This window comes from Chiloscyllium plagiosum, chromosome 4 (assembly GCF_004010195.1).
Source record: "Chiloscyllium plagiosum isolate BGI_BamShark_2017 chromosome 4, ASM401019v2, whole genome shotgun sequence".
Lineage (NCBI taxonomy): Eukaryota > Metazoa > Chordata > Chondrichthyes > Orectolobiformes > Hemiscylliidae > Chiloscyllium > Chiloscyllium plagiosum.
In genome coordinates, this window is record NC_057713.1 from 113,373,251 (window position 1) to 113,445,339 (window position 72,089).

Consider the following 72,089-nt stretch of genomic DNA (forward strand, 5'->3'; position numbering starts at 1 on the left):
GAGCTAGCTCAAAAGGTGAAATATGCTAGAGTCGTAGGGTCATACAGTATGGAAATAAATCCTTCGTTCTAATCACTCCATGCCGATCATAAACAAGTCCCATGTGTCTGCGATTGGCCCATATCCCTCCAAATATTTCCTATTCACGTACTTATCCTAATGTCTCTTAAACATAGTAACCTACGAACCACCACTTCCTCTAGGAGTTCATTCCACACATGAACCACTCTCTATTGTGCCCCATGTCTTTTTTAAATCTTTCTCCTCTCACTTTAAAAATATGCCCCTTAGTCTTGATATCCCAGTTCTAGCTTTTTTTATTTTTTTTATTGAAGTACCAACTGGGTTACTGATCTTGTGTCCATGAAATATTGGGATGGGACTTCATAAGATAACTAATGGCCTTCAGGGAAGGAAACCGCCATCCTTACCTGGTCTGGCCTGTATGTGATCTGAGAACCACAGCATTGTGAATGACTCTTAACTTCCCTCTGAGCTTTTAGGGACGGGCAATAAATATTGGTCTAACCAGTGACAGCCACATCCTGTGAATGAATAATAAAAAGAAAGGAAAGTGATTTTATGAAGCATTAAGCTGAGATATTCACCCTATAGGGATTGGACTGAATGAAGTCGATATTAAAGCTGAAGATTAAACCATGAAAATATTTCTACAAAGTTAGTAGAAGCCTTTTGTACATGCAACAGATTTCAGTCAATAATTCAATTCGCAACCTCTTTGACAATTATTTTAATTGACAATTTCAATCCCTCAAATATGAGAATATATATGACAAATATTAGTTAGAAATATTATTTGACAAAATATTTATTTTCATTACTAGTCATTCTCAAAATCCTCAGAATAAAAAGCTATTTCCATATTAACTTAAAGTCATGGAGTCATAGAGATGTACAGCACAGAAAGAGAACCTTCAGTCCAACTTGTCCATGCCAACCAGATATCCTACAATAATTGAGACCTACTTGCCAGCACTTGGTCCTTATCCCTCTAAACTCTTCCTATTCATATACCCAACCAGATGCCTGTAATTTTACCAGAATCCATAACTTCCTCTGGCAGCTCATTCCTTACATGCACCACGCTCTGCGTGAAGAAAGTCGGCCCTCAGGCCCCTTTTAAATCTTTTCCCTCTCACCCTAAACCTATGTTCTCTAGCTCTGGACTCCCATACGCCATGTCTCCTTACCCTATCCATGCCCCTCATGATTTTATAAACCTCCAGGGAAAACAGGCCCAGCTTATTCAGCATCTCCCTTTGGCTCACACCCTCCAACCCTGGCAACATCCTTGTAAATCTTTTCTGAACCCTTTCATGTGTCACAACTTCCTTCCTATAGGAGAGAGACCAGAACTGCACACTTGCAGTTTTTGTCCATGCTCAGATTATTCCATCATCAGTGCCTAAAGCAATATGAGTAGCATCAGTGTCTACACTTTTAGTGTCACACTCTGCATTTTCAGTTTGTCATGATAGTCTACATTAGAAATTCTTTTTTACTCAGCAATTTCCAATGCCAGTGATCCTACTCAGCTCTTACATCTTCAGATGCTTTTTATATGCCGTTCAATTAGACACAAATTGTTTAATGGAAAACATAGTTGATTTGGTAGTAGCATTCAATAGATGAAAAGTACCATGGGTGATTTGCTGGTGGGAAAAATAATCATTCAGTTATGCATGGGAGTATTTCTAGATTTTAAGAAAAAAGATTTTATTTAGTTATTCCCATAAGAACATGCATTGGGTCAGGTAGCTTACTTAAAGTTGGCAAATAGGCATAACCATTTGTGCAAGGAGGTTCTTTTTTGTAGCACAATATTTATACATTTCTGATAGGCTGCCAGTATTATAGTCTGAGTCTGCTTCATAATTATGATGAACATCGTAGACGAAAGCTCCCGGTCACTTGCAGCAATGGTTCTTCCTGCATTCTGTTGCTCTGTGTGAATTTCTTGTTTTTTTATTGCCTCATCTTTCCCTTCTTAAATTGCTACATATGCGCTGTGACTGTGTTTTGCCTGTTTGCTTCAGCTTTTTCATTTTGCCTGGCTATGTGCTGCCCGTTACTTACCCGTTCCAAGAAATAATGTGTATTGTCTCAGAACATAGCCTGAAACGAACAAAATATGAAGAAAAATACACAGGAAAGCAAGTCTTGCGTTTATGACGTAAAGTTACCACACCCTTCTTGGATGCAAAAATGCTCTGATGGAAATCCACCTAACAGTCGATGTGGTTAGATGTCGGCTCTCCTACAACTTGCTCTTTCTCCAAAGATATCGTTAACAAAGTTTGGTTAAGATGAGCCTAAGGACCTCAGTGGATTTTGCCAAAGCGACAGACTGATATTTTGCTTTCATATGTGGATCATTGTATCTAAATGATACATTTCAATTAAATGTCTGAGTAATACCCTCTAATAAACGTATTTTGATGCTTTATTTAATTGAAGTCTGGTTTTAATGTTTCTAATATTGCACCTTTTTTGTCTCCTAAGGCACATCTTTTTACTTTCTTTTGTCAGATACACTCCAATTTAATCCCATTTGATGTAGGACATTGTAAATTTAAATGGCCAGCATCTATTCCAGTGTGATAACTGTTAAACAGTGTGAATACATATTAAATATATATATATATAATCTAAGCTCTTATTTGTTCTCAATATATGAAACTCTAAACTCCTGCACTGATTAACTAAATATGGCTATAACCTGAAGGGTTTAAGAGCAGGCACTGCTGATTACTAAAGATATTCAAAAATATTAACAAAATTTAATTATTTTAAATTAGAATTAAAAATTGCAGCAGTTTTCTTTTCCCTATGACATTCAATTAGACCTCCAAAGGGAAACTTCTATTTTCTGGCAGGGCTGCATTCAAAATAAATTCAAAACTTGCATCCCCATTCTAAGTGATTAACAACTTAACAGTAATCTCGGTTTGTTCAATACATCACATCAGTTGTACGACACTTTGATCTTTTACTAAAAATTCTGTGTTCTATGATCCTGCCCCACTAGCTACCTGATAAAGCTCTTGTACATTCAGATAAAACTGTTGGACTATAACCTGGTGTTGTGTGATTTTTAACTTCAAAATAAAAAGTAGTTCTACAATTAAGAAGAGGATCCACTGGCATTTCACTGCTACCTGCTGGTAACAATGATATATTGCAGTTACAACTCACCCTACTCAAAATATTAATTTGAGAGCTGGAATTTAATATTTAACAAAGATCATTATGTTCTCAAATTATGATGTATTTTCTATTTAAATATCAGAAAATCTAGTTACGCTTTATTCTGAGGAAGTATGCTGGAATTAAAATGTCAGAATCTCTTAACCGTTACTATATCACCTGCTGAACATTTCCAGATGTTTTTCTCCAGTATCTTAACTTTTAGGTACTGACTTCTTTCTATTCTGTACTCAGATTAAATATCACTGATATTTCCACTTTGTCAGGAAGCCATTTGCTGATGAGAGTGCTGCTATTTCTCCAAAAATGTTTGTGCTGAGGCAAAATTAAAACATTTATTTATTTATGGCAATCTGTTTGCTCAATATTTTTGACTTTTTGGACTTTGGTCTCTGAATGATAATATTGCTGATGAAATAGGCAAATTCTTGTAAGCTGGTTTGAGATTCTTGTTTCTAAGTAAAAGGAATTTGGGTTCAGATTCTATTCGATGAGAGTTGAATGTTGACACAAGTGCAGAACTGAGTGAGTGCTGTGTTGTCTCGTTGATCTAAAGCCCCACCTTCTTGTTTAGACAGGTGTAAAAGATTGCATGGTACTCTTTAAAGTAGAGCACAGAATTGCATTAGCTGATATTTATCTGTCAAGTAATATCCTTTGAAAGTCTCATTTAATTTCAATCTCATTGAGTGTCTCATTTACTTTGCATAAATTATCTGCAACATTATCTAAATTAAAAAAAATACTACACTTCAAAAGTACTTACTTTGCTGTAAAATGTTTTGGGATGTCCTGAGCTTATAAAAGTCATTATAAATGCAAGTTAATTTTTTATAGTTTCCATGGATCGGTAATGAAGTAAAATAGATTTCTTAAAACATTTATAACTGAAGACAAAATTGCAGTAAATAAATGTGGAGATTTTATAGTTTATATAGGTAAAATCAAGGTTACTAAATATGTTAGACTTGTCTACAAGAAATATTGGTTTCCAAAATTATTAACATTATAATCTTTAGTAAGAGGTGGATTTTTTCTTGTAATCAAATATGCAAACTCAGAAAAAGAAAGATCAATCTTTTTATTATCAACGTTAATAGTGATAGTCCATGAGGAAGAAACATATAAACAAATTAAGGAAATGAAGAGCACCCATAGAAAGAACAACTATAGGGGTTATCAATTACCATTAATATAATGGAACAAAAAAAGGTGACCAGGATAGGGAATAGAGTTCCTTTAATGCGTAAGGACTCCTTCAAACCCAATAAGTGAGAAACCAAGGAGGATTCAATACTTGATGTGTTAATGTGGAATGAATCAGAACATCTGAGAGAAGGAAAACTCAGGGAACATATCGGCAATAATGCAGATAATATTCTTTAGGTTCTTAGTTGACATGGATGGATGTTAGACAAAGGCCAGGGTAACAGAGTATGAGAAGTTGACTTCTAAGAATGGAGAATAGATCTTGGTAAAATAAGGACCCAGATGTTCCACTAGCCAGACAATTATTACGCCAAGTGTAGTTAGGAGTTGCTGCACTGTGTAAATCTCATCATAGCACACTCCAAAGGAATTACCCAGGAAATTGAATTTTCTGCTAAGTGTGTGAAAGAAGGAGCCTGGGACAGGGAGTCAGCAGCACCTGGAGGAGTGAGAGAGGTACAGAACTTTCACATTGCCGAGACTAATATTATAGAGAATTGTATAACTGGATAGTGGAACAGGGGTTTAAACTTAAGTAATGGTTGGTGGTGACTTCAAGTGAGGAAAGATATAGTCAAGGCAAACATTTAAAATACAATGAAGCAGAGCATAATTTGGATAATGAATACCAAAATACAACAGGAAAAGACCGGAATATGAAAATATTGGAGTGCACCAGCAAATAGAAAATAAAAATAGTTTACAAGAATCTGAACTTAAGGGTGTACCTGATTACACACAACTTGTAACAAAATAGGTGAACTGTTAGCGCAGATAGCGATAAATATCTACGAACGGGTAAACATTACAGAGACATGGTTGGAAGGTGACCAATGCTGGGACCTGAATGTTGCAGGGTGTTTGACACAGCCAAATGATATGAAGCTAGGAAAAGGTGGCAGCGTAGCTCTTTAATTAAGGCTGACATTAACTTGAAAGATCCAGATGTAGAATAAAAAAAAACAAAGAACTGCAGATGCTGAAAATCAGAAACAAATCAGAATTTGCTGGTAAAAACTCAGCAGGTCTGGCAGCATCAGTGGGGAGAAAACAGAGTTAATGTTTCGGGTCCAGTGATCCTTCTTCAGAACCAGTTTGAATAGAGACAAGAAAGTAAGAGGTCACTTGTGGGAATTGTTTAAATAATGTGTTTAATTGTAGTTACACTGGAGGACAGAGCATACAGGAATAAAGAATATCATGAGAAAATAAGAATTAATCATGCATGTCATTAATTTATATTTAGATTGGGAGAATCAGATTGACAAAGGTAACCTGGAAAACTAGTTCATGAGCAAAGTTCCATCTAATCAATTTTTTTATTCTGCTGCATGGTTTTCAGGAGTCTGCATGTGGCAGCGGCTTCCAAAACCAGAAGTCAATGCATGGAACTGCACTGACACACCGATCGGAGTGTGTGGAACCTCCAAGCACAGCAAAGCTTAGAGGGAATACAGCTCAAGAGAGATTTTTTGGGATAATTTCTGAGAGCAATACACTTTAGAGTCAACCAGGGAGCAGTTTATCCTAGATCTAGTAAGTGCAATGAGACAGGATTAATCAACTACCTTATGGTCAGAGAACCTCTAGGTAACAGTGATGACAACAAGATAGAATGTCATATACTGTTTGGAAGTGAGAAATGCAAGTCCATAACTTGATTTCTTAAATCTAAATAAAGGTTGCTACTACGGATGATGCTGAAGCTATTTAAAGGTTACAGTAACTAGAAGTTAAGTTAAAAGGTAGAGCAGTGGAATTGCAGTGGTCCACTCTTAAGGAGATATTAGATATTATTGGCAAAGATTTATCCCAGTCATAAAGAAAGGCTCTTTGTGAAAAATGCATCATGTGGTTAAATAAGGAAGTGAAGGGAAGTTTTACCCTGTACTTTGAAAGTCACACTACGCAAATCTGAAATGATTAGCCAGAGGGTCAGAGGATTTAGCAAACTTTGAGAACCAGGAAAAAAAATGACAATGTGCTATGATCCAAGCTAACATTGCTACTGGACTAGTCAGATCCCAGCCTGAAATCAGGCTTGATAGATCATATTTTATTTTGATTTTAGCAAGGTTGTCTCACTAAGGCAGAAATATGCAATGTTGCAGATTTTGTTTTAACAGGTTTATTGAGCAAAATACATGAATAGAACATAAACCATTCTATTTACTTATAACACAAATTTCAAAAGATGCAAACATACAGTAAAAGTGTAATCCCATTAATCTCAAAAGACTCCTTCACAAGTTCAAAACAAATCTCTTGTATGGTAACCAACAGCAGTCCTGTACAGTGATCACACCAGAATCCCTTTCTCTAAAACCCCAAATGGTTTAAAATAACTAACTTCCACACTGAAACCTCTGGTATTTACTATTGGAGCTGTCATACACGTGAGTGTAAACAAATACTCAGCCTTCAAAGACCTCTTCAGTGTTTCATCCCACCATTACTGATTTGGATCAACCCCTTACTCTAAGCTGAAGCAATTTCGCTGTATTCTCCCCTTCTCAGGAACACTGCTCGATAAATGCACCTCCAAGAAGTTCGCCCCATTCCATCTTCTCAAATGTCTAATCATTTTCATTCCTGAGGGTATCTCCATTTTGCAGGACTCTCTGGGTCTTTACTTACCTGATCAGTGCCCACCACTATTAGGGGACAGTCAAGCCTCCAGACTGTGATTAGGTTGACAGCAATGGGAGCCTGCCAATGTCCTTAGTAGGATGGCAAGTACAGCGGCAGCCAATAGGAAGTGCTTTACCACAATGGCTGATAAAAAGTGTAGGCTTGTGACCTAATCTTGAGATCCTGAAACCTTCAGGAAAATCCTGCCTCTTAGCTCAGTTTTTCTATCCATAAACCATCCCAGACCTTGACAAAGGATTACCTCAAACATTCACGACTTCACCTTAAGTAATAATCACAAGATTGTTGCGTGTAAATTCTGCTATTTCAATAATAAAGGTGTTACGTAAATGCACAGTAATGTAGTGAAGCATGCCAGGACACTTCATGGGAAGATTAGGTTACGTACAATGTGGAAACAGGCCCTTTGGCCCAACAAGTCCACACCGACCCTCCGAAGAGCAACCCACCCAGACTCATTCCCCTACATTTACCCCTTCACCTAACACTATGGGCAATTTAGCATGGCCAATTCACCTAACCTGCACATCTTTGGACTGTGAGAGGAAACCAGAGCACCTGGAGGAGACCCACACAGACATGGGGAGAATGTGCAAACTCCACACAGATAGTTGCCCGAGGTGGGAACTGAACCCAGGTCTCTGGCGCTGTGAGGCAGCAGTGCTAACCACTGTGCCATCCTCATCAACTGGAATTTGACAATCACATAAGGAAGTACTCACATAGATTACTTATAGTTTTATCGCAGAGGTAAAAGTCTTCCATGGAACATAGGCATCAGTGGCTAGGCCAGCATTTGTTATCCATCTCTAATTGCCATTAAGAAGGTACTGGAGTCAGCTTCTTGAACTGCTGCAGTTCATGTGGTATGACATGCCTAAGGTTCTATTAGGATCAACCAGTGAAGATAGGCAACTGCACCTCCTCCACAATAACACTTAACACTCAACACTGGACCCCCCCCCCAAGGATGTATCCTCAGCCCCCTACTGTACTCCTCATACACCCATGGCTGTTTCGCTAAATTCCTAACGAACACCATCTATAAGTTTGCTGACGACACTACCGTAGTAGGATATCTAACAATGACAAGTCAAAATACAGAAGGGAGATAGAGGGCTTGGTAACATGGTGCAATGAGAACAATCTCTCTCTCTCTCTCTCTCTCTCTCAACATCAGCAAAACTAAAGAACTGATCATTAACTTCAGAAAGAAAGGAGGAGGACATGCCCCCTTCCACATCAACAGTGTTGAAGTTGAGAGAAGGAGAGTGTCAAGTTCCTCAGAGTGATGATAACTGACACTCTACCTTGGACTTCCCACATAGATGCAACAACCAAGAAGACATAACAACACCCCTCTTCCTAAGGTGGCTCAGGAAATTTGGCATGTCCCATAAGGACCCTCACCAACTTCTACAGATGGACTATTGAAGGTATACAATCCAGGTGCATAAGGGCCTGGGATGACAACTGCTCAGCATTAAGAAACTACAGAAGGTTGTGTGCACAGCCCAGACCATCACACAAGTCAACCTGACATCCATGTACTTCATTTACACAGCCCGCTGCCATGGAAAGGCAGCCAAAATCATCAAAGACCCATCGCACCCTGGCAATGCTCTCTGACAACCTCTTCCATCAGGCAGAAAATACAGAAGCTTGAACACACACACACACACACAAAGCTTTTCACTGTATTTCTGTATATGTGACAATCAATAAATCAAATTAGATTGAATCAAATCAAAAATCATACAATACCAGGTTATAGTCCACAGGTTTATTGCAACATTTCTAAGTGTGGGTGGTGTATGCTTAGAGGAAGTTTGTACATTTTTTTACAATATCTGCTTCCCTTCACCTTCTGGATGATACAGATCATGGGTTTGGAAAGTGTCTAATGAAGGAGCGGTGCTTCAAAAGCTAGTGCTTCCAAATAAACCTATTGAACTATAACCTAATGTTTGATTTTTAGCTATTGTTTTTAGTAATGTAATTGTTTACTTTACTGGTTGTCAAATTGCAGTTCAGCATTAATGGAATCTACTAAAGATTTCTCGGTCTTTTTCACTTTAATCCTTAGCTATTACAATACAAATCATTGGGTAATAATCATATTTTTCCCTTAATTAATATTTTATATTTGGTTGCATTAAATTTCATTGACCATTTTTCCGCACATTTACATACAGTATCGTATTCTGTTAATTTAGCAATATCTGAGCCATCTTCTTGGACTCCCTCATAGTTTGGTGTTGTCTACAAAATTAAGCACATTGCATTAAATTTATGAATATAGTGAGTAAAATTAACCAAGATATGGGACAACCAACTTTTTATTTCCTAAAGCTGGACTTTATGTTTTCAAATCTTTCAGTCTTTAAACATTGATTTTTAGGATTAAGATACAGTTCACAGTTTAACTAATGATCTTACATGTGAAAATCTGTCAAAGTCTTTTCAAAATCATGCTGCAGACATGGTCATTGTCTACACGAGCTGTCACATCTTCAAAGTTAAGAGTGTTGATTACATAGATCTGAATCCACATTAATTTCTGTTTAATAGCTTAATGATAGTCTTCAGATTTATTTCTGCTAACAAATTTCATTACTTTCCAAACTGAATTTAAAACCAATGACTCCTGTCTGAATGTAAATCTAAAATATGCTGATGGCATACGTTTTTCAGTTATCTATTTGATATGGCATTTCTAAAATCTCTTTTCTACCAAACCCTCCTTCTCTGCCACCAACTATTTAGAATATCGACATGCATGTTCAATATATGAGTGCTACTCACACATTTATATACATTTTTTAAAACCGCTTGGAGGTGAAACAACAAATATTTGTCAAAATAGCTCTCGTTTCTGGTCTTTAATCTTTATTTTTCGATTGCAATTTTACTTATCTCGATCATTTGTGATAATATAGGAACTACAAGCAATAGGTTATATGGCCTTAAAACATGCTTCAAGATTAAATTAAATCATGGCTGAAGTCTATCTCAACTCCACTGTCCCATACTATCTCAATAGCTCTAGACTGCCTGACTGTCCACGAAGCTATTGATTTTTGTCTTGAATATACTTGATGATTGAGCATCCACAAACCTCTGGGGTATAGAATTGCAAAGTTTATGTACAAATTTCTCCTCTAAATGGCTAAGCCCTTAATTGAAGTTTGAGGCCCCCTATTTGCTTAGAAATATCTTATGAGCATCCACTGTCTGAAGACTTGTAAGAATTTTGTATGTTTTGACACCACTTCCCTTTCTTCTAAACTCCATTGAATTAAAGGCCTAGATGACTCAATCTCTCCTTATTAGACAATCCCTTCACCGTAAATCTACAATGCAATCTTTCTAAGGTTCATATATCTCTCCCTACCTAAAGATATCAAAATTGGAAGACAGTATTCACTGAAGCCTAATATAATTGTAATAAAAGCAAAATTCTGTAGATGCTGGAAATTTGAAATAAAACAAAGTCCTGGAGAAACTCAGCAGGTCTGGCAGTGTCTGTGGAGAGAAGAAAGAGAATTAATGTTTTGAGTCCAAAGACTCTTCTTCAGAACAAGAGTACTTTGGTGGGGAGTTTGGGCTGGTCCAGCATAGCCAACTTCTTCAACTCCAGGGAAATTAGGTGCAGATTGCTGAAATCCAGATTTAGGGGCTCTAAAGGGGATATAGGGATACTGTCTGAATAGCTCAATTGACTAAAACTATATAGCTCATTGGAGAAGCTTGTTTGGTTAGAACCATTGGGGCTTTTTTTAGCTTTCTTTGGAGCCAAGACTTGACTTTATCACCTCAAAGACACAGTGACTCTAAAGATCTGTCTTACTTCCCTCAAAAAGCAGCTGTTTATTAGTTGACATAAGATTAATATTTGCTAATAATTTATAAAGTAGCTTGTATATTGTGAATGAGTACATTTATTCTCAATGCTAACTGCTTCTCAATCAGGTTTTATAGCTTCTCCAAGAGTGGGATACTACATGCTTTCCCTTGTCTTTACATTGTCATGGTGTTAAAATGAAGATTAATTGTATAATTTTGTAATCAATATCTTCCCAGCATTTCAAATCCGAGTAGCAGAGCATCACGTTCAGTGCTGCGTTCACCCCCAATATTAAAAAAAATTCAATTGTGGCATTAATTACTGCCTGATTGACCTTTCATAGTTTTCAGTCTTGGCTTTTAGATGTTACATGCAGTATGACTTTCTAATGACTTTAAGCCATGTCAATAGTTAGACTTACCCCTGCACATTTAGATTTTAGATCCTTTGCATGGCAAGTTATTGGAATGGTGAGAGGAGAGTGCAACAAGAAAAATAGGACATTTAAGACCTGAATGGGTAATCCATCTGCATCAATGTAATCAAACTGAAGGTCTGTGAAATTAACCATCCGGTGATCAAGTGTTTTTCAAAGTAGGTAAATTCAATGCCAAATTAGTTACACAAACAGAAATAAAGACAGGGGAATCAAGATTGGATTAAGTAAAAACGAGACAGGCAGGAAGGAAAAATAACAAAAAGAAACAATTTTGAGTCTCAAGCAATTAGAAGTTTGAAGGAATGACACATAACCTTAGTAATAGCTGTTTCTCAGTGTCAGAGAGATTGGCAGCCTCACTGTAGAGTTAAAAAGGTACTTAGATTGGAATGGACAACATAGCATTCTGTGGAAAGTTTAGCTTGTATCAGCTGTGGAAATACTTCACACCATTCAATAAGTTCCAAAGGTGAACTAGATAGAAAGTCTTTGCTTTTGTGAAACTAACAGTATAGCACACAACTCAAACAGCTACTTTGGATTTGGAAACTCTGGATGTGCCCTTTGCCTGAAGTTATCACATCAACTGCACACACTAACAGTAAGGATTATTATCTTGACAAGAAATCTGAGCTCATACCTATTTGGCTCCATTTGTAATATAATTATATTGTAATAAATGGACTACATTTTTAGTGTAGTGTGTAGTATAGTTTAAAAAACAAAATTGAACAAAAATAATTAAGATAATGGAAAGTGTAAGCGAATTGAATAAATGGATTTTTAAAATAATACAATAAATATGAAATGATAGATCAGGTTTTCATGCGATCACCCCAAAGAATCATTCCTTTGGGATGTCTTTAATTTCATAAATATACATATTTTACAAAAAGAAGTATGTCAGAAAATATTTATTTGCATATCCTGTATGGCAATTTGATAAAAACTGAAGTTTCACAGACAATCCCACATAATACATTTTAAAAAGTGAATCAAAGTAATGTTTAATAAACTTTCAACATTGAGGTAGAGTTTTGAAAATACCTACATTCAATGTTGCATAAATAAATTTATCACCTGGTGACAAAATTTCCACTTCCATTCTTAATGTAAGACTTTTCATTAACTGCTAAGTTAAAATTGAAAACATTTAATAAAATACTTAAATGCTACACACCATCCCTACTTTAAAGTACATAATCCAGAAAATGCAATAATTACTCATCATAACAGAGTCACCAACTCATGAAACATGGAAACAACAATCAATTCTTCAGTTACTTGTTACAAAACAGCTCCTACAAATGTTTGGAAATCATTTAGTGCAAAGGAGCAATATGACTTGTCAACTTTATAAGTACAATGCATCACCGCTTTAACGTGATATTGGTATTTGATAATAGTCAACTGGGTTGTACATCTGTACAAAACATTTGTGATGATCAGCATTCATAACCATAAAAAGACTGCAGATAGCACTGAAGTGAACAATTGAAGTATTTCTCTGTTCTATAACATTAAACATTGTAAGTTGTTGTGCAAACTTTAACCAAAAGTAGTTTGTCATACACAACAGGAAACTCCTAAATAATTCAAATCTTGAATGAATGATTGAGTTAGCTAATCTCAGTAGCAGTTCCACAATTGACTTCAGCACCATGTTGGCAATCTTTGAAGTTTATCTGTGCACTATTGAAATACTTTCCTCATTTTCCATACTTTCCCATTCTTTTTGATAAAGACTGCTATACTAATGTCGGATCAGGCTCAGTTTTCTATATAGGTCACTAGGAACTTATTATGACAACCAGATTATTTAGCAAATGATGTGACAGATGAGAAAATTAATCATTCAACCAACAGTTCAACTGGAGGATTGGGAAGTACCAGAAATGAGAGGCTACCTTGTAACCCATTGCACCATCAAATGCCACATAACTACTGAAAAACAGCATCACTGTATGTGACATTGAGTAATACAGAAGAGAGTCCAAACCTTCTGGCTTGCTGTAATTGAGCTAAAACGTGAAAATGTATTTGCACTGGCATGGGTGTTTGGAGAAGAGAGAGAAATACATTAATAAGCTTAGTTTTTCATTGTAATATTCAAGCCAGTCTGGAGCAGATATAATCTCTGGAGAAATAACTGAACTGCCATTTGTTCATCTCAGAATGTGATTTGAAAGAAGGAAAAATCAGAGGGCCATGTAGATTTTTAAGAAAACTTTGTTCAAACATCCATCCTTTTAACTGCTACTTGAGCCAGAAATCAATTAACTGGACTAATATTCATCTAAGATTGTAGTCTATTCCAGTTAATGTCTCTGATCATCAATTGATTACTTAGTTTAGCCTGTGACTTTTTTGATTTTAATGAAGACTTCACATCATCATTATGCAGTTTTGCACAAAACATTTCTTCACATTCACATTACTGATTTCCTTCAGGGATCATCCAGAATTCCTTCTCTTGAGTTTTTGAAAAAATGTTAATTAATAAACTTTTTCAAGTAGAATTGCATAAAGAGACAAGCACAGCCAACAACCGACCAATGACAAATCAATTAGTGCATTCCAATGTCATACAACATCAGGGATCAGAGTAGATGAAGACAAAAAGGATCAAGTTTTTGTGACAAAGAGTCATGTACATATTATAGCACCAACTGGCAAATTCATTGCAGAGTGAATACCAGAAAATTCAAGCAATTATTGTAATTTACAGAAAATGCAGATACTCCTCGGGCAGTTCAAAAGGGTGGAATACATTACTTCAAATGGGTATGAACATTAGGTTTTCCTTTTGTTTACAGTCTTATTACTATCAAGATTGTGGACCAATTAATTTGTATAAAATCCCCACAGTGACATCAGTGTTTCAGCATTCAATACAGTTACATAGAAGTTTTCATAGAATCCCTACAGTTTGGAAACAGGCCACTAGGCCCAACAAGTCTACACCGACCTTCCAAACAGTGACCCACCCAGACCCATTCCCCTAACCTAGATTTACCCCTGACTAATGCACCTAACCCACATATCCATGATGGGCAATTTACTATGGTCAATTCACCTAACCTGCACATCTTTTGGACTGTGGGAGGAAACCCATGCAGACATGGAGAGAATGTGCAAACTCCACATAGTCACTCGAGGCTGGGATCAAACCTGGGTCCCTGGTGCTGTGAGGCAACAGTGCTAACCACTGAGCCACCGTGCCACCCCAAGTACTGCATGAAGTACAGCTTGAAGTCTACACTCGCAACATAATATGATCTTTCTGGAATGTGTAGATGCAAATTGAAGAAAAGGATTATGGAAAAACATTTGTAATGGTAGAAATCCATGACTGAAAATCAGAATATCACCAAAAGACTTGAAATTTCTTAAACTCTGCACTTTATATTGCATCTAGAAAACAAAAGGTGATGAACTTTCCTTCAACTTATTATTTGAGGAAACAAAACTCAGCAGATCTTGTAGGATCTGTGGGGAGAAAACAGAGTTAGATTTTCAGTGCAGTGCCTATTCATTAGAACCCCAGGAAGTGGTATTTTGTAGGTTCACTTAGACTGAACTTTGGTTTCAATTGAATTAAAAATGGTAAATTGAAGTCAGGATTTAAAATACATATAAAGCACTATTGCCCGACTCTTGGAGGTTACTATACATTTAAACTCCTCAAAAAAGCTGTTAAGTGAAAATTCCAAAGGTTCTTTCAATGATTTTTTTTGTATATTTAAAATATATTGTGTTGTTTCAAAGAGAAGTGGAAATATATATTGAGAGGTGGACTTAGCCATTTTCAAAATGTGAATCCATAATTAATCAATATGGTGAGGTTGTCACAAATGCACTAGGAGCCAATGACATTTGCTCCAAATCTATAAACTGCACAAAAAGAATACATAACCATATGGTAGTGAACATGACACTTGAAGTAAAACAGGTTAACCTAGTTCATGCAGAAAAGCAAGCACTGAATAAGTTAAAAGATGATAAATAGAAATGACAAAATATCAATAGTATTTATATCAGAGGACACTATTGGTACAAGGATTAATATTTTCTTTCATTTGAGCTTTCAAAACCGGTCTCATAAATATTGCAGTACTCTATTTTTGTGGAAAATAATGGAGTTGGGTATGGTGTTGTCTCTTTTGTGAAGAATGCAGCAGAAGAGAATTGGAAAGTTATACACAAACTATTGCAAGAATGGTTAGAATATCAGAGAGTGTGTCTAGAATTTGTAGGCACAGCATGAGGCCATCTGGCAGAAGTCTATTTTTTCCCTCTCTGGAGTAACAGAAACAAACCCTGGAAGTGCTGATATTTCCTGGTCCATAGTCGATAGTGGTAATAGTATGTTAATTACATTATTGTTAAGGATAAATCAGCAAAGGGCATAGATTAAGTCTTTCAAACACATTAAAAATACTGCGGTGGTTTTGTGGTAGTATTGCTGCTTCTGGCTCAGTAGCTCTGGGTTCCAATCTCACATCAGGATATGTTGGCCATGGAAGATGCGCTCATACCAAAGTTCATTGTATTGATATTTAACTCAAGAATTCTTCCACCACCACCCTATTATTCATTGGGGAGGCCAGCTGACTCAGTTGCGTAGACAGTTAGCATGTGGTTCAGAATAGTGCCAACATCTCAGTATTGGATTCGCAAAGCATCTGGTGTAGACTTACGGCTTATTGCCTTGTCTTGTCTGGCAACAATATCATGGGATAAGCTGTAGTTCTGCAACCTACGTTTAACTGAGGATGCTATCTGAAGAATACACAATACATAAACAAACTAGATCACTGCATCAATCCTGATAATCTTATTACCTGTATGCTTCTGACTTTTTGCCATGCCATGCTGAGCCACCATGATCGGCTCCTGGGCCTGGCCAAGGTGGCCATTAAAACAGGTTCAGGCAGCAGCTGTGTTTGTTAGACACACCTGCCTATTTCTCTTCTGTGAGTACATCCTTTTTTTGAACCCATGGACAGGAGGAATGCCGTGCCCCTTGAATCCTTCTGTAACTGGTTGGAATTGCAGGGGCTGTGTCATGAGGTCTGGAAATTCTACTTTAATTTACATCTATTATATTCCCATTTGAATATTTGACTTTTGTTACAGAGTCCCTTTGAAGGATTACCACTCTCTTATTTAGTCAATTAATCTTGCTGTTTTCCAAAGAGCGTAGAGATGTCAGAAGTCTTTGGCAAAATGGTAGCATCCTGTCCCTGGGTCAGAAGCTCCAGGTTCAAATGTCATGACAGGCAGAACTTCCTGATCACACAAGGAAAAATGATAATCAGCCCTGGAATTGTTATACCATTTCAGCATTATTCTTGGCATATTGGGTGGCACAGTTGACTAGATGGTTGGTGTGAATGAGATTAGTGCCAACATAACAGAGTTCAATCCAGAGTTGGCTTGGGTGGACTTGAGATCTTGCACCTTGTCCTAAGCATGATGGGGGTAGTGTTACTGTGGGTTGGACCTGCTTTCAGACAGAGAACTCTGAGATGTTGACAATTTTGTAAACATTCTGGGGGATATTAGTAGATGGAAAGTGGTTTGATAATTCAACATCTGTCAGGATTCATTAACAAGGAAAAATTGCCTCAAGGTCAATTAAAATTTCTTTTCAGACAGAAGATTGCGATCTAAATTTTGATAAGAATGGCTAAAACTAAGTTCAGGCAGTCAGGAATTAGTTTCCACATTTTTTCTGATCCTGAATCTTATATCAATGGAAGAATGAAGTGGCTACCAGTCACATCCTTACCAAGGAGAAAACAAGGTGTAGGCTTTGGCACAGTGGTTTCAAACAAAAGCAAATTGAAGTGCAAAGTATCTTGTGAACTCGAGACCCATTGATCGGGCACTGATAAAGTTCTTTAAATTCATGAAATTTAAAAAAGCTGATTTATACATTTGAGATATAGACTGTGATCAAAATTTAGAATGATGGGAAATTCCTCATTGAAGAAATATGTACATTATATGATAGACTGGAGAAACTCAGTTTCCTTATTTGTACACACCCACAATTTGTTGGATTGTGCTGAAGTGGCACACATGGATAGATTCCTGGGTTTAACTGGAGTTAGTTTCTCATCAAGAGACAGTGCTTTGGAGCAGATGTTTGATGCATTTAAAAAAAGTCCTGCCACAGCAGTCATTTTATGGTTCAAGGAACCATGCTGTAGAATCTGTTTGGGTGGAGTTTAGGAATAGTTGGGGAAAAACGTTACTTGTGGGAATGACTTACAGTCCCCAAACAATAAACACAATGTATATCAAATTATATGAGAATGGTTGGGTTCTTATGCTAGAGGGACAGCAATTATCATGGATGACTTTAAATTTACACATAAACTGGAAAAATCTGATTGGTAGTAGCAACCTTGATCAAGTGTTCATAAAATTATTTTGACATAGTCTCCAGAGTCATAGAGATGTACAGCATGGAAACAGACCCTTTTGTCTAACTCTGACTAGATATCTCAACCCAATCTAGTCCCACTTGCCAGCACCTAGCCCATATCCTTCCAAATCCTTCCTATTCATATACCCATCCAGATGCCTTTTAAATGTTGCAATTGTACTAGCCTCCACCACTTCCTCTGGTAGCCCATTCCACATACGCACCACCCTCTGCGTGAAAAAGTTGCCCCTTAGGTTTCTTTTATATTTTTCCCCTCTCACCCTAAACCTATGCCCATCGCAGGGAAAAGACCTTATCTATTTATGCTATCCATGCCCCTCATAATTTTGTAAATCTCTATAAGGTCACCCCTCAGCCTCCGATGCCCAGGGAAAACAGCCACAGCCTATTCAACCTCAAGCCTGACTATTTTCAGCTGCTTCATCAATGACCTCCTCTCCATCATAAGGTTAGAAGGGAGGTTGCTTGCTAACGATAGCATTCATCTTCACTGACATTTCCCCATAATAAAGGGTCTAGGTCCACATGTAGCAATATCTGGATACCACAAATAATTGGCTGCATGCTGTGAATGTTACATGCCGCTTAAGTGAGTAGCTTACCTCGTGACTCTCCAAAGCCTTCACTACACCACAAGGCAAAAGTTAGTAAATATATTTCATTTGCCTGGATGTATCTCTATTAATATTATCAAGATGCTTGACACAATCCAGATTGTAGCAGTAATTTGACCAGCATCCTAGCCACCAGCTTAAACAGCATCTCTATGGCAGCAATGTTTACTACTTGCAGATTTACCAAAGCACCTTCCCAAGGCAAGTCCCGCAGCTCAACCAATGTCATAATTTCTATCACTAATAAGAAAGAAGACAGCAGTCACATGGGAAAACAATCACCTCAAAATATCCTTCCAAGTTGCACAAATCACCCCAATTTGAAAACATATTGTCATTCCTACATTGTCACTGTACCAAAATCTCAAAACCCTCTACCTAACTGCCTCATGATAGTACTTTCACCAGATGAGCCACGGCAGTACAAAAAGGCTCACCACCATCTTCTAGGGATCAGCGATAAATGCCAGATCTGACAGTGATGGTCAAATCCAAAGAATGAATAGTTGATAAAGCTATAAAAGAAGTATACAAGTTTCTATATTTCATAAATTCCAACAATGAATACAAAAGCAAAGGGGTAAGGCTTAGACTATACATAATATTAGTTAAGACACACTTTTAATTTTATATTTGGATTTTTCAACTTACTTTGAGGACATCAAAGTCACAGTCAGAGTACAGAACAGATTCACAAAGATCATACCAAATGTGGAAAGATTTAGTTATAAGGAAAAATTACAGTCTTTCTTAAGACCACAGCCAATATCATGATGAGATCTTTTTCAGTATAAAGAATAATGAACTTGGATTAGTAAATAAGGAAAACGATATCCAATTAATTGATAATCTATCAAATATAAGATTTAAATTTATCATTACCCAAACAAGATCAAGATAATTATTTATGTTTAAATTCAACTGTTAGGACATGGCAATAGAATCTTTAATAGATGTTAACAGGGAATTGAATAAATGTTTTAATTTAAAAGATATGGAAAAATGATAAGCCATGGGGAAGAACTAGAAGCTCTGAGATGCACCATAGATGTAATGAGCTAAATGGCTTCCTTCTGTAGAATTCTACTATTTGCTTAATTATTTGTACATTTTCACCGATTCAACATTGAGATTTAAAATTTGACTGCTACACAGAAATTAATAGGAAAATGCTTTTTGCAGCACCGTTTTATGGGAAATAAGTGACATGAAAAAACAAGCAAATTTCACGATAATAAAATCAAATAACAGTTATATACTATTAAAAGCCGGAACAGACATGAACAGAATTTTCTGATCATTATTTGTCACAGGATTATTCATAGATAAAAGTTTCAATCTCTTCCTTGATGGGTACCTCAGATCTCTCACAATGTGCATGAATTTCACATTTTAATCCTATCTCACATTCACAGTTCCTAAACTTTGATATGTCTGCTTTGGCTTTGCGCCACTGCTTATTAATGTCCATTATTTTTTCCCCAATGTATCGATTAACTTTATTTAGTCGCTTGTGAATCTCATTGTCATCTTTGGCATCTTGTCGTATTCTGTTCAGTAATTGTTCTGTCGAGGAAACAGAATTTTATTTAGTTTCATTAACAAAATAAATAAGATATTCAAAAATATTCCTCTAAACTGTACATCTTGGGAACTAATTTACTTTTCTGAAACTTAAATATACTCCAGATGCTTGTTGTTGACTGAAGATGAAGAGTTCAAGGTTTGCTCCTGGACTACAGCACATAATCTTGACTGACAGTTCAGTGCGTTCCTGAAGGAGTCCTGTTTTGTTGAAGTACTACTTTTTGAATCGGCTGAGGTCCCATCTGTCTGTTTATACGGTGACAAAGATTTATGTTTCAGTTTAAGAAACAAGAACATTTTCCTCGTATACTGCCTAACATTAATCTAACAATGATAAAAATAAATTCACTGGCTTGTGGGAACCTGTGCACAAACTGGTTGAATTCGCCTACATAACAAATATTGGTTATACTCCAAACATTAGGGCAATTGGGACCTTCTGAAGTCCTGAAAGGTGCGATGTGAAGTTAAGTTTGATTGGTATTAGAATAAGTACAGTAACAAAATAAGCAAAATCTTCCTAATTCACTGCAGCTTACCTGCTGTGGTGATATTTACTGTGATGTCAGAATGGGTGGTTCAGGATTTTGACCCAGTGACAGAGAACGAACAAGGATATTGTTCCAAGTCGAGTGATATGTAGTATGGGTGATGTGTTTCCATATGATTATTGCCCTTGAGACATGGTAGAATTTATGGCCTCAGCAGGTGCTTTCAAATGTGCCTTGGATAGCATTCCATCATCATTTTTACTTATGCTTTGTAGATTTGGACAGGTTTCAGGAAAGAAGAGCTGACGTACTCACCACAGAATTTCAAGTATCTAAATTTGCTTTTGTAGCTGCTGAATACATATGGCTGGTCAAGCTCGTTTCTGACCAATGGCAACTCCCCAAGATAAATTGGGGGTGCGTGCATGTGGGGAGAGTCGGTGATGGCAATGCCCTTGGTTGTGGTGATCCTCTCTGGTTGTGGTGGTCATTGACAGATACTTAGGTGGCAAATAACCATGTCCAGGTTTTGCTATATGTGGATACAAACTTTGTCAAGATTTGAGGAGTTACAAATTGTGCTGAACCTCGTGCAATCATCGAAAACATTTTCACCTCTGATTTCATGATGGAGGTAAGGTCATTGATGAAGACAGATGTAACTAACTACAAACATTGTCTGTAGCTGAGGGATTGGTCTCCAGCAGCCACCACCTCTGTGTTAGGATTGACTTCATTTCTGTTGGGACACTAATACCACAGAATGTTCTGAGGGAGGGTCACTGGACCTGAAACATTGACTCTGCTTTTTCTCCAAAGTTGCTGCTAGACCGACTGAGTTTCCCCAACAATTTCTATTTTCATTGTAAGAGTAGAGTAATGGGGCAGTAATCGACAGAATTAGATTTGTCTTGCTTTGGGGTCAGGACATACCTGGGAAATTCTTCACATTGTGGGATGGATGACAGTGTTGAAGCTGTATTGGACCAATTTGGCTACAGAATTCTGGAGTACAAATCTTTGGTCTGACTGTTGGAACGTTGTCTGTGTTGATAGCCTTTGCAATGTTATTCAGTGCCTTCAACCATTTCTTGTTATCATGTTGAGTGAATCAACTTGGTTGAAAACAACTTGGCGGGAGATGACAGAAGAGGCCAGATAGATAATGTACTTGGCACTTCTGGCTGAAGATGCTTGGTCTTTTCTTTTTCATTAATATGCAGGGCCTCAATTAGTATGGGGCCTCTTTGGTTTCAGTATTGCATACTGCTTTCATTATTTGGCAAGCATATAGTATCATTATAATCTCACCAGGTTGGCACTGCTTTTGGCACACCCTCATGCATTTCTTTGAAATTGGACTGATTCTCTGGTTTGATGGAAATAGTATATTGACGGATATGACTCTTAAGACAACAGATTGTGGTTGAATGCAATTCTGCTATTGTTTAACAGTACTCGATGATGCCCAGTTTTGAGGTGCAAGGTCTGTTCTTAATTTATCCTATTTAGTACAGCGGTAATGCTACATAACAGAATGGAGGGTATCGTGAATGGGAAAATAGGACTTCAACTTCATAAGGACTGTGTGGTGGTCAGTGTTACCAATGTGTCATGCATAGATGCACCTGTTACACAGATTGGTGACAATGAGCTAAACAGCTTCTTTCTCGTGTTGGCTATTTTAGGATGTGCCATAAACTCAGATTTGAAGCTATGCATATATACCTAAAAACATATAAAGTAGGTGCTGATGTAAACCATTCAACCCTTTGACCCTGCTCCACCGTCCAATAAGATTATGGTTGACCTGTTTGTGTTGTAGGTTCTACATTCCCATCCAACTCAATAACCCTATATTCTCCTGCCGAACAAGAATTTATTAATTTCGATCTTAAAATATTCCATGATACTGCCTCCACCACCTTCTAGGGCAGTGTTCCAAAACAACTGAAAGAAAAAAAATTCCTCTTATCACTGTCCTAAAAGGGTGATCCCTAATTTTACAACAGTGAATCCTAGTTCTGGACTGACCCACAAGAGAAAACATTCTTTCCATGTCCATATTGTTAAGATCATTCAGGCTCTATGGGCTTCAATCAAGTAACCTCACTCTTCTAAACTCCAGTGGAAGGAAGTGCTTCTGAAATATTTCCTCCTAAGTGAGTCCATTTTGTCATTTCAAAATTGGCATGTCCCTAGAATGTTAACCAAAGCAAAACTGTAGGATAGTAATATTCAATATTTAATTATTAAAGTTCACACTTACATGCAAACATACATCATTTACATACAAAAACTTGAACTTTTAAACTATTTTTGGAAATGGTTATCATAGTCTCAGGGCTTATCAGTTTGGTTCCACTTCAGAGAAGTACTACGTCAATGTGGAATTCTGCAACCTACTGCATGGAGCTCCTTTCTCACCCCAACCTCTCATCCAATTCTTTACCGTGATTTTGCTGCAAGTGATTCTTATCACCAGGCGAGGCACTCACAATGATGTTGCTTTGCTTTACTGAAGTGAAATAGTAAATTTCTCTTTTAGAATTGCTTTAACTTTGCAAAGTGAAGAAAAAAATTGTAAAATTTTACAAAATGAAGATTAGCATTCTTGGTACAGCAGAATTCTGATATTGTCACCCATGATGCAAGACTCAATGCAATATCTGTAAACTTCATGGGTAAGCAGGACGGGGAGAGAAAGGATGATTCTAAGGCATAATAAATACATAAAAATAAATGAAACAATTTGCTTTGGAAATGTTCCTGAGCTCACCTTTAATAATCTGTACTTTATAAGGGGAAAGAGGTGGCTTGGGTGACGACTTTGTAGAGTTGCATGCAATTCCAGTGACACTTCTGTCCTTCAAAGTGTCCACTCCCCACACAGCTACAGCCAAGCACTTCGTAAACCTTGAATCACTTGGCTGGCGTTTCACAGTTTCCCACTTGTCCTCATCAATCCATATATTAGCTCCAATGTGAACCTATATTTACAAATTGTATTAGAAACCTGAGATTGTAATTTCAGCTGGTATATACAAAATATGGGAAGTATCTATCATACATAAAGCTAAGCTCACCTTTCCATCCTGAACTGAGTAAACGTTAGGCTGAGTCAAAGCAATTGCTTGGGTTGAAGCCCATGGACATGGTACCATGTTGTTCCCATTTTCAATCTGACTCTCTAGATGATCAGAGGTACTTGGAGTTGGAAGGAGAGCATGTGGACTTTTCTTGGAAGGATAAACTCTTTGTTGCATGTTCAAATGATCTTGCAGAATAGAAGTTACTGGAGTACTTGAAATCATTTGATGTGTTGATGTGTTGTCAACCAGCTCCTCCTCAGGATTTGACCCATGGTACTGTTCTGGTACTGCAAATGTGAAATATTGAAAATAATTGAAATGAAAAATCAAAAGGCTAATTTATGAACTAGTGTTATTATGGACTGCAAGATTTTAAATGTCTGCGAATTAACCTTTCTATGCAAGCTATCAAAGTCCCTTCATATTTTAGGTTGTGCCATCAGCTACCAGATCACTAAAATAGCAGCTCGTGCCCTAACATTGGTTATAATACTGAAACTTAGTAAACATCTGGAAAGGAACAAACAAGAAACAAGTCAATAACACATAATAAGAAAAGACAACTGAAAAATTTGTTCAGCTATAGTTTTACAAAAAGTAACCTGAATTATGCCAGCATTTGAATTAGGAAACTCATTCTGGGTAGTCAAGTGTGTATGCACAATAACATGCTGTAAAACTAATTTCCCCTTGAATCCAGGTGCTTGGATTCATTCTATCAATGGAACAAGGCCTCAGCCTGTTATTATGGATTGCAATGTGGTAGCCTTAAGTGGTTTCAATAGAACTTCTTACACCAAAAAATGTTCCTCAGCCTATGGGACATTTTCCATTTTTATTTTGCATCTAGAGCAACATTGATTAATCAACTGGTTAAAGTAGGTCTTCTTTTTGGTGTAAGAAGTTCTATCATGACCACTTCAGGCTACAATACTGCAAGTTAGCACACGTGCCCCCACCCCCCAATTATCTCTCAGCAGCACTCATCAATAGAGTCAATTATAAAGCAAAAATACCTGTCTGTGAATAAGTTTTATATAGCTAAATGAGTTTTATTAACACTATTACCTCTAAAAGTATATATGTACTCCTAAATAGAAGGTAATTGAATATGGTATCTCAAAGTAAATCTGTGCTCATTAGTCTTTGCTCAAGTCAAACCATTTCATTTATCATAGGATCCCTTTAAATAAGAGGCAACTCATTACAATATTTAAAAGTCAGATTGCTGAGAAATTGAGTTTGTTTGTCTGTTTTTGACAGTAGTTCAAAGGTTGTTAGGGATATATTCCATCAATGCAAGTTCAGAAAACCTAGGACACAATTTGACAAGAGCCAGAACTTTGGTAATCTTCACTGCAGGGATATTTGTTGTATTTAAACAGCAAAATTTGATTAAAGCCATACAACGTTATCTGTCCAAAAGAGAATTAAGACAGTGGTAGAAGATTTAAGCAGAAGAATTTCAGCCTCCAAGTACAGTCTTAACTCTATAATTTTAAATCTTGTTCATGGGATAGGCTGGACATTAAATGTCAACAGTGCCCTAAACTGCAGGTACAAGGTATTGAGTCTGTCAAGAATCAACAGGTTTCAAACTCCCATTGTTGTGGTAAGTCATTTTGGAGCCAACACTACCCAAGTATAGCCTACAGTTCTTTCTCTTTGCAGGAACATCACCATTAGATATTAAGCGACTGGCACAATTAATTTTGAGTCTTGGTTATGCAAACCACAGATATGAGACACTGTGGGAGACATTACAACTCACTGTGAAAGTCTAAGTGCATTGCTATCACTCTGCTGACCACAGAAAGGGAGCACAGACCTTCACACTACTGTAAACCATAAATTGGTGCCAACTCTGAGTGCATGATCCATTGGCTTAATGTAATTTTTCCATCTAGATGTGTTCTTTGCCATCCAGTCAGTAAAGGTGTTAAAGTGAAAGTTTCAGAACCCACCATCTTCCACTGAAAATAAGGCTTTGGTAAATTGATAAAACTAGAAGTTTAGTTTAAAATTTTATGGTTAGTCACAGTAAACAATGTAAAATTTGCATTTATTCTATGACCAATAGTGGTGCTCTAATACAATCATGGAGTAATGGCACAGTTTGCTTTTGTCCATTCTACTTTATTGCAAATCTCAGCCAAATCATTACACACAAATATTCTAACGAGAGGCCAAGCGGTTTCTATCACAAGGGAAAAATTATGAAATTGGGCCATAACCTCTTTTTCTTGGGGCTACCATATAGCAAAGGTATAGGTGGCAATCCCCATTCTTTATAGTACAGAGGAAGAGAAATAAATCCAAAGGATTAGATTAGATTAGATTCTCTACAGTATGGAAACAGGCCCTTCGGCCCAACAAGTTCACACCGACCTTCCGAAGAGATACCCACCCAAACCCACTCCCCTACCCTATATTTACCCCTGACTAACGCACCTAACACTGTAGGCATTTCACATGGCCAATTCACCTGATCTACACATCTTTGGATTGTGGGAGGAAACCGGAGCAACGGGGAGAATGTGCAAACTCCACACAGACAGGCGGGAATCGAACCCAGGACCCTGCCGCTGTGAGGCAGCAGTGCTAACCACTGAGCCACCGTGCCGCCCTTAAGGTTGGACAACCAACCTCGAAAAGTTTTCTTTTCACACTTGTACCCTCATCTTATAACAACCACACATGGACACATAATTATGTGACCAAGAATAATCAATTGCCATTAGTTATGTAGCTGGAAATTGCCCGTTACAACATAATTGACATGCTTTATGATTGGATCATACGGAACTTACAATAAAATGATGTTTATTTTTGTTTATGAATGCTGATGAGGAATGACTTTACACAATATCAGTTCCCTTCGGATGGCCTGTCCACCGTCTAGGGGCATACAAACTTGTCAGTTACTTCATTGTCCTTGAGTAGCCATGGCACTACTCTCTTCTTAATCTAATTCCTGCTTTTTTTGATGGTGGTAGGTTGGTGGGAGAGGAGAAGCAGCTGGAATTCAATAAGTAAGTGTGACAAGGACATTGCAAAAAAAACTAAGACTCTTAAATCTGTGATAAAATGAATCCAGTACAAAAACTGAGATGTAATGGCAAGTTTAAGTAAAGCCTAACTACAGAACACTTCGATGAAGTTGAGAAACAATAATGCAGCTTCACTTGCATGCTATCTGACATGAGGGAAACACAAATATCAAGAAAGATTTTAAATATTGAGCAGGAGAAGGATTAATTTGATAAATTTTAAAAGGGATGAGATAGAGTAAATAGAAGCAGACCGTGCCCATTAATTGAAGGAGCTGGAATGAGGGCATAAATAAAAATATTTAAAAGAAAGGTTTAAGGTAAGACCATAAACATAGACAGAAGTTTGCTGTTCAGCCCAGTGAGTCAGCTCTGCCATTCAATGAGATCATGGCTAATTTGATAATCCTCAATTCCACTCTCGTCTTTTCCCCAAACTCTTGATTTATTTATTGATTAAAGATCTGCTTCATTGAGTTACTTTCAATTGGGTTCAAATTTGAAGATTATTCATCTTGTCCTGGATTATCCTTTGACAGGAAGATTAATTCCACTTACTCTGTCAGGATTCTATATTATTTTAATCAGCTCTACGAGGTCATAAACAAACACAGAATGCTGGAGAAGCTCAGCAGGCCTGGCAGCATCTGCAGAGAAAGAAAGAGTTAATGTTTTGAGTCTGGACTCCACTCAAAACTGAAAGGTTTTTGAAATACTTTTTTAAAAGTACTTTTGGCAGAGGCAGAAGTGCAGTGCAAAAGGGTTGTTAATGGTGGAGAAAGCAATAAAGAGATGTAAAATGGATATAAATTAAAATTTAAAGGGAGCAAATGGGTCATTTCTACTTACAGCAAAGTAAACAAGGCAAAGTTGTGGGAGGGAGAGAATGTAAGAAAAATGGAGAAAAGAGCTGACGTGGTCACTTTCTGAAGTTATTGAATTCAAAGTTAATACCACGAAGCTGTAAAGTGCCGACACAGAAAATGAGATCCTTAGTCCCTCGAGCTTACATAGAACATAGAACAATACAGCACAGAACAGGCCCTTCGGCCCACGATGTTGTGCCGAACATTTGTCCTAGCTTAAGCACCTATCCAATGGCTTGTTTGTGCTTCATTGAAATTCAGTTAATAAAAAAGAAAGTAATGTTGGAGGTGGCCTGGTATAAGGTTGCATCTTCAGAATGGATGCAACAGAAAAACTGGGAGATTGAAAATGGATGAGTTTTTTCTCAACCAAGGATTCCACCCAATTGTGATTGATAGATTGGATATGGCAATTCTGCCCTCATCTTTAACCAAAATGACAGGTTTTCACTTCTTCACTTTCCATCCTCCTAGTCTTTGCATTCAAAAGATTGCCCTCTTTCTAAGCATTATTTCTAATGCCTTCCAGCAAGTCAGGCAGCATCGGAGGAGCAGGAGAGTTGACGTTTCGGGTATAAGCCCATCATCAGAAATGTGGAGGGGGGGGAAGGGTGCTGAGAGATAAATTGGGGCGGGGGGTGAGGTAAGGTAGGTGGATTGGCAATAAATGGATACAAGTGGGAGGTGGGGAGGGTTTGTTGAGCGTATAGGTGGGAAGGAAGATGGACAGGTAGGACAGATCAAGACAACAGTGCAGAGTTGGAGGACTGGATCTGGTACAAGCTGGTGGGAAGGCACATTTGAAAATTGGTGAAGCCAACGTTGATGCCTTGTGGTTGTAGTCATACTGGATTTGAAATGTTGACTCTGTTACTCTCTCTACAGATGCTGCCAGATCTGCTGAGTTTTTCCAGCATTTCTACCTTCTGCAATTGTCATGTGTCATGGTGTTCTTCCTCTAGTTGGCGGGTGGTTTTGATTTGGCGGTGGAGGAGGCCCAGGATTTCCATGTGCTTGGTGGGGGTGGTAGTAGTGGGGAATGGGTGGGGTGTGCGTATGTGTGTGAGGGGAGTTGAAGTGGTTGGCCACGGGGCTGTTTGGTGTGTGCAGACCAGAGATATTCACTAAACCGCTCCACGAGTTGGCATCCTGTTTCCCTAACGTAGAGCAGACTACATTGAGAGCAACAGAGGCAGTAAATGAGGCGGGTGGATGTGCAGAAAAACCTCTGCTCAACTTGAAATGATTCTTTATGGCTATGGACAGAGGTGATGGGGGAGATGTGGGCGCAGGTTTTATACCTTGTGCAGCGGTAGGGGATGGTAGCTAGTGTAGAGAGTTGGTGAAGGGAGTTGAGGAGGGAATGGTCTCTGCGGAACGCAGTTAGGGGTAGGGAGAGAAATATATTTTTGGTGGTGGCACCTGATTCTCCATAACCACACTAGTCTACTCTACCACCACTCCTAATGCTTCCTCACCCCACTATGGCACATTACAGGACAATTACAGAAGGTGTAACACTTGCCCATTTGCCTCCTCTCTCCAAGTGTCCAAACTAATCTTCCAGGTAAAGCAGCATTTCACTTGAACATACTTCAATCCAGTTTACGACATTTGCTGCTCATGATGCAGGGTCCTTTATATTGCTAAGACCAAATTCAGACTAGATGATCACTTTGCAAAACACCTCTCCTGCCTGTATAAATGACCTGACCTCTCAGTTGCTTGGAGGAGAAAGTGAGGTCTGCAGATGCTGGAGATCAAAGTTGATACTTTATTGCTGGAACAGCACAGCAGGTCAGGCAACATCCAGGGAACAGGAGATTCGACGTTTCGGGCACAGGCCCTTCTTCAGGAATGAGCAGAGAGTGTTCAGCAGGAGAAGATAAAAGGTAGGGAGGAGGGACATGGAGGAGGGCTGGAGGGATTCGGCTGAGACAAGTTGGGGGGAGGGGGGATGAAGAAACTGGTGAAGTCCAAGTTCTTCCCCTGTGGTTGGAGGGTTCCCAGTCGGAAGATAAGACGCTCCTCCTCCGACCGTCAGAGAGCACCTCTGGGCCAACCCAATCACCCTGTAGCACAGCATTTCCACTCCCCCTCCCACTCCACCGAGGATATGCAGGTCATTGGACTCATCCACCGCCAAACCACAACAACGCGACGGTCGGAGGAGGAGCGTCTTATCTTCCGACTGGGATCCCTCCAACCGCAGGGGATGAACTTGGACTTCACCAGTTTCTTCATCCCCCTCCCCCCCCCTTGTCTCAGCCGGATCCCTCCCGCCCGGCACCGCCTTCCTGGCCTGCAGTCTTCTTCTTGACCTCTCCGCCTCCATCCTACTCCGACCTATCACCCTCACCTTGACCTCTTTCCACCTATCACATTTCCAACGCCCCTCCTCCAAGTCCCTCCTCCCTACCTTTTATCTTCTCCTGCTGAACACTCTCTGCTCATTCCTGAAGAAGGGCCTGTGCCCGAAACGTCGAATCTCCTGTTCCCTGGATGCTGCCTGACCTGCTGTGCTGTTCCAGCAATAAAGTTTCAACTCTCAGTTGCTTGCCATTAAATCAACCATCTTCCCGTCATGCTAACATTTTTGGCCTGGGCCTGCTGCATTGTTCCAATGAAACACAAAGCAAGCTTGAGGAACAACTTATTTTCCATTGAAGACATTCTACATCTTCGAGATCTCACTGTTGAACTTAATACCTTCAAAAGCAGACTGTATTATGTATGTTCTCCATTTTTCTTACAATTGCCCACAAACCTCCCCACCAGCCAAACGCAACCACCACCACCCTACCCTACAATCTTATTTTGTTTGTAACAAACCCAGGAATTGCTGGATAAATTCAGCAGGTCTGGCAGCATCTGTAGAGAGAGTAAGAGAGTTAACATTTCAAATCCAGTATGACTCTTTTTCAGAACTGTCAGCATGGTCTGAAAGATGGCACTGGACTTGACATGTTAACTTTGTTTCTCTCTCCACAGATGCTACCAGACCTGCTGAGTTTCTCCAGCATTGTATGTGTTTGTGTCAGATTTACAGCATCTGTAGTATTTTGCCTTTATCTTTGTCTTGTTTGTGTCTCATTTGCTTTGCACTTAATAGGGAGGTCTCATTCTCTCCATTTCACATCTTAATTTACGCTAATTTTGCATCACTTTTTCTCTTTCTATACTATTAACAAATCTTTTGTCTTTTCCACTGGGTCTCTGCCTGTCAAACGCATATAAAAAAAAAACTTTTTCCAACCAACTTTCAGTTCTGAAGAGTCATACTGATGCAAAATGTCAATGCCGTTTCTTTTTCCACAGATGCTGCCAGCTCTGCTAAGTTTCTCCAGCATTATCTATGTTTAGTTCAGATTTCCAGCATTCATAGTATTTTGCCTATGACATCATACCCTGATCAGTTTGAGATATCCCAAACATTAAATTCCTTAAAATTAATTCAGCCACATATGAAACAGGGAAACTATCCCTATAAACGAAATGGCTACAGCAGTTAAAGGAACTGGAAAGTTTAGAGCCAAAAGTGTTAATTTATAAAGAGATACGTTATACTTATTACAGAAAACACTTTATGATCATTAGGTTAGCACAAAACTTTGGATACAAAAGAATTTGAATGATGGGTTACAAACTCAAACTATCACAAGTTAACAACATAATAGTTTAGCAAGTTAAACTTGGAAAAAAAGAACATACAGTAACAAAGACAACTGAATCAACTTAAACATTCCAGTTAGCTAATTAATTTTAGTAAGCCTCCTACTAGATTGTGACAGAGATTTGAAGTAACAAACAAAAAGACATGGAAATACCAATGTTATTATTCATTATTTTAGCTTGATCTGGAATCAAAATTTGGAAAGAAGAAACTTACATCTAAATAACTTCAATAGCAGTGCATTCTGAAGATCCATATTAAGGTCCCTCAGTCGCTGTAGTTCAGATGCCAAGTGTTCATATTCTTTTTGCTTTTCTTCAGCAAATCGAAGTTTTGTGGTAACCTTTTTAAGTTCCTGAATCAATCTTTTATTGTTGGCCTTGGCCCGAGAGTATTTATGTTTTAGTTCATCAAAAATCTTTAGTGTTTGGTCATCATCATCACTGCTATCTTCAAAGCAGGAGGCACCTTGTTCCTAAAATAAACAAAATAGTTTGCAGCAAATAATTTGAGGAAAAAAAACTAATCTAAATCTCTATTTTGATGGAGAGAAAAGATTCTGTGTGCGATGTATAAATCTTGTGAAGACTATAGCAAAATGTCTACTACATTTCACAAGTAACAAATTATTGAATTGCACAACACAAGCAGTATTGAATTTACACTGAAAGACCAATACAAAACGTGATTGCTAATGGTAAATATGAATTGAAAACAATATGCACATGACTCAATACTGCTGACTTTTAATTTTCTATTTCTGATTTGTTGGGAGATTTCACTTACTCAACTCACCTATATGACCAGAATATACAGCTGGTCATTTTTATAATGCCACAGATAATATTGGAATATTGTTATTTCTTTTTCCACCCTCACCGAATAGTAACACACTGGCAGCAGTCAAACTTAGAAATGGTGAAAAAAACTGAAACTGCTGTCCAGAAAACAAATTATGTACTTCCAATTTATTCCTCACTTACAATTTAGATGGCTGAGCCAATAGGCAAGTGGAATCCATTTTGTTTTGGAGTATGATTTTAACCTGTGCTTAACTATTTGCAAGGATGGCAATTTTAATGGTTTCTTGGATTAAAATAAAAATGCTTAGGAATGGACAAAAACAGTCAAAGGAGAAACAGGAAGAATTCTTAAATATATTGACCAGCTCAGTTGTTCAATTTGCAACTGAGGGAAATTGATTAGAAACCCTCTAATGTGATTCCTGGACTATGCGGTTAGCTCCACATCAGGGTTGTAGGACAGATTTTGGTGACCTTACACCTTGTGCTTGTGAAAACGAGACAGGAAGTATTAGCTGGTGTTCTTCATCCTGATCACTATTCAGGGATGCCTTCTGTCACTCAAGATTATACAGTGCATAGCTCCAAGAGCTTCTACAGGTTCTCAGTCTTTTGCGCAGTTACAATGAATGACAAATTAGGGAAATCCAAAAGACCCAAATTTCAAAAACCTTAAAGATGGGAAAATAGAAACCTGCTGAAAATAAAACTGTAAATAAAAAAAAGTTGGACTAACTCAAGCTGTATAGTTTTCAAATTAGAAGCCATATACATGAGACATCCACAATACTTCAATCTTGTATCCTTCAAACACTGACACAGTAGTAGCAGCATTTAAAAGAATACACTTCAGAAAATTACCAAGGTTCTTTAGACAATACTGTCCAAATCCACAACCTTTACCATCTGGAAAGACAAGGTCAGCAGATACATAGGAACGCCAGAAACTGCAAGTTCCCAGCCTAGCCACGAACCATCTTGACAAGCAAAAAGTATTTGTTCCTTTACAAACTTTCTCCCCAACAATCTTATGTGGCTTTCAACATTAAATAGGCTGAGGGGCATCACATAATTTCAGATGTGGACGAACTGCCAGAAGCAGCAGTAAATGCAGACACAGTTACAACACTTAAGACATTTGGACAGGTACATGAATAGGAAAGATTTAATGGGATATGGGCCAAATGCAGGCAAATGGGACTAGTTTAGACGTGATCAGACGATTTGGACTGAAGGATCTGTTTCCAATCTGCATCACTGCATGTGACTACACATGACACCTAATAGAATTAAAATTGTCTTTTATCTCCATCTCATCAAAAACCTGTTTTTCTCTTTTCAAACTGTTTTGCTACAAATTTACAAAAGAATGACCAAGAAATGTTCACAATTGAAGAAATGGGAAGATTGCTTGGCCTGTCAAGCCTGTACTGCTATTCAACAGAATGCTGGCTAATCTTCTCTCTCAATCTTTCCCTGCCTTCATCCCATATCCCTCGAGACACCAAAGATTAGTTGCTCTTGCCCCCGGGATATGGAATTTCAAATGTTCACAACAGAGTGAAGGAACTGCTCATCTGTCTCCTAAATGAATGGCCCTTATCCTGAGACTGTGCCCCCATGTTCTACATTTCCCAATCAAAATAACAACTGCTCAGTGTCTAACCTATGAAACTCTTCAAAACTTGTCTATTTCAATGGATCACCTCTCATTTCCCTAAACTTCAGAGAAAATGGTTTCAATTTACTCAAATTCTAATCCCAGGGAACCCTCTCATCCAAGGAGCAAATAGCTTTGCTATTGCATCTCAGATGCAAATATATCTTTCCTTAATACAGAGGTGAAAGCTTTGGTGTGGTTTAATTAAAGACCATTTCAAACATAGCAAGACTTAATTTAAACCCATTGTAATAAAGGCCAACACATCAATGTTCTTCCTAATTGCTTGCAGTATCTGCATACAAACTTTATGTTCATTATACATTCTCACTAAAGTCCCTCTGAATATGTATATTTACACACTCTACACCTTATAGAAATACTGTTTTTCTGTTCTTATGAATAAAATGAATAACATTACACATCACCATATCCATTGGCCATCTTGTTAACTACTCATTTAAAAGGTCTTTATCCTTTTGCAGCCTCTGTCATCATTATAGCATGCATTCCCAATTTGTGCAGCTAAAGGGGAACTTTTTTTAACATTTCATGTCAGGAGTTGTGTTTTAACATTGTGTCACACTTGGCATGAAACAGAGTTGCACAGTCCAAATGGATACTGTTTTGGTGCAGCCTCTCATGCATCCTGATACCTCTTGTCTTCTGCCAGATTTTGCTCTCACTGCCTCTTGAGCTTCAAACTTACCTCAAAATTCTGCAACCTGAAACTGCTTCGCCTGTCTGTCACCAATCATCTCCCAAGTCCTTGCTCACAGCAAGGGTTCAGGACATGGAAACAGCAAGTGAGAGGGGTTGATAGTAAAAGGGTCAAGAAGCAAGATATGTGGGAACTGTAGTATACACCATTGATGACGACCAGGGAGGTTGAAGTGTTGGGGACATGGTGAGCGGGAGGTCAGCAAACAAGAGGTACATAAGAAGATTTAGCTTATTTCTCTTTCATGTATGAATATTGGAATGTAGCAATGTAAACTACATCAACTTCTCAAGTAAATGCCTTTTTCTTTTGCTGAGAAAGAATGGTCCTATAGAACCTAACTATAGCTTTTACATTGGTTGCAATGACAAAGTTGCATATGTTTAATGTTTCATTTAAAATGTAACTTTCAGAAACAACTAAAATGTTAAGTGAGAACTTAGTGTATTGTATTGTTTCCCAATTTTAAATAATCTTGTGGCCGCCTTTCATTGGTTTATTAAACACTCCTAATCTTCAGACTTGCTATTATATTTGAAACACTTTTTTAAATCTAATGATATCCTTACGTTGTACAGTAAGCCACAAATAGATCTTAATTCTTGCAGAAAAAAATTAATTTGTTTTGAAAATTTCACTTTCATCAAGTCTGTAATGAGACCAGTAGATCAGTAGGTAGAGCTCAAAGCGAGTGTAAGTGAGTTGGTTACAGTTGAATAAGTTCTGTTTAATATCACTATCTCCAATACCTTCCATTACTTTATTGGTGATTGAGGGTAGACTGTTGTTGTGATTACTGGCTGGGTCAAATTGCCCCACTTTTGAGGACAGGACATTTCGGTAATTGTAACGGAACAGTGGTTTAGGGGCATGGCTAGTTCTAAAGCACGTCTTGGTTGTCAGATTCTATAGCCTTTGCAAAATCCAGCTCTTTCAGTAATATCTTGATATTGTGTGGATTAAATCGAATTGGCTGAAGACTGACATCAATGATGCTATGGACCTCAGTTGGAGGCTGGGATCATTATCAACCTAGCACTTCTGGAAGCAACAACTTGCAAATGCTTCAGCCTTGTCTTTTGCACTGACGTGATGGGCTCCCCCAGTGTTAAAGATAAGAATACTTGTACAACACCATTCACAACTTAGACTTGATCCATTAATAGAGAGCTCTCTCAGCTCAATATATTACATGTTGATCCCTCTGCTTGACATGTAAGCCCTGCTGCAGTTTCACCAGGTTGACAACTCATTTTCAGGCTTGCCTAGTGCTGTTCCCACCATTCCCTCCTGCACATTTCGTTGAACTAGGCTTGGTTCCTTGATTGTTTGAATTCTGAAGAAGAGTCACTTGACCCGAAACATTAACTCTGATTTCTCTCCATAGATGCTGCCAGACCTGCTCAGCTTTCCAGCAATTTCTATTTTTGTTTCAGTACAGCAATTTCTATTCTATATTTCAGTACAGCAATTTTTCTCCACAAAACATGCTCAATGCTCTTGATGATTAAGTGGGTGTGAAGTGCAGATCAGAAGAGTTCCAATTGTAAGGCCCTCAATATAAAATCTGGTTTGTAATGAACTGCAAGATGATAGCATGCATGGCAATGGATGTAATAATTCACATCTAAGATCAACAGTAACATTAACGCATGTGAAATAGCATGCCCAAGTGTTTCCTGCTCAAGGACACAGTAGTGGATTCAAAAGCAACATTCAGCGAACACTGGAAGTCTTAAAAGCAAAATGCTGGAAAATTCAACAGATGTGGGGACATCTGTAAGAAGAAACTCAGTTAATGCTTCAGAACAATTCCAATAAAATGAAACAGTTGTAAAGTCACTTTCCTCAGTTTTTGATAATTTTCTTTCTTGATTTACTCATTAATACATTTGCTAGAATTACTAGCCAAGAATCCTGATTGCCAAAGGTATTGTAAAAAGAGAATTAAAAAGACTTTTTCCAGATAAAAGTTAAAAGGTGATTTATGACCTATTACTGATTTATTACCTACAGTCTGCCTTAGTAAGATTCTTCAATCGCCTTCAGTGGAAGGAAGTATGCTGTTGCTTGCCCTTTTCACACAGGTTCCAGGTCTCCTGCAGAGGGCATTGCACTGAAACAAATCTTTGATTAAGTTGTGCAAATGCTCAGAAAATCACTGAGCAGCTGTAAGTAAAATGAACAGTGAGTACCATTAGTTTACTGTGGACCTTAAAATATGGGTCAATATTCAACTAGGTAATCCAAAATGGTTCAGAAGTAAATTAAAGTTGTAGAGATGTAACAGACCCTTTGGTCCAACTCATCCATGCCGACCAGATGATATACTAAATTAATTCCTTTTGCCATCACTTGGCCCACATCCCTCTAAACCCTTCCTATTCATATACCCCTCCAGATGCCTTTTAAATGTTGTAACTATACCAGCCTCAACCACTTCCTCTGGTAGCTCATTCCTTACACGCACCATGCTTTGCGCAAATAAATTGGCCCTTAGGTCCCTTTTAAATCTTTCCTGTCTCACCCTAAACCTATGCAGTCTAGTTCTGGAATCCCCCAACCCAGGGAAAAGACCTTGTCTATTTACACTATCCATACCCCTCATGATTTTATAAACCTCTATAAGGTCACCCCTCAGCCTCTGCGCTCCTGGGAAAACAGCCCCAACCTATTCAGCCTCTCGCCATAGCTCAAACTCTCCAAGCCTGGCAACATCCTTGTAAATCTTTTTGAAACCTTTCAGGGTTTCAAAACATCTTTTCGATAAGAAGGAAACTAGAATTGCACATGATATTCCAAAAGTAGCCTAACCAATGTCCTGTATAGCCGCAACATGACCTCCCAATTCCTATACTCAATGCTCTGGCCAGTCAGGGAAAACATACTAAACATGTTCTTCCCTATCCTATCTAACTGAGATTCCACTTTCAAGGAAATATTAACCTGCACTCCAACGTCTCCTTTTTCAGCAATAACTCCCAGGACCTTGCCAAGGCATCTTTGTAAACCCAACTTGAATCGAGGACATACACATCGACGTTTACACAGGAAACAAATTCACCTGCCTTTCACCACTACTGTTTATACATATTTGTGCAAATACAATTTGCAATTAGATTAGATTCCCCTACAATGTGGAATCAGGCCCTTTGGCCCAACAAGTCCACACCGATCTTCCGAAGAGTAACTCACCCAGACCTATTTCCCTCCAATTAATGCAATATTTGGTGCATGGCATTGCTGACTAAGAAATCATTCAATGACCATCCTTAATTGCACTGAAGCTGCTGTGGTAAGCTTCCTTCAAGAACCACTGACGTCCTTGCCTTTCTAGGTATACCGCAACGCTGTTAAGCGAGTTCCAGGATTTTGACAGAGCAATAATAAAGGAATGGCATTATGAAACTTGAAAGGGTTCAGAGAAGATTTACAAAGACATTGCCAGGGTTGGAGGGTTTGTGTTATAGGGAGAAGCTGAAGATGGTTCACTGGCTGCATGACTTATTGGGTAACTGGCAGGTAGTATTATTGACATGCACCCCTCGCTGCCCTTTCAGAAGGTGTTACCAAAGGAGCCTTGGTGAGTTACTGCAGTGCATCTTCTACATGGTACACACTGCTGTCACATTGCGCCTGTGGTGAAGGGAATGTTGAAGTGGGTTCAACAATGGGTTGCCAATCAAGTAGACTAGGTCCTGGAAGATACCTAGCTTTGAGTGTTGCTGGAACTGCACCTAAACACTAAGTGAGAGTATTCCACCAAGCTTTCAACTTGTGATTTATAAATGGTGGGGAGGCACTGGGAAGACAGGAGGTAAGATACTTGCTGAAAAATTGTTGCACCTAACCATCTCCCATTGCCATAGTGTTTATATGGCTGGCTCAGTTCAACTTTGGATCAATAGTAACCCTCAGGATGTCGATACTAGAGGATTCCGCAATGGTAGTACCATTAAACATAATGGTCATGGATAAATTCTCACTTGTGAGAGGAAATTTTTATCTGATACTTGTGTGGCACATATGTTCCTAGCCACTTAATAGCCCAAGCCTGGATGTTGTCCGGGTTTGGCTATAGATGGTCACAGTATCGTTGCGTGCATTTTGGAAGTCCATTTCCCTCTGTTGGCTGGGCAGCTGGTTTAGACAGTGTGAGACCAACAGCATGGATTCCGGATGAAGGACTCATGCCTGAAATGTTGACTCTCCTGCTCCTCAGATGCTGCCTGACCTGCTGTGCTCTTCCAGCACCACACTTTGACATTCTCAACTTTGCCCCTCACCTGAGGTGCAGTGACCTTCAGGTTAAACTCACCACCAGTTTTGTTTCTGTTTCTAATAAATGAGCAGCCCTAAGGTCCTCAGGGACTATGGTGACTTTACCTTGATCTTTTTGAATTAGAATCATTGTACAATCATCAAAATTATTCCCTCTTCTGACCTTACGATGGTGGAAAGGTCTTATTTGAATCAGATTATGATGGCTAGGCAGTCGACACGATCCTGAGGAAGTCTTAGTGATACCCTGTGACTGTGATGATTCATCTCCGAAAACTACACCCATTTTCCTTTGTGCTAGGTATGACTACAACCAACATTGTGTTTTCCTTCAAATTCCACTGACTCCAGTTTTGCTAAGATTCCTTGATGCCACACTTGGTCAAATGTTGTCTTGATATCAAGGGCAATCACTCTCCTTTTACTTCTGGAGTGCAACTCTTTTGTTCATGTTAGACCAAGGTGACATAACACAAACTGAGCACTAATGAACAAGTTATTCCTGAGCAAATTCTTTTTTGACTGCACCGACAATGATTCCTTCCATTACTAGATGATCAAGAGTAGGAAGATAGAGTAATACATGGAAGGCTGGATTGGATTTATTCTGCTTTTTGTGGACAGGGCATACTTGGGTAATTTTCTCATTGTTGAGTAGATGCCCACATTGTAGCTTTATTGGAACATGTTTCACAAATGAGAACTTATTAGCATTCTTATCAATTTGATTATTATTTTATCGGCACACAACCTGAAAAATCTGTATAAAAGTCATATGGCAGTATTTGAAGCAATGAGAGTTTCCTCAATTCCTTGATTAATGTTTCTTGTACAACAAAAAAAGATCAGAAATAGACTATTTGCTTGCTCTTTGTAGGACATTGCTTTATGCAAATTAATTACATTTGATTTCATAGCTTTTAAAAAAAAAATTATTTTATGACATCTGCGACAGTCCTGCAAAAGTAATCTGAGGGTTGGAAGATATCTTATCATGTAACTTATAAGATTCTATTCAAATGAGGACAAGTATGGAGCAAGTATGATTATTTCTTCAGTTCACAATTACGTGTTATTACATAAAATAAATCCTACAAAACATCTGAATGAACTACTGAAATGCAAAACCTTACTAGCCTGTATCACACTTACAAATTCCCCAGGATAAAGTTCCCATATTCAGTTATAATAGCAATTAAACTCTACTCTCTCCAAAGATGCTGTCTGGCCTACTGAAAATCTCGAGCATTTTGTTTGTACTCTAGATTTCCAGAATCTGCGATATTTTTTTTTTCCCCCAAGTACCTTCTAAAACATACCAAAAGTGTACTGGTTTCCAATCATCTACTAACATTGAAATATGTATGTCAAGCAAAGAATCTTTGAATTTTCAGGTAGCGTGAATATGTAAATGTATCACGTTTGTACTATTAAATCATGGAAGGAAACAAGGAAGCTAGTAAGAATAGTGCCTTTTCTGTCTTCAATATGCTCATCTCCATTCTTTATGGCAGGCTCATAAATATGAAGGAGGCGGAATTGTGCAGAGTTTAGTTATTATCTCGTCAATTTTACCAATAACTGAGGTACTAGTAATACACCTAAAGTTTCAGCAAACTTTGGTACATAGCATTTCTTGAAAGGACATCAATCATAATCTAAAAAGCTGTGAAGTGCTCAAAATTGTTATTGTATTTAGTGCAGATGATGAGAGACCTTTATAATTGTTACCTATAGTACTGGAAATGTTTAGTTCCGTTTGCCCAATATTGTAGACAGTCCTGGGTTAGTGGGCACAGTGTTAATGGTGGGATATTGAATGCTAAGTTCCAAACTCGATGCTGGAGTTTGCAAACTGATTTAACTCAGGGTGGTAATAGAGATGGATTTTGCATATAGAGATGGTCTCAACTTGGGACAAGGGAAAAGAAGCCAGAGTTCAAATTTTTGAAAAGCACTTAATGAACATTATCAGATGGTGCATGCTTGTTTGTGGCAGAGCTTATTCGAAAGAACTTGCAATTACATTGGTCATTACAGTTGGATGAAGTTCTGTAGGGATATGAACGGCTGTGGGATTATACCCCAGTTTTTGTCAGCCTTTTCCAAAGAGAAGGGGGTAAAAGGGAAGCAAGTGAAACAGAAAAACATTGTTCTAATTTACAAAAGGTAACAGACACCCAAACATTATTTAATACCTGGATATTGCTGAGTTGATGCACTTCATCTTCAGTGCTGTCACCATCTTCTGATTCAGACACTTCAACGAAACTTTCAATTATTTTTGGCACTTTGCACTTTTTCAGTTTCAAAAATTTCTCCAGTTCTTGTCTGCTATCTAGGGAATTGTTAACAAATGAAGAAAATAAGATGAATCAAGAACTTTATTGCTGCAGGACATATTTCACCAGACATTGCTTGATTGGAACAACATCTAGGTACTTAAATCTGAATTTACATTACTATGAATGTGGCATAAATATCTGAGGGCTTCAGAAAAAAACATTGACACGATGGATGTTTGATAGATTTAATTTTGTTAAGGCTTAAGTAAAAAAAAACCTAAATGAGGCAGATCATTTTATTTGTTTTATACACCTAATGTACAAAACAAACTGCCATTTTGACAGGAAGAAGCATTGCTAAATATTTTATTAAGAGTTTCTAAACATCAAAAACAGTTCACTCAAAAATGAGAAATCTATTATTTTATTATTTTAGAAACAAAATTCCTGTTTCTAAAATAATAAAAAATGGAAAACTTTCCCCTGGATTGTTCTCAAGAAGGTCAGAGAATAAGATTTGATGGCGTTATTCAAAATCATTAGCATTCAAGACAGGGTAGAGAGAAATTGTTCCCACAATGAAAACAGAAGCAGCAGACACTGATTTAAAGTGAGCAACAAAATAGTCAAAGGCAGCATAAGGAAAAACACCTTTTGATGCTAAGGAATCAAGAAGGTGTTCGCATTTGAAGAATGCAGACTCAAGTTAAAAGGCAACTGGCTAAGTTCCTAACATATAGATGATTTGTAGTTGGGGACCACGTGTAGTGTGTCAAAGTTTGATGACACTAAGATAAGTGGCAGAGCAAAGTGTGCAGAGGACTGTAAAACTTTGCAGAGGAACATAGATACTTTAAGTGAGTGGGCAAAGTTCTGGCAGACGGAATACAATGTTAATAAATGTGAAGTCATCCATTTTGGTAGGAGTAACAGTAAAAAGGATTATTACTTGAATGGTAAAACGTTGCAGCATGCTGCTATGCAGTGGGACTTGGGTGTCCTTGTGCATGAATCATAGAGTGTTGGTCTGCAGGTACAAGCAATTAGGAAGGCAATTGGAATTTTGTCCTTCATTGCTAAAGGGATTGAGTTTAAAAGCAGGGAGGTGATGGTGCAGCTGTACAGGGCAATGGTGAGGCCACACCTGGAGTACCGAGTTCAGTTTTGGTCTTCTTACTTTAGAAAGGATGGATTGGCACTAGAGGGGTGCAGAGGAGGTTCACTAGGTTGATTTCTGAGTGGAGGGCGTTGGCTTATGAGGAGAGACTGAGTATATATTCTTTGGAATTCAGGAAAATGAGGGTGGATCTTATAAAATTATGAAGGGAATAGATAAGATAGAAGTAGAGAGGATGCTTCCACTGGCAGGTGAAACTCGGACAAGAGGGCATAACCTCAAGATTAAAGGAAGCAGATTTAGGATTGAATTGAGAAGGAACTTCTTCACCCAGAGGATTTTAAATATCTTGAATCCCTCGTCCAGTGAAGTTGTTGATGCTACTTTAGTAAATGTTTTTAAAGCTAAGATAGGTACTTATTTTGAACAATAAAGGAATTAAGGGATAGAGTGAGAGCGCGGGTAAGTCGATCAGAGTCCACAAAAAGATCAGCCATGATCTTACTGAATAGCAGAGCAGGCTTGAAGGGCCAGACAGCCTATTCGTGCTCATGGGTCTTATATTCTTCTGTTCAAACCCCACATTTACAATGGCTAGTCCACCTAGCCTGCACATCTTTGGACTAAAAAGCTAACTCCTGTTGTATTATTCAGAACTAGGTCTGGCAATGTGCCATGATTTTATTGAATGGTGGAGCAGGCTCGAAGGGCCAGCTGGCCTACTCCTGTTCTTATGTTCTCATAAGAAAACATTTGCAGAACTATGAAAAACAATAGGGAAGATAAACTAATTGCTTTACTCTTGCAAGGTGCCCACATGCATATGATGATTGAAAAAGCAGCCTTCTCTGCTGTTATAATTCTGTAAGTGATCCACACAGAACACAACACTTGCAATTAGATGCTTTTCACAACTACTGGATGTCTCAAAGTGTTTTACAACCAAGTAATTTTGAAGGCAATCACTGTTATGACATAAAAGGCTGGTTCCAGGCAAATTCCTGATGAAGGGCTTTTGCCCAAAGCTTCGATTCTCCTGCTCCTCGGATGCTGCCTGACCTGCTGTGCTTTTCTAGCATCACACTCTTGACTCTGATCTCCAGTCCTCACTTTCTCCTAGGATCTAGGTACAGTCAATGGTCTACGGAAAGTATCCGCATCTCAGGTGGGACAACTTGTTTCAGCATCCTTGAGTGGAAATTCCATGGCTAATTCACTTAGCCTGCACATTCTTGGTCACTATGGGCAATTTAACATAGCGAATCCTGCAGGTCTTTGGATTGTGGAAGGAAACTGCAGCACTTGGAGGATACACATGCAGATACGGGGAGAACATCCAAACTGTATATCGACAGTCATCCGAAAGTGGAGTTGAACCAGATCTCTGGCTGAGAGGCAGCAGTGCTAACCACTGAGCCACCATGCCACCCATCATGTACTGTAAACATATAAAGGGTCGGAACAGGTCCAAGTGACTCCCATTATAAAAATGCATGTATCATTTGCATGGTTTTCTAGGAACATAACCCCTAAGCAGTACTTAACTAGACAGTTTTCCTATTTAAAGCCTTTTAAAAAAAATTACATTTCAGAAAAACAAACACCCAATGTATCCCATTCAACAGCTAAACACATGCCCACATATCTTCACTGAGAGTTATTAGAACAATTTGTATCCATATACAAGACATGATTGCTGTTTTGCTACAGAGCAATGACAAAGTATAGGATGCGTATGGAACATGCTTCATCTTCTTCAAAGTATCATAGTACTCTAGATTTGGGATAGATTTTGCTTTGGAAGTCACTTGGCAAAATAAAAGCTATCAACCAAAAGTTAACACATCTAAGATATGCTTGAATGGGAAAATTGATAAGTGGTACAATTACCACTTTATGAGTTGTGTTGAGTGGCATGTAGGATAGGTCAGTAACACCAGTATTTAGAATCACTGATAGATTTATTACTTGTTCAAGTTACCTGCATGTTGCAAAGTGAGCCTTGCACCTCAAAAAGCAATTTGGAAATATTTTTATGTTTCTTCACACTTGTGCCTCAGCAAATTTTATTCAAGTTACGATATTTTCAAGCATTTTTCTTACTAAACCTTAATTTAAAAATAGGCAAAATCTATTCGTATTAACTGCAAGACCGATCATCAAACTATAGCCTTACAAGACAGTGGTGTATTCCATTGTAATAATTCTGTGCTAAAAGGGAAAAATAATAGAAACTCAAACCTAGCTTTTTCACTACACTGAAGTGAACAATAAAGGCGCGGGAGATACAAGAGTTTGAAGACACCAAATGAGGCGGTTACCTGAACGAAAACAATGTACAGGTATAATTACTAACCACCAACATTGGTCGAAGACTCACCCCTCCGGCCCAGCAACAGGAGCATTTGGGGTCGCGGGGCATACGTTTCAACCAATTGTGTTTTTTCTGGGGGAAGGAACATTCCCATCTCTCATTGGTCTTTCGTTCAGAGCCTAGCCGGTTGGGTAACACTAAACAGTCCCACGTTTCCCTCCCCTCCTTGTTTCCGGCCTGGGTTAGTACCTACCTCCCAGAGCAAGAATCTGGGCCTTCCGGCAGTGCCCCCCCTTGATAATGGTGCTTGTTTCCGTTTCTCCTGCCCCGGGCCCTGATCCCGGTGCCGGACCTGCTCCCGGCAGCGCCAGTCGATAAACTTGTTTCTTGTTGAAGTCGCACTTAGAGGTGGGGTTGAAATTTTTAATGTGGGACACGGGTATGATATGATGCACTTGGTCCTGCAGGAAGCGCACGCAGGCGAACATGTTTGTTGAAAGGCGCCGCCACCACCTTTTCCCTCCTCCTCCTCCCCGCAGTACGGCTCTGAGTAGAGCGGAGGAGAACACAAGCCGGATCTCAGGCTCCACCGCGAACCCCCCAACCAGCAGCTGGCTGCGCCTGACGTCACCGGCAGAGGCGCACCGGCGCCAGCAGCAAGAGGCAGATTCGGACTGTACCCCAGGGCAAACGGCATAGAGTCAGAAACCTGGTCCTCTCGCTGGGTCCAAGCTCTGCGTTATGTAAAATCGACGTGGAAGGCAGTGAATCACGTTCCACACAATCCCCGTTGAAATGTATCCAATTTGTTGCAGCGTACCCGTTATCTGTCTTGATTATTGTTAATGCATCTTTGCAGAATGGGGTTGTTCTGCATGTTGGACAAGACTCTCAAAGTAGAATGAGGCAAAAAGCACATGAAACTGACCAAAGGTTAAAAGAGCTACTTAACACAATAAGCAAGATTCGGGAAATAATGAACTTGGCACACAGATCATAACGCAGCGAATAACCGAGACGAATACCATACGAAGAAAACTTTGAACGGGCATGACATCGATGTAAATAGTAGTTTAGCCTCATGGTTTAAACCAGTGATTTTTTAAATATAAATCTTTGGACTCAGTGAGACAAGGAAAATTAACATTGGAAAATTTGTCATTCTTATTTTGGGAATTCAAGCATGACAGCAGCCGAAAGACAACATTTTCTCTCTTATCAGAGTGCCTATTGTCTTTTTGAGCAATTAAGGTCACAAAATTGGATAATGTTATTGAAATCTTGATGATTGCTGCAGCAAAAGACTGCGAATGACAGAGGAAATTTTGTACAAACACATTTATTGAGGGGCATTTACAATCAGAGGTTTTTAGAATGTTACTCTAGGAGGAATTCCAAGCTGGGTTCCAGCTCAGCCCACTGAGCTTCTTTGTTTTTTACTTTGGCATGGAAAATTCTAAAACATTCAAATTGTGTGAAGTATGTTGAATGCATGTTTTTGTGCATTATTATTCATTGTATGCACATAAGCAATGCAAGAGCTTGCTGTACCAAATGGCAATTAAAATTTATTGAATGCAGTAAATACTACAGATGGTGCTTATGAGCTGAAAGTGAACATACTTTTTCCTTTAAAACAGTGATCTCCAAATGTAGATCGCGATCTATTGGTCAATTGGAGAGTCTCTAACAGCTGAAATCACCACCAGCTGTTCTCTTGCCATGTGCACATCGGCCATTTTTCACTGCCTCACAGCTTGAACAGTGCAGGCTCTTCAAACTTGTTGCATCATGTTTCAGTTTGACCCAGATGCTGGGTAAAGTTTTATGGGGAAATACCACAAATGAACAATAACTTCATTTGGAACTGATGTGTGAAGTCAGTATACTACTGCACGAGAGATACAAGAGGCTATTCAGTCTTGTCAAGTCCATGCAGACTCTCAGCAAGAGCAGCTGAGCTAATCCTCCTCTGCCTGTTCTCTGTTGACCTGTAATTGTATTTCTTCACCTGGTAACCATATTGGATGAAGACTGATCCTGGGAATGCTGCTGTTTCCTCATACCAAATATCAGAGCAATGAAAGCTGACCAGATGCCCCGGAAACAAATCACAACCGCAGAAGTGATTACCCATGCCTTCACACCTGAAAGGTTCTGGATGTTCCAGGGGCCGATCTGCAGGATGACCAGGAGCAGAGTGACATCATAAACCAGAAGACTGAGCAATAATGATGAGCGATGAACCTGGAACACCTAAGAAAAAAGCCAAGAAAGTGAAACTTCCAAAGGGAATGGGAAAATTAATTTATGTACATAACTGTTAAAGCTAAGAGTCATAAGAGATGTACAGCATGAAAACAGACCCATTGGTCCAACCCGTCCAAGCCGACCAGATATCCCAACCCGATCTAGTTCCACCTGTCAGCACCCGGCCCAAATCCCTCCTAACCCCTCCTATTCATATAACCATCCAAATGCCTCTTAAATGTTGCAATTGTACCAGCCTCCACCATTTCCCCAGGCAGCTCATTCCATACAGGTACCACCCTCTGCAAGAAAATGTTGCCCCTTAGGTCTCTTTTATATCTTTCCCCTCTTAACCAAACTTATGCCCTCTAGTTCTGGACTCCCTGACCCCAGGGAAAAGACTTTGTCTATTTACCCTATCCATGCCCCTCATAATTTTGTAAACCCCTATAAGGTCACCCCTCAGTGTCCAACGATCCAGGAAAAGCAGCCTCAGCCTGTTCAGCTTCTCCCTATAGCTCAAATCCTCCAACCCTGGCAACATCCTTGTAAATCTTTTCTGAACCCTTTCAAATTTCACAACATTTTTCCGATAGGAAGGAGACCAAAATTGCACACAATATTCCAACAGTGGCCTAACCAATGTCCTGTACAGCCGCAACATGACCTCCCACCTCCTGTACTCAATACTCTGACCAATAAAGGAAAGCATACTAAACGCCTTCTTCACTATCCCATCTACCTGCGAGTCCACTTTCAAGGAGCTATGAACCTGCAGTCCAAGGTCTCTTTGTTCAGCAACATTCCCTAGGACCTTACCATCAAGTGTATACGTCCTGCTAAGATTTGCTTTCCAAAATGCAGCACCTCGCATTTATCTGAATGAAATTCCATCTGCCACTTCTCTGCCCATTGGCCCATTGGTCAAGATCCTGTTGTAATCTGAGGTAACCCTCTTCGCTGTCCACTACACCTCCAATTTTGGTATCATCTGCAAATTTACTAACTGTACCCCTTATGCTCGTATCCAAATAATTTATGTAAATGACAAAAAGTAGAGGACCCAGCACCGATCCTTGTGGCACTCCACTAGTCACAGGCCTCCAGTCTGAAAAACTACCCTTCACCACCACCCTTTGTCTTCTACCTTTGAACCACTTCTGTATCCAAATGGCTAGTTCTCCCTGTGTTCCTTGAGATCTAACCTTGCTAATCAATCTCCCATGGGGAACCATGTCAAACACATTACTGAAATCCAGATCGATCACATCTACCGCTCTGCCCTCAGCAATCCACTTTGTTACTTCCTCAAAAAACTCAATCAAGTTTGTTAGCCATGATTTCCCACGCACAAAACCATGTTGACTATCCCTAATCAGTCCTTGCCTTTCCAAATACATGTACATCCTGTCCCTCAGGATTCCCTCCAACAACTTGTCCATCACCGACATTAGGTTCACTGGTCATCTCAGATCGATCTCTTTCCTCACTATCTCCCTGGGTCCCACCCCCCCTACCTTACTAGTTTAAATTCTCCTGAGCAGCTCCAGCAAATTTCCCTGCCAGTATATTAGTCACCTTTCAATTTAGGTGCAATCCGTGCTTCTTGTACAGGTCACTTCTACCCCGAAAGAGATTCCAATGATCCAAAGATGTGAATCCATCTTCCATTGGCCCATATTTCTCTCAACTTTTCCTAGTCTTGTACCAATCCAGATGCCTTTTGGAGGCTGTAATTGTACCAGCCTCCAATGGCAGCTCATTCCATACGCTTACCACCCTTTGTGTGAAAAGGTTGCCCCATGGGTCCCTTTTATATCTTTCCCTTCATACCCTTAACTTGTGCCTTCTAATTCTGGACACCCCCAAGCCAGGGAAAATACTTGTCTATTTACCCTGTCCATGCACCTTATATTATAAACCTCTATAAGGTCGCCCCTTATCATTTGATGCTCCAGGGAAAACAGCCCAGCCTATTCAGCCTCTCCCTCCAACCCTCAAACCCTCCAATCCTTGTAAATCTTTTCTGAACTCTTTCAAGTTCCACAACATCCTTCCTATAGAGGAAGACCAGAATTGCCCACAATATTCTAAAAGTGGCCTGACCAATGTCGCAACATGACCTCCCAACTCTTATATTCAATGGTCTGACCAATAAAGGAAAATATACTAAATGCCTTCATCATTATCCTATCGACCAGAGACTCCACTTTCAAGGAACTATGAATATGCACTCCAAGGTCTCTTTGCTCAGCAACATTCCTTAGGACCTTACCGTTAAGTGTACAAGTCCTGCCCTGATTTGCCTTTCCAAAATGCAGTATCTAAATCAAACTCCCAACTACCTTCTATGTCATCAAAGCATATTGACATTTAGGGAAATTATAATGACATCACGCAAAAATGCACAGTAAAATTAAAGGAATAGAGTGCTTTGGACAAAAGGAAGTTGACAAGCTAAAGCCTGTTTTGAAAGCTCAGTGGTTACGTTTTCCAAACCAACAGCAAAAGGGAAGGCCTGCACCAAAATATCATTTTGTGTTCGTTATCTTTTGGAAAAACATAAGAAATAATTCATAGATGTTGAAACAATTAAAGAAGCAATGTTGCCACTGACTCTTTATTCAAACATTAAGAACAAAGCAGAAATAATAACAGTAAACCAAAGCATGCACTTAGTGCTCCCACATTAGCGAGTAAAGTTAGGGACTTTTCTCATGTAATGTAACTATTAAGGTGTGAATTCGATCTTTGCAGGAACTTCTCTCGATTTAACCATCACAGATCAGCATGGAGGCTTCGTTCACTGTTGATAACATAGAGTTTGAGAAAAGATGTGAACAAGCGTTGCAGAGATCTTGCTCACATCGAATTCACACCTTAATAGTTACATTACATGAGAAAAGTCCCTAACTTTACTCGCTAATGTTTGCTGGTAGATTATACAGTGATAACTTAGATAAATAAAGGGGTAAACCAGGATCATTTCTGCAAAATGCAACAAAACCCGTATTTACGGCAACAAGGTAAGAGTGCACCATTCGTTTTGATGGAAACCAATTTCTTGATTGGAATGTTTTTGTCAAGCAGGTACTCTTGAATTTATTGTAGGAACCCCATCCATGTTATTTCTTTCAGAGAAAGATCCTCTTCATTATCTTAAATCAAGAAATGAACTTTGCAGTAAACTGACAGACCATATGTAGTTGCTTGACTTAAGGTCGCTTACAGGCATAGTGTTAAAACTGAACAAAATGAACTGCAGGGAAAGGATAGAGAATGTGACCAGTGCTGTGAAAGCTCTCAAATAAACAGAACACTGCAACACTAATCCAGTTACAATCTCGCGAAAATATTAAAGAAAAAGAATCAGAGAAAAATGGTAATTTGCAGAAAACCTCTGCGTGCACTTGAGAAAGTTAGCAGAAGAATTCAACAGGCAATTTCAGGAACTACATATGATGGAACAAAGCTTTATGTTGGTCTCAAGTTCATTGCTTCAAATAAACATTGGTGGGTTGGCTGCCAAATTCCAACAGATGCTTGATTTACAAAGCAGTTGAGTTGATAATTACTGTGCAAAGTATCAATGCATTGAAACGTCAAGATCAAGGGACAGTGATGTTTGGAGACTCCTAACCAGAGAAACCAACCCCTAACATCCCGTGGTTTTAAGGTAAAAGCTTACTTTTACTCCACATACCTCTGCGAGTTAATGTTCCCCAAAATAGAGATAATTAAATCAAATTGGATCCACCTCACAAATACCCATTTAGTTGGACTGTACTTAGAGTCATAGAGATGTACAGCATGGAAACAGACCCTTCAACACACTCTTCCATGCCGACCAGCTATCCAAATCTAATCTAGTCCCACTTGCCAGCACCCAGCCCATTTCCCTCCAAACCCTTCCTATTCATATACCCATCCAGATGCCTTTTAAATGTTGCAATTGTACTAGCCTCCACCACTTCCTCTGGCAGCCCATTCCACACACTCACCATCCTCTACGTGAAAAAGTTGCCCCTTCGGTCTCTTTTATATCTTTCCCCTCTCACCCTAAACTTATGCCCTCTAGTTCTGGACTCCCCCACCCCAGGGAAAAGATCTTCTCTATTTACCCTATCCACAACCCTCATGATTTTATAAACTTCTAAAAGGTCACCCCTCAGCAGATGACACCAAAATTGGAGGTGTAGTGGACAGCAAAGAAGGTTACGTCAGATTACAACGGGATCTTGATCAGATGAGCCAATGAGCTGAGGATTGGCAAATGGAGTTTAATTTAGATAAATGCGAGATGCTGCATTTTGGGAAAGCAAATCTTAGCAGGACTTATACACTGAAATGGTAAGGTCCTGGGGAGTGTTGCTGAACAAAAAGACCTTGGAGTGCAGGTTCTTAGCTCCTTGAAAGTAGAGTCACAGATAGATAAGATAGTGAAGAAGATATTTGGTATACTTTCCTTTATTGGTTAGAGTATTGAGTACAAGAGTTGGGAGGTCATGTCGCGGCTGAACAGGACATTGGTTGGGCCACTTTTGGAATACTGCGTGCAATTCTGGTCTCCTTCCTATCGGAAGGATGTTGTGAAACTTGAAAGGGTTCAGAAAAGATTTACAAGGATGTTGCCAGGATGAGCAGAGATAGATTCTTGATCAATAGGGGAATCAAGAGTTACAGGGAAAGGGGAGGAAAACAGATGTGAGCCATGAACCGATTGAATAGTGGAGCAGTCCTCTGGCAGCAAGCTCGACACACTCACCACCATGTGTCCGAAAACATGCCTCACACATCTCTTTTAAACCCCTTTCCCACCAGCAGTCTGTACAGACAGATTTCAAGGCACTGGCAGATAACATGCAGTCATGAGTATTCCATAGATGTCAGTAGAGGACAAAATGAATAATTAAACACTTTGGCTTAGGTTTATATTGCATTAATTCTATATTTTCTTCAGAGTAGATCATAGTTTGCGTTTACATTCAAAAAGTGATCTTGTGCCTAAAAAAGATTGGAGACCATAGACCTAGGGGAACTATTAAAAGGGACAATCTGCTCTTAACATGTCTTTCACATTCACCCACCCCATTACCCTCCATTAGAGTAGAGCACAACCGCATTTAAGAGCCCTTTGTAAGGAAGAATAACTCACTATTTTACAAAGATAAGAGGATTCCAATGCCAAAATCTGAATGATTAACAAGAGAGATAACAATGAAAAGGTACACTTTGAATGATTCTGTTAAATGTCAGATGCAGCATTATCAAACGAGTTTTGCAGATTTTTTCCCCTAATTAGAAGTTTAATGTTTTGCTAAAAATTCTATTAAAAAATGTACTGACCTCAGACAAATTTCTACTGTGGCTAAGATTTTACTTTACCTCAACGTGAAGTAAGGATTATAGTATGCAAAGTCCAGCTACAAAACAAAAAAGAATTCGGACCTCTTCTTTGTGTACCCTGATATCATTCCATACCAACATGCATTGTGGTAATATCACTGGATTAGCAATCAAGAGACAGAGACCCAATTATCTGGGGACAAGGCATGGCAGATAGAATATGGAACCTTGTAGCAAAGAAGCTGACCATGATGCCATTCTAAACTAATCTCATCTGGCCGCACATGGTTCATATCCCTCTATTCTCTGCCTGTTCATGTGTCTGTCTAAATGCCACTTAAACATTGCTGAGGTATCTGGTTTTGGCACCTCTCCTGGCAGTGCATACCAGGCACCTACAATCCTCTGTGTAAAAAAGGTTTTCCTCACACATCTCCCTTAAATCTTTCTCCTCTCACCTTAAACCTATGCCCCTTGTATTTGATATTTTCACTCCAGGAAAGAGACTCTGACTACCCACCCTATCCATGCCTCTCATAATTTTATATATTCATCGAGTCATAGAGGTGTACAGCATGGAAACAGACCCTTCAGTCCAATTCGTCCATGCTGACCAGATATCCTACCTAATCTAGTTCCATTTGCCAGCACTTAGCCCATATCCCTCTAAACCCTTCCTATTCATATACCCACACAGATGCCTTTTAAATACTGCAATTATACCAGCCTCCAGCATTTCCTCCAGTAGCTCATTCCATACACGCATGAAAAAGTTGCCCCTTGGGTCCCTTTTATATCTTTCCCCTCTCACCCGAAATCTATGCCCTCTAGTTCTGGACTTCCCCATCCCAGGGAAAAGACTTTGTCAATTTATTCTATGCATGCCCCTCATGATTTTATAAACCTCTATAAAGTCACTCCTCAGCCTTCAACGCTCCAGGGAAAACAGCCCAGCCTATTCAGCCTCTCCATATAGCTCAAATCCTCCCAACCCTAGCAACATCCTTGTAGATCTTTTCTGAACCCTATCAAGTTTCACAACATCCTTCTGCAACATGACCTCCAAACTCCTATACTCAATATTCTGAGCAAAAAGAATTGAATATGAATCTGCACCGCAAGGTCTCTTTGTTCAGCAAACCTCCCTCGAATCTAACCATTAAGTGTACAAGTCCTGCTCTGATTTGCTGCACGATAGTCCAAATCTGGCCTAACTGAAGTCTTATTCAGCTGCAACATGACTTACTAGCTTTTATACACAATGATGATGACAAGCATACTGTACTTGTGTTGCCACTTCCACAGATTTATGGACTTGGCCCTCAGCATCTTTCTGTATATAAATGCTAAGGGTCAAGCCATTAACTGTATAATTACATCTTGCATTTGACCTCCCAAAATGCATCACCTCACACTTGTCCGGATTAAATTCCACCTGCTATTTTCCACCCAAATATCATTCCATTGTCAACTGTTGGAAAAACCTAACTCGCTCACTAATGTCCTGCAGAGAAGGAAATCTGCCATCCTCATCTGGGTCTGTCCTTCATGTAACTCCAAACCCACAGCAACTCTCAACTGTCCTCTGAAATGGTTGTGCAAGCCACTCCATTGTAATGGAGTGGTTCAAGACCAGTCAACATCACCTTCTCAAGGGTTATTGGGGTGGGCAATAAAATGATAGCCAGCCAGCTATTCCTACATCTCACGTGAATAAATAAAATCTTTCAAACTGTATCCGTCTTCACCATCCACAACTCCACTTATTTTCGTGTCATCTGCAAACTTACTAATCGTACCACCGACATATTCACCCAAATCATTTGTACATATTACAAACAACAGAGGCCACAGTATTGATCCTTGTGGAGCACCATTGGTCAGACTTCCAGTTATGAAAATGCCCCTCCACAACTCATAGAGACAAAGACAGAAAGTGATGAGAAAACTCAGCAGGTCTGGCAGCATTTGTGGAGAGAAATCAGAGTTAACATTTTGGGTCCAGTTGCCTTTCTTCATAACTTTTGCACAACTACCCTGTTTCCTCTGACCAAGCCAACTTTGTATCCAAGTTGGCAACTCACTATGGATACTCGGCAAGTTCATCTTCTGGACCAGCTTACCATGAGGGATCTTGTCAAATGCTTTAGTAATGTCCATGTAGACAACATCCACTGACCTATCCTTCATCATTTTTGTCACTTCCTCAGCAAACTCAATCATGTTTGTGAGACAAGGCTTCCCCAACAAAAGCCATGCTGACTATTCCTACTAAGTCCATGCTTTTCCAATTGTGAGTAAATCTTGTCTCTATGAAACTTCTCTAATAATTTCCTGACCACTGACAATAAGATGGTGTAAATTGAATAGAGTTTACAAAAAGGATAGCCTAAAGCTGAGCACATTACCACTGTCAAGTGTTGTTAAAAAAACATCTATCTGGTTCATGAATGTCCTTCAGGGAAAGAAATCTACTACCCTTACCTGGTCTGGTCTGGCCTGGCCTACACGTGACTACAAATCCGCAGCAATGTGGATGACTCCTAACTGCTCTCTGGGCAATTAGGGATGGGCAATAAATGCAGCCCAGCCGACAATAGCTATATCCATCAACTAAGAAAAAACTCCTGAAAATTTTGCAAAGCTTTGGTGCCTATTGGAAAATGGTACTAAGGACTATTACATGCAGACATTGGTGAAATTATCATCATCATGCTCAATGATTTGCAGCTGGGAGGGAGGCCATATTGACCTCCTGAATTTCAGCATTAGAAAAACCTTAGCCTCCTCTAAATTCCTACATTACTTGGTCTAATTCTGAAACACAAAAAGGTTTTTCTTGTGATTTCTTTGAGGTGAAGCTGACTATGTTCATCATTTGGGATGTTTGGTAAGATTCTGTTGCTTCCATAAGTGACTGTGATAATCAACCTCCACTAAGCTGGTTGCCGAGAAAAAGATAAGACAATCCAAAGGACTGAGGTTTATACAAGTTACTGTTTCAGGATTTTGTTTCCTTATATTTTATCTCTGCCTGTGATGTGTGCTTACTGTTGAAGGAAACCATGCTGCTTTTTATAAATTGCTTGCACTGGGACACAAAGTTATAGAGTCATACAGCATGGAAACAGACCCTTCGGTCCAATCAGTCCATGCCACCTTAATCCAAAACTTTCCTAGTCCCACCTGCCTTTGCTTGGCCCATATCCCTCCAAAGATTTATTCATGTACCTGTAGAAATGTCTTTTAAACATTGTAACCGTATCCACATCCACAACTTCCTTTGGAAGTTCGTTCTACACATGAACCACTTTGTACAAAAAAATTACCCCTCATGTGTTTTTGAAATCTTTCTCCTCTCACCTTAAAAGTATGCCCCCTCGTCTTGAAATCCCGCACCCTGGGGAAAAGATACCTGCCATTCATCTAATCTATACCCCTCATGATTTGTAAACCTCTACGGTCCTATGGTCCAGTGAAAGAAGTCCTAGCCTACCAGCCTTTCCTTATAATACAAATCCTCCATTCCTAGCAATATTCTGGTGAATGTCTTTTGAACCCTCTCCAGATTAATAATAGCCTTCCTATAACAGGGCAACCAGAAATGGACACAGAAGAGCCCTCACCAACATCCTGTACAACCTCAACATAACGTCCCAACTCCTATATTCAAAGGACTGAGCAATGAAGGTAAATGTGATAAATGCTTTCTTAAACACCTTACAAACTTCAAAGAACCAATAAATCACTGGTGTCCCAGCCATTAGTGAATCTCTTCCCACTTTTGGAGCAAGTGAATGGTTTCTCCCTGGTGTGAACTGACTGATTTTGAGTTGAGATGAAGGCCTGAACACAGTCATGCACCAACCAGCTATTTCCACCTCAGTGTTATCACCTGACTCCACTCTAGTCTCAGATTCTCTGTTGCTAAAACTCTTATCCATTCCTTTGTTACTTCTAAATATCTAAAACTCTGCTGCCCAAGTGCTCACTTTACTAAGACAAGTACCATCATTCCTGTGCTCGCTGACCTACAAAAGCTCCTATTTATAAACAAAAACATTTTAACATTCTCACTCTTGACTTAATTCCTGGCTGTGATCATCCCTACTTCCCCACATCACACAATCTTCAAGGCTTTGACACCTCATTTAGTTTAAGGCTCCATCAATGAGTTTATTCATTGCTTCACCATTGGTGGTTCAACTTAGTCTGCAATTCCCACCCTGAACCACTCAGGTCTGCTTTCCTCCTTTAAGATATTCCTGTAAACCTGCTTCTTTGGCAATGCTTTTGGTCATCTGACCTACTATTTCCATCTGTGGCCTCATGTCAAACGTTCTTATATAACATTTGCGTAATTAGAAACATGATTAAATACAAATTATTGTTGATTTGCATATATTTTGTCAATTAAAATACCTAAGTGAAGACTTCATGGTATCCTTATAGTTCCTCCCCTACCATGAGAACGTACCACATTCTAAATGTGGTTTTGTAAATGAATGTGACATATTCTCACTTAAGGCACAGCCCAATTCAGTTATGACGTCTCCAATGTGTTATGGGCACTGTCATGTCAGCTCAATGTAAGCACCTCAATGTCTGGTATATTTTATTCTGGCATTTAATCTTCAGAAGCTTAAGAAGGCAGTGAGTTTCTAGCTGTAACATCTGTACACAGTCCCACTCTCACATACATATAGCAGAATTGACTATTGCTTTAAGTGACATTCAGCTTGGTATACTAACTTTCTCCTGTTCATTCCCAGACTGATATTCAAAGCCTGCAGAAGACTATAATTACTTTGGCAATTCTTGCATGTCTATCATTGTCAGCTTGAGAAAGTATGATGCTGAGATAAATGAACTTACCCAGTGCTGAGAGATTCTGGTCACGGATAGAACCCTTGGTCATGAGACATGACTTTCCTAGAATAGACTTGTACATTTTTTCAGATTTTGTCAAGTTGATCCTACTGCTAAAGTTGTTGCATGTACTGGAGAACAGGCCCTTGCTACATGCATCTCTAACTCTTAATTGGCAGTTAGTGCACAATAATCACCAAACAGAAAAATGGAGAACATGTTAATGGATAAGTCAGTCTTTGTCTGGGGTCATCTCAGATTGAGGACTACCCTGAGAATGTGTATAGGTATGAGCAGGTTGGGAAAGAGTTAAGTTTTGAGTTTTGTGAAACAAGAGGTTCAGCTGAGCATGACTCAGATCAGAAAAAAACTTGCAGTTAACAATGGGGTGCTAGAGGCAAGGGTAATGGGTGAACAAGGTGGAAAAGCATTCATTATATAGAGCCACTTAACAATATTAGAAGCATTCAGTATGCAAGGTCAGATTAACAAGGTGAAAAGTATTCATTATGTAAAGCCAGTTAAGGTTATGAACATTCACTGTGTAACAGCAGATGGCTTAATCTTTACTATTGACACTCGTTGATTGTAATGGTCACCCAATTAATATGTATATTGCTTTATCTGGATGCTCCTCCCTGTAAAATGATTATATAATTCATCAAGAAACTGCTATTCCAGAGAAGACTGAGAACTCATATCTCTGTGCACATGGACAATTGTTCTTTCTCCCTCCAGGGTCTGGAATAAAGACAAAGGAGGTAAAACTATACAGTGTCTCTGAGCGTTTTGTTTCAATTAAGGCGGGAAATTAGGCGACAGTCCCAACAATACGGTTTGTGAATTTGATGCAAAGATTGCCATCACGGAAGGCATCAGATAGCACAACAGAGAAAAATATGCCATACAGGGTTGCTGCCAACACACAGTCCGGTTTAACCCAATTACGTGATTTGGAATTGGTCCGAAGACTCATCATTATCTATAACACAAGCAAACATGCTGAATTGGAACTGTCAAACAATTGTTATCAGCTTCATTACAACTGAAAAACATGGATCTGTTGCTCACTTTCCACATAATGAATGGCAAAATTAGTGCTGTTGCTACAGAAAGAGAAACCTATATACGTTTGTATAGACAATTTTATTAACCAAGGAAAAGTGACCTTCTGAATATACATTCCAATTTCTTTACATATTCAGAGCTGTATAGAAACAGTTCGAAATAATTGAGAACTATTTTTACATTTAAATAGATTACCAAAATGATGGGTAAAGACAAAGTATCGAACATTTGCAGTTAAATACATAAAGTGGTTATTATAGCGATATGTGATTCAATTATCTTATTCTAGGCTGGGATTAATAATAGGGTAAAGGGCAAAAACAGGACAGTTATTCCTCACGTCCATATAAGAGAATTTTCTTGCTCAGCATATTCCCAGAAATATGACGGTAATCATCGCACAACTCAATTCTTTGCAATCAAGTAGGTGAACTGGAGGATATTTCAGTAGGGCAGCATTTGGTAAAACCATCATATCATCAGATTTGGAACAATAATGCAAGGCACAATCAAATGTAAAAGTATTACATTATTTCAATGGCTTGAGAAGGTATGAGGCATTGAGAGCAGCATGAAGCTTTCCAGATAAAGTAGTAGTTATCAAGGGTGATACTATGCAGCGAGCAGCAGATACACCAATCTCAATGATACTTATGAGTAAATACTTGTTTTTTTAAAGGAATTATTAAAATATGTTTTATATGCAACACTGTCGTATTGTACCATAATTTAGAAAAGGAAAGGTGTATGATGACTAATCTATTTGAAAAGATTCAAACAAAATTGTTTGCAAATCACTGTATGAGACAAATTGAGAATTGCAAATATTACACCCTTGTTCAGAAAATCTAACTTACCCACCTAATGTGGATAGTAAGGAGATTTCAATCCATGATAAAATTAATTATGACTCAGAGAAAGTACAGACTAACAAATGAACATCAGCATATGTTTGACAAAGGCAAGTTGTTTGATACGTTATTTGATGAAGCAATGAAGAGGTGGAATGTGGAAAGTGTAATATGTATATCAATTTCTAAAAGACATTTTTGAAAGTACAAGACTTTTAAGAAAAACTAAAATCCATGGGATTAAAGGGCAGTATAAGAACCAGGAGCAGGGGTAGGCCATCTGGCACTTCCAGCCTGCTCTGCCATTTATAAGATCATATTGATCTTTTCATGGCCTCAGCTCCACTTACCTACCCTCTCACCATAACCCTTAATTCCTTTACTATTCAAATAAATTATCTTAGCTTTAAAAACATTCAATGAGCAAGCCTCAACTACTTCACGGGGCAGGAAATTCCTCAAATTCATACCCCTTTTGATGAAGAGGTTCCTCCTCAATTCAGTCCTAAATCTGCTCCCCCTAATTTTGAGACTATGCCCTCTTGTTCTAGTTTCACTGACCGATGGAAACAATGTCGCTGCTTCTATCTTATCTATTCGCTTCATGATTGCACATTTCTACAAAATCTCCCCTCATTCTTCTAAATTCCAATGAATATAATCCCACTCTTCTCAGTCTCTCGTCATTAGTCAACCCCCTCAAATCCAGAATGAACCTAGTGGATCTCCTCTGCACTCCCTCCAGTGCCAGTACATCCTTTCTCAAGTAAGAAAACCAAAATTGCACGCAATAGTCCAGGTGTGGCCTCACCAACAACCTATACAGCTGCAAAATTACTGCCTGCTTTTAAACTCAATGCCTCTCGCAATGAAGGACAAAATTCCATTTGCCTTCTTAATTACCTGTTGCACCTCCAAACCAACCTTCTGCGTTTTATGCACAAGGACACTCACATCCCTCTACACAGCAGCATGTTGCAATTTTTTTACCATTCAACAATGAACTTTTTTACTATTATTCCCACCACAATGGACAACCTCACATTTATCAGATTTGTACTCCATCTACCAGACCTTGGCTCACTCACTTAATCTATCTATATTCCTTTGCAAACTTTCAAAGACCTCTGCAACTTTGCTTTACTGTATTTCTTTGCGTCATCCGCAAACTTTAACACACTACACGTGGTTCCAAACTCCAAATCACCTCTGTAAATTGTAAACAATTGTAGTCCCAACACTGATCCCTGAGGCACACCATTAGTCACTGATCACCAACCGAAAAGCACTCAGATATCCCCACTCTTTGCTTCCTGTTAACTAACCAATCCTCTATTCACGCTAATACATTGCCCGTAACGCTGTGTTCTTTTATCTTATGCTTCAGCCATTTGTGCGGTACCTTGTCGAATGCTTTCTGGAAATCCAGATAGACCACATCTACTAGGTCCCTGTTGAAAAATGTGTTGCTGGAAAAGCGCAGCAGGTCAGGCAGATTCCTGAAGAAGGGCTTATGCCCGAAACATCGATTCTCCTGCTCCTTGGATGCTGCCTGTCCTGCTGCGCTTTTCCAGCAACACATTTTTCAGCTCTGATCTCCAGCATCTGCAGTGCTCACTTTCTCCTAGGTCCCTGTTGTCCACTGTGCTCAAAACGTCTTCACAGAATTCCAGTAACTTAGTTAAACATGACCTGCCTTCCATGAACTCATATTGCATCTGCCCAATGGGACAATTTCTAGCTAGATGTCTTGCTCGTTCTTCCTTATTGACGAATTGAAGCATTTTCCTCACTACAGAAGTTAAGCTTATAATTCCCCATCTTTTGTACACCTTTTTAAAAAACAATGGCATCACATTTGCTATTTTCCAAACTGCTGGAACTGCCCCAGCATCCAGTGAAATTTTGGAAAATAACCACGAGCGCATTTGCTATTTCTTCCATCATCTCTTTTACTACCCTCGGATACATACCATCAGGGCCAAGAGACTTGTCCACCTTTAGCTCTATTAACTTGCCCATCACTACCACTTACATAATAATAATTGTTTTTAGGACCTCACCTACTGTATCATGTCCTCACCTGTGAAGACCGACACAAAATACCAGAACAATGCCTTGGGTATTTCCTCATTTCCCATCCCCCTTCTCGTCCTCTCAAGGACCAATGCTTAAGGTGGCACAGTGGTGAGTATTACTGCCTCACAGTGCCAAGGACTCAGGTTTGAGTCCAGCCTCACGTAACTGTGTGGAGTTTGCACACTCTCCCAGTGTCTGCCAGGTTTCCTCCAGGTGCCCCAGTTTCCTCCCACAATACAAAGATGTGCGAGTTAGGTGAATTGGCCATGCTAAATTGCCCATATAATCAAGGATGTGTAGGTTAGGTGCATTAGTCAGGGGTAAAATGTAGAGTAATGGGGTAGGGGAATGGGTTGGTGTGGACTTGTCGGGCTGAAGGACCTGTTTTCATATTGTCGGGATTCTATTCTATACTTACCTTAGCAACTCTTTTTCATTTTATGTTTGTAGAAACTTATGTTATCTGTCTTTACATTCTGAGCTGTTTAGATGTATATAGAGTCAAGAGATGTACATCACAGAAATAGACCCATTGGTCCAACTTGTCCATGCCGACCAGATGCCCTAAATTAATCTAGTCCCATTTGGCCCATATCCTTCTAAACCTTTCCTTATTTGTATATACATCCATTGTCTTTTAAATGCAATCGTACCAGCCTCCACCATTTCCTCTGGCAGCTCATTCCATACACACACCATCCTTTGCATGAAAAAGCTGCCCCTTAGGTTTCTTTTAAATCTTGCCCTTCTCACCCTAAACCTATGCCCCTAGTTCTGGACTCCCCCAGCCCAGGTAAAAGACAGTCTATTACCCTATCCATGTCCCTCATGGTTTTATAGATGTTTATAAGGTCACTCCTCAGCCTCTGACACTCTGCCAAAAATGTTTACATGCACTGTAAACTCAAATCTATTGCAAATATTTTGATGGATAAATCGGTCCTCAGACTACACAACAGATTTAATTAAATGAGCAACATTAAATGCTTAACATAAAAATCATAACTTTTCAAAGCATCTCAAGATCCATTCTTCATCCATTCACTTAGTACCTATACACTCAATTTTTCTAACGCACTCCTGGCTGCCCCCCACATTCTACACACTGCAAATTTTAAACCACCTGAAATTCTGCTGTGTCCTTAAATTTGACATCAAGTCCTGCCACCTTGCATTTGATGACCTGCATAAGCTCAACTGAAAAAATTCTCCTCATGTTCAATTCATCCACGGCCTCACCCCCTTCCGTTTCATTAAACTCTTCCGACTCCGCAACCCTGCAAGGTTTCTGCACTCCTCTAATCCTGGCCTCTTCCTAATCCCAATTGACTTTGCTCCAGCATTGGCGGACATGTATAGTGTTACGCCTCATTCGTAAGCTGCAGAATTTCTCTCTCCCTTTCCTTCTTAAAAAAAATACATGCTTTAAAATCCACCTCATTAGTCAAAGTTTTCGTCAACTATCCTAATGCCCCTGAATGTGGCGCGGTGTCAAATTTTGCTTTATAATCCTATTATGAAAAATCTTTATTAGGGCACATTGAATGCACCTTTAAGTGTTTCTTCTTTGTTTTAAGCGTTTGCAATTTCTTTGCCTTTTACTTGTAATTACCTAAGTGTGGAGCGAGGAGGCTTATAGAAAAGCACGGCCTAAGTTGTCCCATATTACTTGAAGCAAATATAAACCGCATTAAGCCCTAGCGACAACTTTACTCTCATACAGTATTTTAGAGTTCTTTATGGCTTTTTTTTGTGGCTGTTAACCTTTAAAGTTTTTCCAATCTTCTAGTTTCCCACTGGTCTTTGCCAGTTTGTATGCATTAGCTTTCAATTTGATAGAGTTTAGATCAGAGTAGTGCTGGAAAAGCACAGCAGGTCAAGCAGCATCCGAGGAGCAGGAAAATCAACATTTCGGGCAAAAGCCCTTCATCAAGACAGCCTCCCTTATTTCCTTGGACATCTATGGCTGATTACCCCTTTTCCTCCAGTCCTTCCTTTTCACTGGTATATACTGTTGTTGAGCAGTATAAAAAATTGCTTTGAAAGTTCTTCACAGTTCCTCAACTGTCGCACCGTAAAGTCTTTGCTTCCAGTCTGCTTTAGCCAACTCCTCCCTCATCCTATTGTGGTCTCCTTTGTTTAAGCACAGAGCCCTGGTATTGGATTTTATCTTCTTATTTTCTATCTGATTCTAACTTCAACCATACTGTGATTGCTCCTTTCAAGAGGATTCCTAACTATGAGATAATTAATTATTCCTGTCTCATTACATTGGACCAGATCTCGGACAGCTTGCTCCCTTATCTGTTCCATTACATACTGTTCAAGAAAATTATTGCGGATACATTCAATGAACTTCTCCTCAAGGCTGTCTTGATTGACCTGGTTCAACCAATCAACATGTAAATTAAAATCCTCCATAATAATTGCCGTACCCTGATGAAGGGCTGTACCTGAAACACTGACTTCTCCACTTCCTGATGCTGCCTGGCTTGCTGTGTTCTTCCAGCCTCCTGATTGCATATTATTTTTACAGGCATTAGTTATGTGTTTGATTATTGCTTTCCCCAGAGTGATGTTATAATTTGATGGCTTATAGACTACATCTACCAGTGACTTTTTCTTCTTAGAATTTATAATTTCCACCCAAATGGATTCAACCTTATTCTTCATAGAACCTATTTCACCTCTAATTACTGCCATGATGTCATACTTACATATCAGAGGTACATCACCTCTCTTACATTCCTATCTGTCTTTTGGAATAGTCAAAAACCCATGGATATATAATTCCCAGTCAGACCATCCGACAGCCATGTCTCCGTAATAGCTACTAAATCATACTCATTCAGTATGATTTGTGCTGTTAACTCATTTCCCTTGTTTTGAATGCAACATTTGGATAAAGTTACATGAATGTAAAACCAGCGAATGAACAGAAAGCATCATTGAACAGTTTACAGATCTGAGAGAAACATACAGTGTTTCCCAGTAATTGTTAGGACTTGGGTATATAGAGAATTTCAAAATTTTCAGATGACATCAAACAATAGCCGATGACAATATCCAGGATTACACTTTTGGACTAGTGATGTGAGGATATATGGCAAATGAAATTTAACAGAACAGTAAAGTACAGTATGTTAAAAAGAATCAGTATAGGCTGTATTTACAACTAAGGTGTAGTGCAGAATCCTGGAAATTTTTGATTGAATGATTGATAAATTGGTTTATTGTCACATGGACCGAGTACAGTGAAAATCTTTGTTTACTACTAGTATTGGCAGATCATAGTAAGCAAGGATGTAGAGGTCAAAAAGATTTAGAGGCATGCAGGTAACATTGCACAGGGCGTGCACTAGGTGAGATCGACGTTCACAAGATAAGCATTATTTTAGGTTAGAAGGTCAATTCATCAGTCCAATACACAACATTTTCAAAGTACAGAGGAAGTATGGAACACTACCACGTGTTCAGTTCAGTAATAAGGCTGACAAAGACCGACGACGTTAAGACCGGATTTGATAGAGGTGTTCAAAATCAAGATCGTTTTGATAAATAAACCGTTTCCAGTGGTCGAAGGATCGGTAAATCCACAGATTGGCAAACGTGACATGAAAACTGTTACAGTGACTCGTAACTTGAAATGCACTACCTGAAAAAATGATGTTAGTAAATTCAGTAGTTTTTTTTCCCCCCAAGAAAGACAGGCTAAATACGCAAAAGAGCAAAATATAGTCGTAAAGCGTTGAGGAACGAATTAGTGAGTTATTTCACAGCCGCCACAGGCCTATTGGGCCTCTTGTGCGTTGATCTCTGAAATAGGAAATAATATTCGGACTGACAACGCAGCGATAAGGCATGAGATAGACAAATAAAACAAAACAATGTAACTTGTACCGTCATTTTTGGAAATGGGAAGAAGCGTAGTTGTGGTACAGATACTTTAACCAAAAAAAAGACAATTATCACTCACTGGTTAAATAATGTGGAACATGAAGTTCTCTTGAAAAAGCGCTGATTTCTCTCTCTCTCTCTGCTCGGCTTTGCTCTGCTCTGCTCTGTTTACACGGCCCTCGTACGGCTTACCCCCCCTCCGTGTCGGTTGGACGGTAAACATCCGGTACGTTTGAATACTTTTGGGCGGGAAGCGGCTGCGGCGGCCGCCATCTTGTTTACTCGGGCAGTGTTTGTGTGTGAAGCTGGGGGTTGCTGGAGAGGGATACCGGTCTAACCGCGGAAGCAGAGCTGCAGTGGACCGTAAGTTAAAAGCGCAAATACGCGGCTGTACGTGTTAATAGTTTTTTTTAATATATTAGCCGGCTCCCGATCCCTGCTGCGTGACTCACTTTATTTATAGTCGGCGCGGTGGATGCGCACGTCAGCGTTTGAAGAAGGAGTGAGGCCCCGGGCCCACCGTGGTTCTGTCTCTCTCTAATGTGTGCGGTGTTGGGGAATCGCCTCCCTTGGTCAGGGGCATGGGATGGGGGCGGTAAGAAAAATCCCTGGAGACCTTAGCGAAAAAACCGTGGGTTAAAATGGCGACAGGAGAACGGAGTGTAGGAGAAGAGGCCTACCCCCGACCTCGAGTGACCAACTCCGCCGTCGCTGCCCGCCTGGGATGCGGGTGCAACACGAAGGAAATTGCAAAGAGTCCCGAGGCCCTTGTCAGGTCGTTTCGGTCATCGATTTAATGGATAATTCTGTTGCATTCCACGCGTGACGGATCTGTTTTTCTGTGCTACGCATATAGTTTATAGTTAATGCCCATACTTTGGTTTTAATTGTATGTTTATTCAGTAACTGCGATTGTTTCAATCCCGTGCCTAACGCATCCCTTCCCTCTCCCCAATATATTACGTGTGGGGCCTTTTATGTATTCTTTCAGTAATTGCAGTTTTGACATCTCACCCACTGCCTTGCAGAAATTCTCCAAGACACCGATATGCTTTATGTTTATCGCGCACTTTAATCTCGGTCGGTTCTCTGAGCTCATACTTAGAGATCGTCTTGTTTCTAGTAATAACAGAGACTGACTTGGTCTCGCGATGCGATCACAAGTCTTTTGTCCATTTTAAACGACACATCTGTTTAAAAACCTCGTCTTTATTGTATTGTGTGACAACTTATTGAAAACATTGCATTTAACTTGTAAAGGTTTTGATTGGTCTTTGTTAATCTAAGACACATTAAAATTCCGACTCATAAATTATTTTTCGAATCCTCTCCAGACATGGAAATATTTAGTTTTGGTGTCCAAATCCCGATGTGCTGGGTCCTATGGTTACCCTAACAATATTTCCAAGCATTTTACACCACCGAGATGTTAACAAAATAAGCAAGTGGTACCATATAGATTTCTAATTCATCTTTTTTGCGTTTGCGCTGAAAGGATGGGCAGAAGTTGCTATCAAGTGAAATTGAGATTACATTTGTTATATTTTCAATTTTAGTTTAGAAAGTGAAATATAGGCATACTTAAGTGAAAATGAGGTTGGAGAATAAACTTGAGATGTGATTGAACACTTGAATAATTATGTTAATTAATAAACTTGTAATTCTTATGTGAAGCAAAGAGTGTACTGTAAAAAAAGACAAATGAACTTGGTTGATTGGTAATATATTGGTATGCTGTCGATGGCTAATGAAAGTAGTGAATGTGATTGCGACAAGGAGGAATACATATATTGTGGTTTTTTTAGGGTAATTTGTCTCTGAAACATGCAAATATTTGAAGAAAAATCATTTATTTAGACAAATGAGGAAAGAACTTTGATTTGAAAATGTTTTTCCTGCTGATAATCTATTGATGTGAGCTGTCTCCAGTTTTAAAAAATCGGCACAATTTACATAGCTGTTAGTGAGCTGCAATTCATATCTGTGCCAAAACTATTGAGTTACTGCGTTGTTGACAAATGGTTGTTCTGCAACATTTTATCCTTAATGATGACTGCAGTCTTTCTGGAGAGATTATACAAGTGTTGCAAGAATAACCTGATCAGAAGGTTAATTTTTGATTCTTGTCTTCACCTGTGTTTAAGGCAGCAATAAATTGCATTAAAGACAATCTGGATGTCCACAGAAGGGTAAAATAATGAATTCAACATGATATTTGGGGGCAGGTTCCATGGTTATGTTGATAGTATTTCAATCTTTCAGATGTGTAAGAGAGGATTATTGTTAACGAGACAAACTCTCAAAGGTCATGCATTCCTGAGAGAACTGGGGTCTTTTGATTTTGCTTATTAGTTGATTATGTTGTGTAACTGGGAATAGAAACATCCTCCGAGTGGGGAGCATCCATTGGCCATGTTGTGTTCACAGAACATTCATACAATTACTTGTTTGAGACTTGTCCATGACTGGTTGGTGTTCTGTGATGACAAAACTGGGAAAATAAACTTCTTTATCCAAAGCTGTCACCACATTGAAGAGGCTTCAGGCCAAATCTTTTGAAAGGTCTGGTCACATTTTGACAGTCATGACAAGTTTCACACAACATCTGCAACAATGGCCAACAATGTCAATAAAACAGCACACATTTTTTTCAAGATGTCAGTTTACTTTATCACCCAAAGTTGAAGGATCCTTTCAACAACAAAAAAGAATCCTATCATCTGGATCTATATTTTTGTGCAAACCAATTTGTTTTTCCATGGATCGTGTGCTATCTGTGTACTAATTCTTGTGATTAATCCATTGGGTTTTGAGATATGTTGTTTACATACTAATAAATGGTCCAAGACATTTCCTTCACCCACCTTCAATGGCAGAGGAAAAATGTAAGTTATACATGGCAATTACCTTTGTGAGAATATACCTTGTTGCTGATATTTACATTAAGGAGGGAGAAATTTTATATGGTGACTTAGAAGGAGTTGACTTGCTGGAATATTAACATTTTTATCTCCCATATTTCATGTTTTGTATCCAGAGTTTTGCACTGTTTCATCTCATTAATTAGAGTCATAGAGATGTACAGCACTGAAACAGACCCTTCAGTCCAACTCGTCCATGCTGACCTGTTATCCTAACCTAATCTGGTCCAATTTGCCAGCACTTGGCCCATATCCCTCGAAACCCTTCCTATTCATATTGCCACCCAGATGCCTTTTAAATGCTGCAATTGTACCAGCCTCCACCATTTCCTCTGGCAGCTCATTCCATACATGTACCACCGTCTGTGTGAAAAAGTTGCCCCTTAGGTCTCTTTTATATCTTTCCTCTCTCACTCTAAACCTATGCCCTCTAGTTCTAGACTCCCCCACCCCAGGGAAAAGTCTTTGTCTATTTATCTTATCCATGCCCCTCATGATTTTATAAACCTTTTGAGGTCACCCCTCAGCCTCAGATGCTCCACGGAAAACAGACGCAGCCTTTTCATCCTCTCCCTGTAGTTCAAATCCTCCAACCCTGACAACATCCTTGTAAATATTTTCGGAACCCTTTCAAGTTTCACAACAACCTTCTGAATTTTTGGGACATGTTTTTTAGATTTGTCTTTTTCAGATTGATTAGTGCAAGTGATTTGTGACACCAGTGCCTTTATCTGGTGTATAACAATCTTGGATTTCTTGGGATTTTTTGGTCTAGAAATTTGAATTGTATTTTGAAACAAAACTTTTTTTTTATCTTTTAACTTTGTAAACACTTGTCTTTAAATGTAGTCACTGCATGTCAGCTTGAGAATTTTGGTTAAAAACAAAATTCTAAAAATATAATCTTCATTACCTAGAATAAATATGCAGCAATGAGGTACAATCTTGTAATTAGCTTAAATGACTGTATTGCCACAAAAATAATTTGCTGGCTATCCTCTATATAACATCTTTTTAATGCAAATCAAAGGCCTTCTTTTAGAGAATGAGGTTGTTTAATATGTTTAGAGTTTAAAGAGCCTACAAATATCATGTGAAGGACTATCCATCATGTTAATATTACATTATTTTGAGAACTGTTTGATTTTGTGGATTTGGTTTGGCTGGATATCACAGCTTAAACCTTAGTAAACATAAGAATACCTGTATATTGACTTACTTGAGAAAGTTTTAAATCTTTCAGTTATTTTGTTGGCACAATCATGAAAACATGAAGTGAGCTCTTGAGATTAGTTGCTGAAGTCAAGCTTTTCATTTATTCACTGATTCTTTACGCGTGTTATATGTGATGTTTGGATCATAGCTGAATTAATTTGTCTACTCCATAGGCTTACCATCTTTTCCAGCTATAATTTATATTATGTCTAACACTGAAAAAAGTACATTAACAGCCAATTCGGTTAAAATAGTTTTTTCAAAAGTGCATTTTAATTCTTATTTTTAATAAGTTCCAGCAATGAATTAAAAGCTGAAAGAAAGTGACTGCACATTCATAGTTAATTCTCAGTGTCAGACAAGTTGTTGTTCCACCAAGAACAGAATCTGTAATTGGTAGAGCAGCAGAACGCGCAGGATCTAGAACCAGAACTCTTGTTTTGTCGGACTAAAGTTGCTTTCAGTAATAGAGGAGGTATTTCCACCTCCTTGATCTGGACTGAAAATCTTCGTCTTATTGCAATTTAGAGTCATACATGGCATGGTAACAGATCCTTTGGTTCAATTCGTCCATGCTGAACAGATATCCTAAATTAATCTAGTCCCATTTGCTAGCATTTAGCCCATATCCCTTTAAACCTTCCAATTCATATACCCATCCAGATGCTTTTTAAATGTTGTAATTGTACCAGCCTCCACCCCGTCCTTTGGCAGCTCATTTCATACATGCACCAACCCCTGTGTGAAAAATGTGCTGCTTAGAACCCTTTTTAAATCTTTCCCCTCTCACTTTAAATCTATGCCCTCGAGTTCTTGACTGTCTACCCTGGGTGAGAATGTGTATAGCGTATGAGCAGATAGGGAAAGAATTATGTTTTGAGTTTTGTGAAATGAAAGCTTGAGCTGAGTATGACTTGGGTAAGAACTTGCTGGAGGCAAGGGTAGTGGGTTAACAAGGTGGAAAAGCATTCAATATGTAGAGCCATTTTAACAAGATGAGGAAGTATTCAGTATGTAAAGTCAGTTAACAAGGTGAAAAGTATTCATTATGTGGATCCAGTTATTCATTGTATAACTCCAGATGGCTTAATCTCTACTATTGACATGCACTGATTGCAACGGTTACCCAATTTGGATGCTCCTCCCTATAAATTGACTATATAATTCATTAAGAAGCCCCTATTCCAGAGAAGACTGAGAACTCCTGTCTCTGCACATGGGCAATCGTTCTCTCTCCCTCCAAATCCTGGAGTAAAGATGGTGGAGATAAAACTACTGTGTCTCTGAGCATTTTGCTTTGACTGAGGAGCGAGATGGGGCAATAATGGCGCAGTTGGCAGGATCCAAATGAATAGTTATGATCGGTCGGTGTCAGTGATCGTCTGGAACATTTGTATCTCGAGACGGGCAGGCCCGTAATGTAAGATTTTAAATCTGGGTCTCTCTCGATATTCCTGTATGCCAGAGATGGTCACCTCGCTCGATTGCTGTCTATTCTACGGATTCCTGGAATGGTAATTAGTTCAGTCAAGAGAGACAGTTTTGCAAGGGCACTGTCAAACAGAGCTTCCAGTTCTCTGTGCTGCATTGGTTGGTGGTGGTGGGCGGAGGTGGGAATTAATTGAGGTTCGAATCCTCTCTGTGTATTGGGGTTTGAGACTCCTGGCTGGGTTAATTTGAGGTTTGAGGCCTCCGTGCTGTATTGGGGTTCGAGTTCTCTGTGTTTCTGTGGAGTTTGAGCCTCTGTAAGGAGTAAAGTGAGAAAGGGGTTAAAGTCCCCAGTGGTGAAATTGAGGGTCTGAGAGTCTTTTTCATTCTGGGGGAAGAGAGTGGCTTGGAACTGTGGCACCATGTGGTCCACTATGAGGGGCTTTCTTTTTTTATAAGTGTCATTTCAGTGACAGAATGCAAAAAACTGAGAATTGCTGAAATTAAAGGTCAAATAAAGGGAAGTTTCAATGTAAATTGTGCCATGCTGAGTGTGTTTGATGTTTAAAAATTTTGGTTTGTTAAAATACTGGTTCAGAAAATCCCTTGAAGTAACTGTTTTTCCTTGTTTGAATCAGAATCTCAATTCAGTGTGTTTTGTGAGCTATATAATGGTGCAGATTTTGTTTTTTCATTGAAATTGTACAACATTATGCCTTTCTTAAAATGATCAAACTTGATTAGATTCCCTACAGTGTGGATACAGGCCCTTCGGCCTTAAAAGTAACCTTAAAATAAAGTGATTGAGTGCCTTGAGCCTCTGATTAGTTTGAAATTCTACAATGTCTGTTTTTAAAAAAAGTTGGGCCAGTGGTCAGGCTTTCGCCAGATGAGAGTATTGTATTAAAATATCTTTGCTGTGTTTGTAATGCAGAGTGTTCACGAAAAGAAGAGTGCATTTTCATTTTGATGTTTTAATATATGAGAGAATATTAGAACTTGAGGCTGTGTTGTTTCCGTTCTTTTAATTATTAAGACTTCATTGGCTCCCTTCATATTGCAAATTAAAGGAATGTTGATCTCTACCAAAGTTGCCACTCTAATTCTGACTATTTTATTTTGTCTCCAAATAAGGTCTAACATATGAGGAACGGCTGAGGATCCTGGGATTGTATTCATTGGAGTTTAGAAGATTAAGGGGAGATCTGATAGAAACTTACAAGATAATACATGGCTTGGAGAGGGTGGACGCTAGGAAATTGTTTCCGTTAGGCGAGGAGACTAGGACCCGTGGACACAGCCTAAGAATTAGAGGGGTAAATTCAGAACAGAAATGCGGAGACAATTCTTCAGCCAGAGAGTGGTGGGCCTGTGGAATTCATTGCCGCAGAGTGCAGTGGAGGCTGGGGCGCTAAATGTCTTCAAGCCAGAAATTGATAAATTCTTGATGTCACAAGGCAGGTAAGTGGAGTTGAAATGCCCATCAGCCATGATTGAATGGCGGAGTGGACTCGATGGGCCGAATGGCCTTACCTCCGCTCGTTTGTCTTATGGATGTTTCATTTGGAGAATGTATTATAAAATATTCAGCATTTGTTTCCCATGAATATTTGAGATTTAACTCTGAATTGAAGTCGCCTCTTCAATTGCTAAACCACAGGAATCATTCTGTTGTTTTCTTGCTGTTCCAGACTTTTGAAATACATTTCCTGACAGCTTTCAGATTAGCCAAGTATTGATTTGTTAAAGGAAAATAATTTTTGAATAACCTGAATGGAA

At 39.0% G+C, this 72,089-nt stretch overlaps 2 protein-coding genes across 4 annotated transcripts in view; one reads left to right on the forward strand and one right to left on the reverse strand.

Annotated features, from left to right (window-relative positions):
- Nucleotides 1-18,212: 18,212 nt before the first annotated feature.
- On the reverse strand, nucleotides 18,213-44,983 carry LOC122549343 (BEN domain-containing protein 5-like). 3 transcript variants are annotated; one of them, XM_043688996.1, is made up of 6 exons: nucleotides 44,640-44,983; nucleotides 40,869-41,008; nucleotides 31,422-31,680; nucleotides 23,611-23,903; nucleotides 23,304-23,514; nucleotides 18,213-20,012 (listed from the first exon to the last, which is right to left on the reverse strand). In XM_043688996.1, the coding sequence occupies exons 1-6, from the start codon at nucleotides 44,872-44,874 to the stop codon at nucleotides 19,762-19,764; spliced, it is 1,389 nt and encodes a 462-aa protein (XP_043544931.1). In that variant the 5' UTR covers nucleotides 44,875-44,983; the 3' UTR covers nucleotides 18,213-19,761. The 3 variants fall into 3 exon arrangements, with proteins under 3 accessions (XP_043544931.1, XP_043544933.1, XP_043544932.1); XM_043688998.1 differs by lacking the exon at nucleotides 44,640-44,983 and adding an exon at nucleotides 44,453-44,557; XM_043688997.1 differs by lacking the exon at nucleotides 44,640-44,983 and adding an exon at nucleotides 44,429-44,555.
- A 20,039-nt stretch (nucleotides 44,984-65,022) lies between these two features.
- The window catches only part of rad21b (RAD21 cohesin complex component b), a 52,017-nt gene continuing 44,950 nt past the window's right edge, over nucleotides 65,023-72,089 (forward strand). The window contains exon 1 of the mRNA XM_043688995.1: nucleotides 65,023-65,109. The gene's annotated coding sequence lies outside the window, so the exon portion shown is untranslated. The remainder of the gene's footprint in view (nucleotides 65,110-72,089) is intronic.

Bases quoted from the DNA above. Each gene is read 5' to 3' on its own strand.
- LOC122549343 (XM_043688996.1), bottom strand. From the start codon at position 44,874: ATGTTCGCCTGCGTGCGCTTCCTGCAGGACCAAGTGCATCATATCATA. The intron at 31,681-40,868 runs GTATTAAATAAT...TGTTTATTTTAG, and splicing joins ATCAACTCAGCAATATCCAG to GAACAAGGTGCCTCCTGCTT. The intron at 23,515-23,610 runs GTGAGCTTAGCT...TTGTAAATATAG, and splicing joins ACTCAGTTCAGGATGGAAAG to GTTCACATTGGAGCTAATAT.